The sequence below is a fragment of the Apium graveolens genome, unplaced genomic scaffold, assembly GCF_009905375.1.
Source record: "Apium graveolens cultivar Ventura unplaced genomic scaffold, ASM990537v1 ctg6082, whole genome shotgun sequence".
Classification (NCBI taxonomy): Eukaryota; Viridiplantae; Streptophyta; class Magnoliopsida; order Apiales; family Apiaceae; genus Apium; species Apium graveolens.
The window spans coordinates 33634-105722 of record NW_027419216.1 but is presented as its reverse complement, the minus strand read 5'-3'; the positions used below and the strand labels follow the sequence as shown (position 1 = coordinate 105722).

The window sequence follows — 72089 nt, the reverse complement described above, 5'->3', positions numbered from 1 at the left end:
AAGATGATAACTCTAAACTTAAATAGTTCCTGATCATAGGATTACTAACTGGTAATTAATAATCCGCAAAGATCGGTACATACTATGCTTGCTTCATTATGAAGGATGTCTGTTCTCATAGACATTTGTGTGGTGACACTATAGCTAGTATATAGGTTCTTATCATAGAATAAGTTCACTGAACATGACTCGCACAGCTGAACAACTGATGAAGTTCACTCATGTGTCAGCAGTTGTTCACATAGTGATAGTTGTACAAGTATCCTTAGATTTGAGGTCATCATAGTCATCTTGTGTACACTGAACTATGCTTTGGTTTAGTTCTTAGTCTCCAGGGACAATTATTAGGGCTCTACTGGGTATAGGAATTTGTACACAAAGATAGTGTATGATCAATAAAGGATCTACCCCTTCCAGTGAAGGAAGCGAATGTTCAAGGCTGATCCACTTATGCTAGTTCAGGAATCTCTGGCCAGAGTGAATGAAATTAGAAAGGAGTTTCTAATTTGCATATAATTAAGCATAGTAAATGGTAAGCAAGTGATTAAATTAGATAGGCTTGACACAAGATCCATGCCTTGTATTTAATCAGGACATTGTAGGGTAGAAGGAGTTTATTGTACGGTAACTATTCACTGAATAGGTTCTTGGTATTCTAAGCAATGAATTCGTATTATCCGGATAGTCGCGATATGCTGAGAAGTATCCCTCACGATGTAGAATAAATGTGATTAATTAATCATATTTAATAAATTAGAGAATTTATATAAATAATGATAAAATAGTTTTATTATTATTTATTTCTACTACCGGCTTAATATTGAACCTACAGGGTCACACCATAAAAAGAGAATGATTTAATGGTGGAGAAATTAATTAATAATGGCTGATAATTATTTATTTATGAAATAAATAATTAATTGGCAAATTTAATAATTGATTAAATAAGATTTAATTGATTATAAATTAATTAAGAAAAGTTCTTAATATTATTAATTAAGAATTTAATTTTGGAAATTAAATCAAGAGAGAGAATTATTTCTAAAGTGTTTAGAAAAAGGATTAATAATTAAAAGGTGTTTTAATTATTAATGAGAATAATAAATGGGTTAATAATAATAATATTTTATGGGAAAATTTCAGCTGAAAATTTTGCTTATAAATATACTATTATAAACCCTATTTTTATTCCAACCCAAATTTTTCAGAAAACCTAATTCTCTCCACCTCCTCCTCCTCCTCCTCCTCCTTAGCATCGTTTTCTTGGTGGATACCGGTGGAATGCTTCACGTTTGAGGAGCAGCTGCTAAGGATCTCCGATCATTGCTTTTGGATCGCTATTAAAGGTTAGTAATTGATTCATATGTTTTAATCACGATTTATATGCTTTTATTTGGATTTTATATGTGTAAAAGTGTTTTACCATGCCTCCGATGCGATTAAAATCCAACATTGGTATCAGAGCATAGGTTGTATGCATATAGATCTGTGGTAAAAATTTCAGTATTTATGTGTTTGTATGAATTAATTATGATTTTTACAAGTTATATTATGGATTAATTATGTCTGATGAGAAATCATTTCTCAGAATAATTTTGAATGTTGATCTGGGTTCTACAAGTGTTGTACATCGTCTGGGTATTTTTTTCATAATTTTATGATGTATAGATTTTTTATTATGAATTTTTGAAAATCTTGCAATTAAATTCGTAATTAAATAATCATGTATATATATATAAATTGTAAGTATGTATATATATATATATATCTGCTGTGGTTGCTGTACTGATGGCACGGAAGCAAAGAGAAGACACAGATGTCAGGTACGGCTGCACGGCGATCGAGAGAAGAAGCTGTCAGGCGGCTGCTGCAGGCGCGTGTGGCGCACGCGCGCGCGCGGGGGGGGGGGGGTGTCGCGCATTCCGGGAATGCGTTACACCCTGTGGCGCATTCACGGAATGCGTTACACCTTTTAATGGCTTAAAAGGCTTGTAACGCATCACCGGAATGCGTTACAGAGCTAGTAACGTGTTCCTGTAATGCGTTACAGCCCATCTGTTATTTTTAAATTTGATTTCTGGGAGTTTCGTAACTCCGTTTTAGGCGAGCAATATATCGTTGGATTCGTTTTTCCGAGACGGATCTAATAGAGTGATCAAATTTTAGTTTATATAAAAGTTTTGAACTGTTTATATTTCCGAAAGTGTTTTAAAGCTGTTTTTAACTGTTTCAACTGCTTTTAAATGCTTCATGTGATACATAGAGATGTATAATGCTTAGACCAATATGCTAGATGATGTAACATGCCTACCTTGACGTTTATTCATGTTTATATATGTGATATATGCTTAGTTTATCATGCGATGATAGATTTAGGTGAACTTAAATGAACATAAGGCGTTTGTTAGACAATCTAGTATAGTGAAATTGTTTCATAAACTTAATAATAATATTATGAATACAATCATGAGATTCTTGTGTTTATGAAACACGTAATTGAATATGAATTTTCAATATTGAGAGAAAGGATGATTCTGTCAACAACAAATTTCTATCCGTAAGAAAGGGTTATTAAGTGACGCATCTTGACAATGCTCCACCCGATCTGGGAATCATCTGATTATTGATTATTGATTTGAAATATTTAATTTAAAAGGAAGAATCTCTTTATAATATGATTATGATTGTAACGTAATATAATCCCTCTAAAATTAAATAATATCAAGTAGTAATTGGCCAATAACACAACGGGCTTGTGTCGGTCATAGCCTTCCAACATGATAGAAAAGTAGTTTTTATTTTTAAATCATTGTCGGTTCGTGCTACAGCCGAGGGCTTTGATTTCGAAATAAGAAATACTTGTCTATTACATAGAGATGTGTACATTGAATAAGAATCTAAAGGTCGGTACGTGCCACAGCCGTGGGCCGTTGGAGACTGATTCAAATGTACGGAATGTTGGGTTAGACTTGACTTAGAATATTGAGTTTGTCGTGCCACAGTCGTGACTCAATTATTCAAGAGGCTAAAGTTTGATTAGGGAATAACATAAGATGTAATTGACAAGAGTTGTCTGCCTATTGAACATTACATGGCGGTTCGTGCTACAGCCGGAGTTGTGTAATGGAATGTAGGATCCCTATTCCCACTAGCATTATGAATGCTTAATTTTTCACGTAAGGGGTTGAATAAATTAGATAAACTAGTGGGAGCCACTTATGAATAAAGACCTGATTCATATAGTATTTTGAAATGAAATTGAATATTTGCTAAGGGTTGTTATGTGTTTATCATTTACAGATTTACTATATTATGTCTTCTGCACTATCACTCAGGAGCATACTAGATGCTCACAAGTTGACTGATCCTAATTTAGCTGTATGCTTTCACTGTAACAAGTTAGGGCACTGGAAGAGAAACTGCAAGGTTTACCTTGCAGAATTGAAGAAGAGGAAGGGTAGTAAGACTACCGCTTCTGATTCAGGAATGTTCATGATCGAAGTTAATATGTCACTAGGTCAAATTTCTACTTGGGTATTAGATACCGCCTGTGGTTCTCATATTTGCAATTCGTTGCGAGGACTAAAGGGAAGTAGGAATCTTGAAAAAGATGAGGTGATTCTACGTATGGGCAATGGAGCAAGGGTTGCGGCCATAGCTGTAGGATCATTTAGTTTACATATGCCTACGGGCAAGACTATTATTTTGAATAATTGTTATTACGTTCCCTCTATTGTGAGGAATATTGTTTCTATCCCTATGTTGGATTTGGATGGTTTTTCATTTATTATTAAGAATAATGAATGTTCTATCCTTAGAGATAATGTTCTTTATGGACGTGGAATTTTAAATAATGGTCTGTATGTATGTGACGTAGAGCATGATTTACTTCAGATTGAAAAACTAATAAAAGAAAACGAGATGATGAAAATCTGACCTATTTATGGCACTGAAGGCTAGGTCATATTAGTGAAAATAGACTTCGGACATTGCATAAGGAAGGGTTACTAGACCCCTTTGATTTTGAATCATATCCTACATGCGAGTCTTGTCTATTGGGTAAAATGACCAAATCTCCATTTAGTGGACATGGAGAGAGGGCTGCAGATTTGCTAGGATTGGTACACACAGATGTATGTGGACCAATGTCTACGCAAGCCATGGGAGGATTTTCGTACTTCATTAATTTCATAGATGATAGATCTAGATTCGGATATGTGTATTTGATGAAACACAAGTCTGAAGCCTTTGAAAAGTTCAAGGAATATAAACATGAAGTGGAGAAACAAACCAAACACAGTATTATAACTCTTCGATCAGATCGAGGTGGTGAATACTTGAATGGAGAGTTTCTAGATTATCTTAAAGAAAATGGTATAGTCTCCCAGTGGACTCCTCCATATACTCCACAGTTGAATGGGGTATCTGAAAGGAGAAATCGAACTCTGTTAGACATGGTTCGGTCCATGATGAGCTATGCGAATCTTCCAGTATTCCTATGGGGTTACGCATTGGAAACCTCAGCATATTTACTGAATAAGGTGCCTTCCAAATCTGTTCCTCAAACTCCATATGAGATATGGAAAGAAAGGAAACCGAGTCTTAAACACATTAAGATTTGAGGATGTCCAGCTTATGTCAAGAAAGTTGACCCAGATAAGCTGAAATCTCGATCCGTAAAATATAGTTTTGTGGGATATCCTAAAGAGACTTTAGGGTATTACTTTTACACCGATCATCGGGTGTTTGTCTCCAGACATGCTACCTTCTTGGAAAAGGAGTTTATCCTTGAAGGAAACAGTGGGAGCAAAATTGAACTTGATGAAGTTCAAGAAGCACAAACTACTACGGTTCAAATGGAAACACCTGTTCAGACTAAACAACCTTCTGTGGAACAGCCCATTCGTAGGTCAGAGAGAGTGTCTCGCCAACCTGAGAGGTATTATGGCCTTGTCATTGAGAATGACAATGAGTTGTCAATCATTGATGAAGACGACCCTAAGACCTATAATGAGGCTATGAGTAGTGTTGACTCAGAGAAATGGCATAGTGCTATAAAATCCGAAATGGAATCTATGTATACCAACCAAGTATGGACTCTGGTTGAAGCGCCTGAAGGTGTTAAGCCTATTGGGTGCAAGTGGGTATATAAGAGAAAGATTGGAGCAGATGGCCAGGTGGAGACCTATAAGGCTATGCTAGTGGCAAAAGGATTTAATCAAAGACAAGGGATTGACTTTGATGAAATCTATTCGCCTGTAGCCCTGTTAAGATCAATTCGGATTTTGCTTGCGATTGCTACTTACTACGACTATGAGATCTGGCAAATGGATGTGAAAACGGCCTTCCTCAATGGGGAACTTGAGGAGGAAGTGTATATGACACAGCCGGAAGGTTTTCTTTCCAAGGGAAATGAACACCTAGTGTGTAAGCTGCTGCGAACCATATATGGTTTAAGGCAAGCTTCTCGTAGATGGAACACCCATTTTGATGAGACAATTAAAGAGTTTGATTTTATCAAAAATATGGATGAACCATGTGTCTACAAGAAGGTTAGTGGGAGCGCGGTAACATTTCTTGTATTGTATGTGGATGACATACTTCTTATAGGAAATGATATACCGATGCTGCAATCAGTCAAAGTATGGCTATCAAAGAACTTCACCATGAAGGACTTGGGAGAAGCATCCTACATTCTCGGTATGAAGATCTATAGAGATAGATCTAGAAAAATGATAGGTCTTACCCAGGGTACATACATCCAGAAAGTGCTTAAAAGGTTTAACATGGAAAACTCCAAAAGAGGTTTCATACCGATGAGTCATGGAGTGTCCCTTTCCGAAAAAATGTCTCCTAAGACACCTGAGGAAAGAGAGCGTATGAGTAAGATTCCTTATGCTTCAGCAATAGCATCTATCATGTACGCGATGTTGTGTACAAGGCCTGATGTTGCTTATTCAATTAGTGTGACGAGCAGATATCAGTCCAATCCAGGTGAAGACCACTGGAAAGCAGTGAAAAACATCCTTAAGTACTTGCGAAGGACTCAGGACATTTTTCTTGTTCTTGGCGGTGAATCTGAGTTGAAAATAGAGGGTTATACTGACTCTAGTTTTCAATCAGAGAGTGATAGCAAATCCATGTCAGGGTACGTGTTTACTCTAAACGGTGGTGCGATAAGTTGGATGAGTTCCAAACAGTCGACAACGGCTGACTCCACAGCGGAAGCAGAATATATAGCTGCAAGTGAGGCTGCAAAAGAAGCTGTTTGGATGAGAAAATTTGTTTCTGAGTTAGGAGTTGTTCCTAGCGTCGAAGAGCCTATTGTGTTGTATTGTGATAACAACGCAGCAATAGCACAAGCCAAGGAACCTAGGTCTCATAAAAATTCCAAACATGTCATGCGGCGCTTTCATCTGATTAGGGAGATTGTTGAAAGAGGAGATGTCAACGTCGAGAGAGTTGACACACATAACAACGTAGCAAACCCACTCACAAAGCCACTTTCTCAGAGTCACTTTGATCGTCATAAAGACAAGATGGGTATTAGATACCAGAGTGATTGGCTTTAGTACAAGTGGGAGATTGAAAGGAATATGTCCTAAGTCCAATCATGTATTAGGATTTAGGAATAACTTTTTATATAATCTGTTTTGATTTCATTGATATTAATAAAAGACTTGTTTTGTTTTTATTACGGGCTCTATCTATTTAAGTGTTTAAATAAGATATACCATAGTTTAAAGTAAAACTTTTTATGGATTATGATGAGATCATAATAGTGAGACCTAAAAGATGGTAACTCTAAACTTAAATAGTTCCTGATCATAGGATTACTAACTGGTAATTAATAATCCACAAAGATCGGTACATACTATGCTTGCTTCATTATGAAGGATGTCTGTTCTCATAGACATTTGTGTGGTGACACCATAGCTAGTATGTAGGTGCTTATTATAGAATAAGTTCACTGAACATGACTCGCATAGCTGAACAACTAATGGAGTTCACTCACGTGTCAGCAGTTGTTCACATAGTGATAGTTGTACAAGTATCCTTAGACTTGAGGTCATCATAGTCATCTTGTGTACACTGAACTATGCTTTGGTTTAGTTCTTAATCTCCAGGGACAATTATTAGGGCTCTACTAGGTATAGGAATTTGTACACGAAGATAGTGTATGATCAATAAAGGATCTACCCCTTCCAGTGAAGGAAGCGAATGTTCAAGGCTGATCCACTTATGCTAGTTCAGGAATCTCTGGCCAGAGTGAATGAAATTATAAAGGAGTTTCTAATTTGCATAGAACTAAGCATAGTAAATGGTAAGCAAGTGATTAAATTAGATAGGCTTGACACAAGATCCATGCCTTGTATTTAATCAGGACATTGTAGGGTAGAAGGAGTTTATTGTACGGTAACTATTCACTGAATAGGTTCTTGGTATTCTAAGCAGTGAATTCGTATTATCCGGATAGTCGCGATATGCTGAGAAGTATCCCTCACGATGTAGAATAAATATGATTAATTAATTAATCATATTTAATAAATTAGAGAATTTATATAAATAATGATAAAATAATTTTATTATTATTTATTTCTACTACCGGCTTAATATTGAACCTACAGGGTCATACCATAAAAAGAGAATGATTTAATGGTGGAGAAATTAATTAATAATGGTTGATAATTATTTATTTATGAAATAAATAATTAATTGGAAAATTTAATAATTGATTAAATGAGATTTAATTGATTATAAATTAATTAAGAAAAGTTCTTAATATTATTAATTAAGAATTTAATTTTGGAAATTAAATCAAGAGAGAGAATTATTTCTAAAGTGTTTAGAAAAAGGATTAATAATTAAAAGGTGTTTTAATTATTAATGAGAATATTAAATGGGTTAATAATAATAATATTTTATGGGAAGATTTCAGCTGAAAATTTTGCCTATAAATATCTATTATAAACCCTATTTTTATTCCAACCCAAATTTTTCAGAAAACCTAATTCTCTCCACCTCCTCCTCCTCATTAGCATCGTTTTCTTGGTGGATACCGGCGGAGTGCTTCACATTTGAGGAGCAGCTGCTAAGGATCTCCGATCGTTGCTTTTGGATTGCTATTAAAGGTTAGTAATCGATTCATATGTTTTAATCACGATTTATATGCTTTTATTTGGATTTTATATGTGTAAAAGTGTTTTACCATGCCTCCGCTGTGATTAAAATCCAACAGGTTTTAGATTGTAGACTCTATATGCTGTTTCAACAACATATCCAACAAAGATACCTTCATTAGTTTTGGCATCAAACTTTCCATGTTGATCAGTTTGATTCCTTAGAATATAGCACTTGCATCCGAAAATATGAAGAAAGTTCAGTGTTGGCTTCCTATTCTTGAACAGTTGATAAGGAGTCATGAATTTGGCTTGATTAATTAAAGAAATATTGTGAGTGTAGCATGCAGTGTTTACAGCCTCAGCCCAAAAATAAATTAACTTTTTATTCTTCAAGCATGGTTCTAGCAGCTTCAATCAATGATCTATTCTTTCTTTCAACTACTCCATTTTGTTGTGGAGTCCTTGCAGCTGAGAACTCATGCATGATTCCATTTTCTTCACAAAATAACCTCATAGTAGAATTTTTAAACTCAGTTCCATTGTCACTCCTAATTCTTCTTACTTTGAGATCAGGATGATTGTTGACTTGACTTATATGATTGATAATAATTTCACTAGCTTCATCTTTAGATCCAAGAAAATATGTCCATGAGAACTTTTAAAAATCATCCACAATCACTAGGCAATACTTCTTCTTTGAGATTGACAATACATTGACTGGTCCAAACAAATCCATGTGTAATAATTGTAAGGTTCATCAATTGTTGATTCAAGCTTCCTTTTGAATGATTCTTTCACTTGTTTTCCTTTTTGACAAGCACCACATAGTCCATATTTTGAGAACTCAACTTGAGAAATGCTTCTAACAAGGTCTTTCTTAACCAAATCTATTCATGTTCTTGAAGTTCAAATAGGAAAGCTTCTTGTGTCATAACCAACTTTCATCTTGACTTGCTTTGCTGAAAAGACAAGTAATAAAATCTACATTTTTTGAGTTGAAATCAGCTTGGTACACATTTTCTTTCCTCACTCCAGTAAGGACCACTTTGTTATTTTTCTTGCAGGTAACAACACAGGCTTCAGTTGTGAAAGTAACAGATTTGCCTTTATCACATAGGTGACTAACACTCAAAAGATTATGTTTGAGTCCATCAACTAGTGCAACTTCTTCAATGACGACATTCTCTCTTGAAATCAAGCCATATCCTATAGTATACCCTTTTTTGTCATCTCCAAAGGTAATGCTTGTGCCAGCTCTTTCCTTGAACTCAGTGAGCAGGGTAGAATCCTCAGTCATGTGCCTTGAGCAACCACTGTCTAGATATTAAAGATTCCTTATATTTCCCTGCACACATCAAAACCAAATCAAGTTGATTTTGGTACCCAAGTTTCCTTTGGTACATCCTTGTTAGCCTTTTTCTTAGGCTTCTTAGTCTTTCCATCATTAGACTTAGGTGACTGTAAATCAACCTCTGTCTTAGGAGTAGGACTTTGAAACCCTTGATTATTTAAACAATTATCAGGCACATTGGGATTAACATGGTATGGCAAAGATTGTGCAAACATGTTATTCGACTAAGTCATGTTAAATGGCATTTGAGGCATATTAAATGCAACATAATAAGGATTATGTACAAATGGCATATTAGCATAATGTGTAGATAAATTTTGTGCAGGCATAACAGGAAAAACATGCATGGGTAGCATGTTGGGCAAAGATGGAGGTGCATACATGGGTGTATGTATCACAGACTTGCAATTAGTAGATAATTGATTAACACTGCCACATTTAACACATGTCTTTTGAGGTGCATGCTTATCAGGTGTGTAGTTATTGTGTTTGTTAATCCCTACTTTCCCATTTTTATTGTTTTTACTTTTTAAATTTTCCTTGACCTCAATCTTCTTCAATCTGTCACTCAACTGCTTCATTGAGATGTCCCAGATTCACTCTGCTTGTATTGTTAGCTTTGTTTGATTCCTCTTGAACAAAGTTCTTTGTAACTGAACCATATTTTTCATTCAACATTGCTAGATTTCCTTTGCTAATGGTCTTTTTATCACTCAACGATGGGAGTCAACTTTCAACGGATGAGCTTTATCTTTCGACAGATAAGCTTCATCATCCGTTGAAAGACCATTAACCAACTCTTGGTCCAATTTATTCTTGTTCTTTTTCTAGGCTTTTTCACAGAAAGACTCAATTTCTTGAACTTGGCAATTTGGGCACTTACATCTCTTGATGATTTCCAGACCTTGATCACTTGTTGCTCACGTTCAAGCTGTTTTCTCAAAATATCTTCTTTCTTTGAAGATTTAGTTAATTCATCCTTAGCAATCTTACACTTTACTTTCAATTTCTGAAACTCAATGAATTGAGTTTCTAACACAGCATTTCTATCACTCAAAAACACATTATTCTCTTTAATTCTATTATTTTCTTTAATGAGTGATTTTAATGTGACACGCAAGTGATACAATTCAGTAGACATGTCATTTATAGAATCATTGCATTCATCTTTAGAAAGGTGTGTTAGGTTTGTAGTGATTACCTGATTGCACGATGAACTGACTTTTGTCTCATCTGACTTGGCCATTAGTGCTAGGTTGACATAATTCATGTCTTCATCTGCATCCTCACCATCAGCTTCCCAGACACTTTGTTGAGTAATAAAAGTCTTTTCCTTTTGTTTGAGCAATTCAAAGTATTTATTCTTATAATCCACAGACTCAAATTTACTCCTTTCTGAGCTAGGCTTTCTGCACTCATTGGAAAATTGACCATTCATCCCACATTTGAAACATTTAAATTTAACTTTATCAACCATCTTTCTGTTGGATTTTGCTGCTCCAAAGTTTCTCTTGAATTTGAGTGTGGCAAACTTCTTTGACAGAAATTCCAGATGCTCATTAGTATCATCCATTTCATTCTGTCTTATGCAGTACTCATCTTCGGCAACTAACCGTTTGCCCTTGCCTTCACAAAACACTTGTGTTTGGTGCAGATTCAATAGCTTCAACTTTCAACTCTTTTCCTCTCTCTTATCCAGCTACTAATGCAACAGATTCACCCTTCTTTCTTCATTTCTCTAACTGCTCATCTTGCTCCATTTCGAGCTCATAGATTTTTAAGATACCATACGGTCTCTCTAGAATAAAGTCTTTATACTCATGAGAATTTCTAAGAGACTGTCATTGGCTTCCACTCTTTTGGTAGAAACCTCAGAAATTTTAGATTAGAATCTTTAGTTTGGTAGATCCTTCCATACAACTTTAAACCATTTAATAATTTTTGAAATCTTCTAAAAGTATCATTCAAGGATTTACCTTCCTCGAAGTGAAAGTGTTCATACTGCTCTATAAGAAGCTGCATCTTGTTTTCTATGACTTGCTCAGCTCCCTCATATAGCACTTGAATTTGATCTCAAATTTCCTTAGCAGTGGTGCAGTTAATGACATTGTCAAACATATCTTCATCAAGACCATTGAACAGAATATTCATGACTTTTTGTCTTTATAAACTTGCTCAATGTCTTCATCTGTCCATTCTGACCTTGACCTTGGGACTGTTTGCTCATTTCCAACAGCTCCTTCAACATCTATTGCAGCCCTGCGAGGAACATGAGGTCCTTTCTCTGTGCAGTCAACATATCTTTCATCTTGAGAGAGTAGATGAAGGTGCGTCTTCACTTTTCGGTGATGATAGTTGTCTTTATCCAGAAGTGGGATCTTTCACTCGAACATCATTTCTGCTCATGTTGTTAGATTGCTTGATCTTTAAACTCTTTGTGTGTCAAGAGTTTTCTCTGATACCAATTGTTATTTTCTAAAATATATCAAAGAATTTATAAAATGGGGGGGGGGTTGAAGGAATTCTGATTACTTTTTGAAACTTTAAAAACTTCTTACAAAAATATATAACTGTGTTTGAATAGGTTTGAGTGCGGATAAACAATTATAGTATTCAAGAACACAAAGTAAATAAACAAGTGTTTAAAAACTTTCTGGTGGATTGATATTTTCACCAGAGATATATATTGAGAAAATTACTTTGTGATACAAAGTTGTACACAGCTGCTTACAAGTAACACAACTAAGAACTTGAGAGTACTCAGAATACAGCTTACAAAGACTCTCTAGTTGATGTGCTTGATATGCTTTCTAATTTTCTTAGTCTTTTGTTACTAGCTACTTTCTGAATATATATCACCAAGTTACATGTGAAATGAGATAAAATATAGAACCTATCAGCTAGTTTCAATCACATGATTCTTCATTTCTCTATACAATGCAATCTAGTTAAATACAGCATCTTTGAACGTCCTTTTTTTTCATGGAAATGGAAATAATTCATTTTCTTCTAATTTTTGACTTCAGGCTGCCACATTCCTTTTGTATACAATCAACTCATATGACTGTCAAGTCACTGTCAAGTCCTTTTCAACTGTTGTTTTGATTGATCATCCGTTGAGGCTTCATAGGTGTTATATGTTGAAGTTTTATCTGTTATCCGTTGAAACTTGACTTGCTCATCCGTTGAAACTTCAATTGCTCATTCATTGAAGCTTGACTAGCTCATATGTTGAAGGTTTGTAGATTAGCAGTGGAAGTTGTTTCCATGACAGTTGATACTTGATACTCTTTCACTTATACAAAATTACAGGGCATTTTATATTTACAATTAACCCTTTGATTTTGTATATCTTGCTAGTAGTCATCATGACTTAGCAATTACTAAAACTCCTAAATCCTCCAACTATTCTAGTATACAGAATATTTTACATATATATTCATATAAGCTACTCTTTCAATGGATAAATAATATGATCATCTGTTGAAAGCTACAAAACATTTAACTTATCTACTTAGAGAATTTTGGTAAATTATCATCATGCCTACAACATATTCCCAACACCTTTTTAAGTAAAATACGTTACTTTTTTTATCTTCTTTAACTAAGCAACTCTTTTTTTAAAATATTGTGGGCAATTCTATTTAATTAAATATTATATATTTGTTATTTTTACTAAATTACCCTTAATTATTTTTATGGCCTATATTATTTAATACTAATTAGAGTAGTATATATCTAACTTAAACACATTAATGAACTAGAAATAATTTGTTGTTTTTTATAAAGGTCTCGAGTAATAAAATAATATATATTATTTGATTAGGCTAAAAGTATTAAACCGGGTTAAAGTAAAATTAAAATTGAAATATAATTTGTTGTTTGGTAATAATGGTCTTACGATAAATCAAATAATAAACTATTTTCATCTTGATTAAAACAAAATTTTACTATTGATCGGGGCTAAAATGAAATTCAAAGAAAACTGAATATGAATAGTGAGATTTGGTCGGAATAGTATAATGTGTATCAGGATAAAATAAAATATTAAATACAGTTGATCCGACTAAAAAAATTATAATATTGAATCGGCCCATTACAAATTTAAAATCGAAATATAAATAGTTGATCAGTATAATAACATCTAAAATAAAATAACATATACTAATTGTTGATGATAAACCAAAATAAAATTTAATAGAATTAAAATAAAATTAAAAATAGTTGAATTACTAAGGCTAGTATGCAAATAAAAATACAAGTAGCCCCGATAAATCAAACGCTCCATATCTATTTGAAAAGAAGCAACCCCTCATAAAACTAGGAACCTTTGCCCGCGCGCTACGCGTGCTAGCCAAAAAAATATTAATTTTATTGTACCACTGGTTTGATATTCTTGATGAGTCTAAAATCAAAACATAATAAAAAAAATTATTGCATACTTTGTCGAGCCAATCCTGGCACTGCTGATTCGCTGATCTAGCATTGCTACGCGACAATCCTACAGAACCTGAAATAAAAGAAGTAAAATAATTTTGCTGCATACTTTGCTGAGCCATTGCCATTCATACATCAAAATTCACTGTCCAAAATACATAGCCTAGATATGTCAACATAATATGATACATACAATAGCATATATAAACATTGTCCAAACCCGCTGAACTCTAATAACAATGAAAGAAAATAAATACATATGGAAAATGTTTAATCTGAATTCTAATAAAAAAAAATTCTTGCAAGGTTGTAAAATACTTCCTCAAAAAAATATTTGATGTTATATTCTCACTTGATCAATTTTTGTTGATGTATCGAGCTAACTATTTTTGAGTACCTGGTCATAGATATATCTATAAAGTCTTAGTATATTAGGGTGACGTGATGGGAAGGTGAGAAAACTTGATTCGATTTTTATAAGAAGAATCTACAAAAACTGAAGTAGTGACCTGAAGTTCGCATTGTGTGTCCTCCACCGCTGCAGATAATTGTACCACTGGTTTGATTTTCATGATGAGTATAAAATCAAATCATAATAAAAGAATTTTGATGCATACTTTGCTGAGCCAATCCTAGCACTGCTGATTTGGTGATTTAGCACTGCTATGCGAAAATCTCACAGAACCTGAAATAAAAGAATTTTGTTGCATACTGTTAGTCCCTTGACAATATAGCAAGAATTACAGAAGGGGGTTGAATGGAATTCTTGAACCTTTTTCTTGAAATAAAAATGTTCAACTCGATTATAGATATATTTGTTTTGATTAGCACAATGCGGAATGTAAACTTAAATGAATCAAAACATAAGTAATTAAAAACAAGAGTCTTTAAAAACTTTCTGGTGGATTTAAACAATTCCACCAGATATATATATATATATATATAATATATCGAGAGGACTCTGTGTGCAGAAATGCTCACGGCTGCTTACAAATGGAACTGCTGAGACTACAGGAAATGCTAAAGATTATGCTTATAAACATTTCTCTGTTTTTGTGTTTCTCAGATATCTCAGTTATTTTTCTATTTGCTACTCTCTTGGTTTATATAATACCAAGATTACAAAGTCAAAAAGACTGAACAAATATAAAATCTAACAGTCTTAATCTTTGCTGCTTTTCGTCCTCTATTACCCAGTTAATGGGCTTCCACAATGTGTTTGTATACAACTCGACGGCTGTGTGTCAGCTTTCACTGTTCAACTGATGTTTGAATTCTTGATATGATCATCCGTCGACTTTCAGATCATCCGTCGATGACTTAATTGATCATCCGTCGACTGCTATGTTAAACATCCGTTGATAGTCATTTGATCATCCGTCGAAGGCTTTGTTAATCATCCGTCGGTAGCTATTTTGGCACTTGACTTCATTTCACTTATACATAATTATAAGACATTACTTATGTACAATTAATCAACCTATTCTGTATATCTAGTTAAAGTCAACATGACTTATATGCTACTACAGATTCTATACAAAGGTGTATACATCACTGTGCTACAAACTTATTGTTACATAAGCTACTCACTCGATGGATAATAAGTTAATCATCCGTCGGGACTATAATGAGTTATCCGTTGGGACTATAATTCTTATCCGTCGAGTGCTACATAATTTCACTAAGTAAAATCTACTTAGATATTTTGTTTAAGTGATCATCAAGTACACAACATATTCACAACAATCTCCCCCAATTTATGTCTACTGGAATTGTAGCTATAAATTAAGAGATACTTGATGATAACAAAACATCCTAAACATATATTTTTAAAGATAAGTAGATAAAACTGAAAGTGCTTCAATTAAACAAAATGTACAAGGTTTGGCTCACAGTCAGTTCAAGATTCTCCTCTAGCCTGAGCAGGTTTTTCTAGTTCCTTGAAGGTCTGGATCTTCTTCCAAGCTTTCTGTTATTTTCTTCAATTTGATTCTGGAGCTGCCTGTGGAATTCTAGTTCATCAGATTCTGAGAGATTTAGCATTTCTTGCATCTCCAAGAGAGTCTCATTGCTAGAGATACTCAATTAGTCTTCTAGTTTGAAGAATCTTCTCACACCCTTGTCATCCATGAATTCCATCAGCCAGTAGGGCCTTAGATTCACTCTTCTCCCTGTGTATGGGATGATTAGAGTCTTTGGGAGTGCATATTTAGCTCTAACACTCCTCAGCTCTTCAATCCTCTTCAATACTAGTCTTCTTGCAGTTACATTGAACCCAAAGTTTTTCTTGAAGGATGAATAGATTTTGATCAACACAGCTTGGCTTTCTTGAAGTATCCTGTGAAGAGGCCACTGAATCTCCCTTCCTCATTTGTACTTGAACACCAACCTTTTAGGTAGGTTTCTGTATGCATCAATTGCCCTTACTTCATCCAGTTCATCCAGATAAAGGTTTAGATCTGAGAATTATTTGATGTCACACAAGTACAAGTAGTCTCCCCTGTTGACCTTGGATTGAGCTTTAACTACTGACTTGGATTTGAGAGGTGACAGCTTCACTTTCTTGACTGCCCTTGATTTTGTCCTTTTTGGCTTGGTAAGGATTGACAAGTTGAAGTCAGGAATTGGTAATTTATCCCACTCTATTGGCTCATCCTTTGGCACAATGGGCTCTCCATGTATGTTCCTGTAGGGGTCCACCACCCTTATGTCTTCAAATACCACAAAGGGCTTTGATGCTTGAGTTTTAGCTGGTGTGGATTCCTTAGGAAATTGATCTTCCAATTCCTTGTCAACAACATCCAGTTTCCTTTTTGTTCTTCTAGCCAATTCTTTCTTTCTTGGGGATTTCTTCTGTTCTTCAATCTTCTTCTTTGATTCAGCAGCTTCAGATGGTTGAGAGGGAATTTGTTGAGAAGAGTTTACAGCCTGTAGCTTGGCCAAGATGACAATCTGCTCTTTCTTTTGTTTAGATTTCTTTGCATCTAGAGCAGCTTGCCTCTTTTCCTTCTTTAATCTTGCTTTTTCTTCTTTCTTTACTTGAGCAAATTGTGGATGTCCAGCTACCACACAAATTTCCTTTCCGTTTCTGAATATCTTAGCAATTCTCTTTTTTGAGGCTGAATCAGCTGGATCTTTATAGAAGACAATGGATCTTGACAGAAGCTTCTTTTCATCAGGCTTGGGTGTCTCATACATAGTGTCCAAGGGATTCTTCAAAGATGACTTTGGATAATTTGCCCTTGGTTTGAGAATTATTTCAGCCTTTTGTGATTTGATGCAGGAAGATTGTCCTTTCTCCAGATAGTTCATGCTCATCTCATTCACACTGATTGGCTTGACATGAGAGTGATGGATGGCTGACTTAACAGGCTCCTTGACTAGTTCAAACTTTTTATGTATCTCCTCATCAATCTTATCCCAATTGATCAAACTCAACTTTCCTTTTTCAGCAACTTTCAAATTTGCTGCTGCTACTTTAATTAGATCTATACCATCTGCAACTGGTGGCTTGGAGATAGTAATTGAAGGTACAATTACTTTGCTGATTTGTACTTGAAGTTTCTCCCCCTCTGTTGGTCCTTTCTCCCTCTTACTTGATTCTCTCTCCCCCTTTTTGTTATCATCAAGTTGAGGAGTTAGGCCTTGTGCTTTAGCCAACTACATGAGAAGATTTGTCTGAGTCTGTTGATTTTGAAGAAGAATAGCCACTGAATTTCAATAACTTGAACTCTGTTTTCCAGCTTGGCTAGCTTCTTTTCAGAGTCTGATTCTCTCCTCAATCTTAGTAGTAGATCTTGCATGGTACCATATGGCATTACTGAATCCAGCTTCTCAGAGTTATAGGTCTTCAAGTCAGCTATATCTCTTTTCAATTCATCCACACTGAGATTCTGTCTTAAGTGCTGGATCTTCATTAGATGTAGGGAGTCTAGATGAGCTTGAAGAACAGCCTTGGTACCAGCATCTGAAGTTTCCTGAAGGGCTTGTTGAATAGCCATTACTTGTTTGACCAAAGACACCTCAAATTGTCCTAGTGTTGATTCCTTTGCCCATGCCCATTCAGGTAAACTTAAAGCAGAACTTGAGCCTTCAGCTCCCCCTAAGTTCATGCTTCCATCCAAAAAACCAGAGTCATCATCATTAGAATTTACTCCAAATTCTTCAGATGGCTCTCCAGCTTGAGAAGGAATCCTGTTAACAGCAGCTTTATTTCTTTCAAGAGCTTCTGTGGTGTGCACTAAATTCAAAGTCTGCTCTGCCTCCACATTGCCCTGAGCAGCCAACAATTGATAGGCTGACACAGGATGAGTAAAAGTGTCAGCATCCAAGGAAATGTTAACAATTTTAGCTTTGTAATGTTGCTGAAATTGTCTTTCCTTTTCAGCATCATCCACAATCATTGACTCACTAGCAATGGCTGGATCCATCCTTATTTCTCCTGTACCTGCCTTTCTCTCATAATCTCTCTTTTGTTGCATCAGGGTCTCACCCTGGCTCCCCACCCTCACACCCTCACCTTCACCTACTAAGGTGGGACTCCTCTCACTCACTTTTGTCAATCCTGAATAAATGGATTGCTGAGATTCAGTCTTTTCCTCTCCTTTTGCCTGGGAGCAACCCAGCCTCTCACTCAAAGCACTCTCCTCTCTCAGTCCTAAGAGTGACTGTATTACCACTAAATCTTCTGCACATGAAATAATTGAGGTTTGAAGTTGTGCAGAGACACTCGACGGATAAGTGATATCCATCGAGTGAGTGGTAAAGCTATCCGACGGATAACTGCTGTTAAGCTTATCCGTCGGGATACAATCACTACTCGACGGATGAGCAATATCCATCGAGAGAGTAGAAATGAATGAGGTGGGAAGAGAAACTATTGTTGACTCTGTGTTGATTGCAGTTATTTGAGGCACAGATGTCACAATAGTATCTGAAAGAATTGGCAAGTGAGCCAACAAATCATCCAAAAGATGATGCTCACTTGCACTAGATTTTGGCTTCCCCAACAGAGTTAAAGAAGGGGAATCAGGAATTGAAGTGTTTATCATATCCACTTCCAGTGAGTTAGTTGGTGAGTATGGTGTTTCAGTGGCTTCTATTATAAGAGATTTTGGCTGTGACTCCACATTTATTGGAGCCACATCAATCTGAATTTGAGAAGGTGCAGGGACTGTGTCTTTAGCACCAGTTTGCACTGTGTGTGTGCCCTGTGCATCCCCAGTTGTTTTGGATTTCTTCTTTCTAGTGTAAGTTTGGGGTGAGCTTGTGTCCCTAACCCTTTTGGCCTGTGCTCTTGGATGAGAGCTTTGTTCAATAGCCACATCCTTTTGGGAGGATGCAGCTAGAAGTGAGCTTTTGTCCCTTTTAAGCACTGCAGTTTGTTGGGAAACTACAGTGTGGCTAGGCTGGGATTCACTCAACTCTCCGACCTTATCCTTGGGGTTTCTTTGATGTTCACCCCTTCCCTCACCTATCTGACCCTCCTTGACACTCCCCTCTTTGGCTTTGGTAGATTTTTCAACTAGTACCTTTTGAGAGATACCAGAAGGGGTTTTCTTTGATTTGGATTTGGAAATTACAGTTGTTTTGGCAGCTTTGGTAGGCAACTGTTTGGTCATTGTCACAGTTGCCATAGTTATGCCTGAACTCAAAGAAAAAGAGGAGATTGGAATAGTTGAGGGTATGGATGAACTTACCTCACTTACCTGAGGTGTCTATATTACAGGAAAGTAGAACATTGGCACATCCCTATGATGGTTGGCTCTGCTCAAATCTGCAATGATTCTTCTCTCTTGAACCCAACAAGCTAATTTGTTGTTTGGGTTCTCAAGTACAATCTCTTGACAAAGATGGTTAGCCAATATCATGAAAAATCTAGCATAATATACATTCTTTCCCCTTTTGGCCAACTCACCTAGTTTAAAACCTAACTCATACAAGACAAGGTCACTGAAATTGTAAAATTTATCTGTAACTAGCATGTATAGCATGTTAAGCATGGAAATGTTCACGAAATCAAAATTACTGACTTTTCCAGAGAAAACTTTAGTCACAACATCACACATGAAACTCCATTCCTCCCTAAGACCTAATCTTCTAATTTCACTTAGCTTATTAGTAGGAAGTGCATAATGCATGGAATTAAGCATATTGATAATATCAGTGTCAGTGTGTGGTGAAGTTACATTATCATCAGGAATTTTGAAACATGCTTTTATCACATCACTATTGATACAAAACTCATTACCTTTGATAGTTAGAGTGATGGTTTTGTCAATAGAGTTGTAGTTTGCAGTGGTCCACATCTCTTCAACAACTTCACAGTAAACTGTGGGTGATTCAAGCATGGCATAACTTAACTTGCAGTTCTTCACGAAGTCCATCATCTTGTGATAGTCTTCTGATTGCTGAATACCCTTATTGACCAAAGCAGTGAAGTTGTTCTTCTCATAAATGAACCCAGTCTGAGACATGATCTTTACTACAGGTGCCACTGTTAGAGAATGAAAGCTTGAAGAGAAAGAGGATATTTGTTTGAGAGAGAATAAAATAAAAGCAGTTGAATTTGAGAATGATAAAAGAAAATAATTGGAATGTGTTATAGGGAGAATTTCGTATAACAATGTTGTGGAGGTTAATGGGCGGAACAAAGATCAAGGACGGATAAGAATTATAGTCCCGACGGATAACTCATTATAGTCCCGACGGATGATTATCTTATTATCCATCGAGTGAGTAGCTTATGTAATAATAAATTTGTAGCACAATGATGTATGCACCTTTGTATAGAATCATGTAGTAGCATATAAGTCATGCTGACTTTAATTAGATATGCAGAATAGGTTGATTAATTGTACATAAGTAATGTCTTGTAATTCTGTATAAGTGAAATAAAGTCAAGTGCCAAAATAGCTACCGACGGATGATTAACAAAGCCTTCGACGGATGATCAAATGACTATCAACGGATGTTTAACATAGCAGTCGATGGATGATCTGAAAGTCGACGGATGATCATATCAAGAATTCAAACATCAGCTGAACAGTGAAAGTTGACACACATCCGTCGAGTTGGATACAAACACATTGTGGAAGCCCATTAACTGGGTAATAGAGGACAAAAAGCAGCAAAGATTAAGACTGTTAGATTTTATATTTATTCAGTCTTTTTGACTTTGTAATCTTGGTATTATATAAACCAAGAGAGTAGGAAATAGAAAAATAACTGAGATAGTTGAGAAACACAAAAACAGAGAAATCTTTGTAAGCTTAATCTTTAGCATTTCCTGTATTCTCAGAAGTTCTTTTTTTGTAAGCAGCTGTGAGCATTTCTGCACACAGAGTCCTCTCAATATATTATATACATCTCTGGTGGAATTGTTTAAATCCACCAGAAAGTTTTTAAAGACTCTTGTTTTTAATTACTTGTGTTTTGATTCATTTGAGTTTATATTCCGCATTGTGCAAATCAAAATAAATATATCAATAATCGAGTTGAACATTTTTATTTCAAGAAAAAGGTTCAAGAATTCCATTCAACCCCCCTTCTGTAATTCTTGCTACATTGTCAAGGGACTAACAATTGGTATCAGAGCAAGCTCTTAATCTACAAAGAGTTTAAAGATCAAAACAATTCAGCAAGATGAACAAGAAAGATGTTGGAGTCAAGATTCCTTTTCTTGATAAAGATAATTACCGTCATTGGAAGGTAAAGATGCATCTTCATATGCTTTCTCAAGATGAGGCCTATGTGGACTGCATAGAAAGAGGCCCTCATGTTCTATTGAGAGCTGCAACAGGAAATGAGCCATCTGTTCCAAAGCCAAGGCATGAATGGTCTGATCCTGACATTGAACAAGTCAGGAAAGATAAAAAGGCCATGAACATTCTGTGCAATGGTGTTGATGCAGACATGTTTGATAATATCATCAACTGCAAGACTGCCAAGGAAGTTTGGGACACAATACAGATAATCTGTAATGGTACTGAGCAAGTAAGAGAAAATAAAATGCAGCTCCTGATTCAGCAATATGAGCATTTTCACAATGAAGAAAGTGAGTCACTCACTGACATTTTTAGTAGATTCCAAAAACTACTAAATGCTCTTAAGTTGCATGAAAGAGTCTATCAGACTAAAGACTCCAATATGAAATTTCTCAGATCTCTTCCAAAAGAATGGAAACCAATGACAGACTCATTGAGAAACTCACAAGATTATAAGGAGTTTACTTTAGAGAGACTGTATGGCATTCTGAAAACCTATGAGCTTGAGATAGAGCAGGATGAAAGAATGGAGAGAGGAAAGAAGAAAGGAGGATCCATTGCACTAGTTGCTGATCTGGAAAAGGAGAAAGAAGTAAAGATGGAAGCTGTGGAATCAACTTCAAAGGTCTGTGAAAGCAAGGGTAAGGGGCTAGCTGCAGAAAGTGAAGAATCATTGAGCCAAGATGACATGGAGGACATTGATGAGCACCTAGCATTCCTTTCAAGAAGATTTGCCAAGCTCAAGTTCAAAAAGAACTTTGGAGCAGCCAAGCCAAATAGAAACATGGTGGATAAGTCAAAATTCAAATGTTTCAAATGTGGCTTGGCAGGGCATTTTGCAAATGAGTGTAGAAAGTCAGATTCTAGTAAGAAAAGGTTTGAGTCTGTAGATTACAAGCAAAAATACTTTGATTTACTTAAACAAAAGGAAAGGGCTTTTATTACACAAAAGAATGACTGGGCAGCTGATGGTTTGGATGAAGATATAGATGTCAGCTATGTCAATCTAGCCCTTATGGCCAAGTCTGATGAAACAGAGACTAGTTCCTCAAGCAATCAGGTAATCACTACAAACCTTGCACATTTATCTAAAGCTGAGTGTAATGATGCAATAAATGACATGTCTACAGAATTGTATCATTTGCATGTTACACTTAAGTCTCTCACTAAGGAAAATGCTAAAATCAAAGAAAACAACTTGTTTTTAAGTGAGAGGAATAATGTGCTTGAGTCTCAATTTGTTGAGTTTGAGAAACTAAAAATTGAGTGTAGGATTGCCAAGGAGGAATTAACTGAGTCCTTGAAAAAGGAAGAAATCTTGAAGAAGCAGCTCGATCGTGAACAAGAGGTGATTAAAGCATGGAAAACATCCAGAGATGTTCATGCTCAAATCACCAAGGTTCAAGGAATTGAGTATTTTTGTGATGAAGCCTGGAAAAAGAATAAGGAGAAACTAGAACCTATTTTGGTAGATGGGTTGCTGACAGATGTAGACTCGACGGATGATGAGGACTATCCGTCGGATAACAAAAAGTGTTATATGTCGAATGATAAAAATCCTCATCCGTCTGCTGTAAGCAAACCCATTAGCAAAGCCAAATTAATCAAGCTAAATGATAAGTATGGGTCTGTTTCCAAGAACTTTGTTTCAAGAGAGTCAAGTCAAGCTAAGAAAGGGAAAAAGGCTAATGTTGGTCACATGACTGTCAAAACGTTAAATAACAGACTTGAGAAAATAGAGGTAAAAACAGAGACTAAAAAGAAAAACAATAGGAATGGTAAAGTAGGGATTAATAAACACAATAACTACACACCTGATAAATATGCTCCTAGAAAGATCTGTGTCAAGTGTGGTAGTGTAAATCATTTGTCTGTTAATTACAAATCTGCCATGCCTACTCCCATGTCTAGTCAACCTCAATTTCCTAACATAAATGCCATACCTCCCATGCCTGTTAATTTTATGCCTACGCAGAACATGAATGCACAGTTTGCTAATATGCCATTTGCACCTAATCCATATTATGTTGCATACAATATGCCTCAAATGCCATTTAACATGCCTTACTGGAATAACATGTTTGCACCAAGCATGCCATTTCCTGTTAGCCATAACATGCATGATAATTCTGTTGCATTTAGTGGTTTCAAAGATACAACCCAATTGACTAAGGAAGAATATGAAATTCCTAATTCAAATGAGATAAGGCCTAAGAAACAGAAGAAGAAATCTAACAAGGCAGGACCCAAGGAAACTTGGGTACCAAAATCAAATTGATTTGACTTTGATGTGTGCAAGGAAACAGAAAGAATCTTTGGTACTTGGATAGTGGTTGTTCAAGACACATGACTGGTGATTCTACCCTGCTCACATAGTTTAAAGAGAGAGCCGGCCCAAGTATCACTTTTGGAGATGACAACAAAGGTTATACTGTGGGATACGGCTTGATTTCAAAGGACAATGTCATCATTGAAGAGGTTGCCTTAGTGGATGGTCTCAAACACAATCTGTTGAGTATCAGCCAGCTTTGTGACAAAGGCAACTCAGTAACCTTCAACAAAGAAGCCTGTGTTGTGACTAACAATCAAAACAACAAAGTGGTTCTCACTGGTGTGAGAAGAGGAAATGTGTATCTAGCTGACTTCAACTCAACTAAAGCAGAATCTGTAACTTGTCTTCTCAGTAAAGCAAGTCAAGATAAAAGTTGGGTATGACACAAGAAGCTATCCCATTTAAACTTCAAGACCATGAATGAGCTGGTAAAGAAAGAGCTAGTTAGAGGCATTCCTCTAGTGGAGTTTACAAATGATGGACTGTGTGATGCCTGCCAAAAAGGGAAGCAGATCAAAGCATCATTCGGGAAGAAACTTGATTCAGCAATTGAAGAGCCTCTCCAACTCCTTCACATGGATTTGTTTGGACCAGTCAATGTATTGTCAATCTCAAAGAAAATATTTTGCCTAGTAATTGTAGATGATTTCTCAAAGTTCTCTTGGACATATTTCCTAAAGTCTAAAGATGAGGCTAGTGAAATCATCATCAATCACATAAGGCAAGTTAACAATCATCCTGATTTCAAAGTTAGAAGAATCAGGAGTGACAATGGAACTGAGTTCAAGAACTGTCATGTGAGCATTTTGTGAGGAAAATGGGATCTTGCATGAGTTTTCAGCAACAAGGACTCCACAACAAAATGGAGTAGTGAAAAGAAAGAATAGATCTCTTATTGAAGCTGTAAGGACAATGCTTGAAGAATCAAAATTACCAACATATTTCTGGGCTGAAGCTGTAAACACTGCATGCTACATTCAGAACATCTCTCTGATTAATCAAGCAAGATGCATGACACCTTATCAATTGTTCAAGAACAAGAAGCCAACTCTAAACTTTCTTCATGTATTTGGCTGTAAATGCTATATTCTGAGAAATTAAACTGATCAAAATGGGAAGTTTGATGCTAAAGCAGATGAAGGAATTTTTGTTGGATATGCTGTTGGTAAAGCATATAGAGTCTACAATCTAAGAACCAACATTGTTGTTGAATCTATACATGTTGTGTTTGATGATAAAAAGATTGAAGGACTAAAAGATGGAGATTGCCATGAGAGCCTCAAATTCGACAATGTTGAGATGGTCAGTGATGATGAGAGTGATCAAGAAACAGTGTCTAAGGATAATGCAGACAAATCTACCACCAATGAAGCACATAACTCAACATCCATCGAGTTACATAATGCTTCATCCATCGGAAGGCAATCTGTGTTATCCGTCGGAAGACAACCTGCCTCATCCGTCGGTACTCAAAATTTACCATCCACCGGGTTATCTAAAGGAGCAGGAAATCAAGGAAGGTCACCTATAGAAAGTACCCCTTTCACAAACCAAAGATCCACAAACTCAGGGGGAGTTTCTAGCAATCAAAACTCAATCACACATTAAGACAACATTGAGGTCTCTTCATCTAGAGCTAATCTACCTCAACCAAGGAAATGGACAAAAGATCACCCATTTGAACTGATTATTGGTGATGTTTCTTCTAGAGTTCAAACCAGGAGAGCAACTCAAGAAGAATGTCTATACAGCAGCTTTCTGTCAAAGGAAGAACCAAAGAAGGTAGAAGAAGCCTTGTTAGATCCTGATTGGATTTTAGCTATGCAGGAGGAGCTAAACCAATTTGAAAGGAATAAAGTTTGGAAGCTGGTACCCAAGCCTAAAGGAAAGAATCCAATAGACACCAAATGGGTATTCAGAAACAAGATGGATGAAAATGGCATAGTAGTAAGGAACAAAGCCAGATTGGTTGCTAAAGGTTATTGTCAACAAGAAGGAATAGATTTTGATGAAACATTTGCTCCTGTTGCAAGACTTGAAGCCATCAGAATCTTCTTAGCCTATGCAGCCCATGCCAATTTCAAGGTCTATCAAATGGATGTCAAAAGTGCCTTTCTGAATGGAGATTTGGAGGAAGAAGTGTATGTTAGTCAACCTCCTGGCTTTGAAGATCCAAATTTTCCAGAGTATGTCTATTATCTACTGAAAGCACTTTATGGACTGAAGCAAGCACCTAGAGCCTGGTATGATACTTTATCAAAGTTCCTTTTGGAAAATCACTTCATAAGAGGTACTGTAGATAAAACTTTATTTTTCAAAAATGTTAATGGCTCTAGCATACTTGTTCAAATTTATGTAGATGATATTATCTTTGGCTCTACTAGATGATATTATCATGCTCATTTCATACTTACTTTGTATTAGTTTGGCAAACTTTTTACAAAGTTTCTCATCTGTAGAGCCAAAAATAATGTCATCTACATAAATTTGGACAAGTATGCTAGAGCCATTAACATTTCTGAAAAATAAAGTTTTATCTACAGTACCTCTTGTGAAGTGATTTTACAAAAGGAACTTTGATAAAGTGTCATACCAGGCTCTAGGTGCTTGCTTCAGTCCATAAAGTGCTTTCAGTAGATAATACACATACTCTGGGAAATTTGGATCTTCAAAGCCAGGAGGTTGACTAACATACACTTCTTCCTCCAAATCCCCATTCAGAAAGGCACTTTTGACATCCATTTTATAGACCTTGAAATTGGCATGGGCTGCATAGGCTAAGAAGATTCTGATAGCTTCAAGTCTTGCAACAGGAGCAAAAGTTTCATCAAAATCTATTCCCTTTTGCTGGCAATAGCCCTTAGCAACCAATCTGGCTTTGTTCCTTACTACTATGCCATTTTCATCCATCTTGTTTCTGAATATCCATTTGGGGTCTATTGGATTCTTTCCTTTAGGCTTGGGTACCAGCTTCCAGACTTTATTCCTTTCAAATTGGTTCAGCTCCTCCTGCATAGCTAAAATCCAATCAGGATCCAACAAAGCTTCTTCTACCTTCTTTGGTTCTTCCTTTGACAGAAAGCTACTGTATAGACATTCTTCCTGAGTTGCTCTTCTTGTTTGAACTCTAGAAGACACATCACCAATAATTAGCTCAAAGGGGTGATCTTTTGTCCATTTCCTTGGTTGAGGTAGATTAGCTCTAGATGAAGAGACCTCAATGTTGTCTTGATGTGTGATTAAGTTTTGATTGCTAGAAACTCCCCCTGAGTTTGTGGATCTTTGATTTGAGAAAGGGGTACTTTCTATGGGTGACCTTCCTTGATTTCCTGCTCCTTTAGATAACCCGGTGGATGGTGAATTTTGAGTACCGACGGATGAGTCGGGTTGTCTTCCGACGGATAACACAGATTGCCTTCCGATGGATAAAGCATTATGTGACTCGACGGATGTTGAGTTATGTGCTTCATTGGTGGTAGATTTGTCTGCATTATCCTTAGACACTGTTTCTTGATCACTCTCATCATCACTGACCATCTCAACATTGTCGAATTTGAGGCTCTCATGGTAATCTCCATCTTTTAGTCCTTCAATCTTTTTATCATCAAACACAACATGTATAGATTTAACAACAATGTTGGTTCTTAGATTGTAGACTCTATATGCTTTACCAACAGCATATCCAACAAAAATTCCTTCATCTGCTTTAGCATCAAACTTCCCATTTTGATCAGTTTGATTTCTCAGAATATAGCATTTACAGCCAAATACATGAAGAAAGTTTAGAGTTGGCTTCTTGTTCTTGAACAATTGATAAGGTGTCATGCATCTTGCTTGATTAATCAGAGAGATGTTCTGAGTGTAGCATGCAGTGTTTACAGCTTCAGCCCAGAAATATGTTGGTAATTTTGATTCTTCAAGCATTGTCCTTGCAGCTTCAATAAGAGATCTATTCTTTCTTTCCACTACTCCATTCTGTTGTGGAGTCCTTGCTGCTGAAAACTCATGCAAGATCCCATTTTCATCATAAAATGCTCTCATGACATGGTTCTTGAACTCAGTTCCATTGTCACTCCTGATTCTTCTTACTTTGAAATCAGGATGATTGTTAACTTTCCTTATGTGATTGATGATGATTTCACTAGCCTCATCTTTAGACTTTAGGAAATATGTCCAAGAGAACTTTGAGAAATCATCTACAATTACTAGGTAAAATCTTTTCTTTGAAATAGACAATACATTGACTGGTCCAAACAGATCCATGTGAAGCAGTTGCAGAGGCTCTTCAATTGCTGAATCAAGTTTCTTCCTAAATGATGCTTTGATCTACTTTCCTTTTTGGCAGGCATCACACAGTCCATCCTTTGTAAACTCCACTAGAGGAATGCCTCTAACTAGTTCTTTCTTTACCAGCTCATTCATGGTCTTGAAGTTTAAATGGGATAGCTTCTTGTGCCATAGCCAACTTTCATCTTGACTTGCTTTACTGAGAAGACAAGTTACAGATTCTGCTTTAGTTGAGTTGAAGTCAGCTAGGTACACATTTCCTCTTCTCACACTAGTGAGAACCACTTTGTTATTTTGATTGTTAGTCACAACACAGGCTTCTTTGTTGAAGGTTACTGAGTTGCCTTTATCACAAAGCTGGCTGATACTTAACAGATTGTGTTTGAGACCATCCACTAAGGCAACCTCTTCAATGATGACATTGTCCTTTGAAATCAAGCCATATCCCACAGTATAACCTTTGTTGTCTTCTCCAAAAGTAATACTTGGGCCAGCTCTCTCCTTAAACTCTGTGAGCAGGGTAGAATCACCAGTCATGTGTCTTGAACAGCCACTATCCAAGTACCAAAGATTCTTTCTGTTTCCCTGCACACATCAAAATCAAATCAAGTTGATTTTGGTACCCAAGTTTCCTTGGGTCCTGCCTTGCTAGCTTTCTTCTTCTGGTTCTTAGGTCTTATCTCATTTGACTTAGGAATTTCAGATTCTTCCTTAGTCAATTGGGTTGTACCTTTGAAACCACTAAATGCAACAGAATTATCATGCATGTTATGGCTAACGGGAAATGGCATGCTTGGTGCAAACATGTTATTCCAGTAAGGCATGCTAAATGGCATTTGAGGCATATTGTATGCAGCATAGTATGTATTAGGTGTAAATGGCATATTAGCAAACTGTGCATTCATATTCTGTGTAGGCATAGCATTAACAGGCATGGGAGGCATGGCATTCATGTTAGGAAATTGAGGCTGAACAGACATGGGAGTAGGCATGGCAGATTTGCAATTAACAGACAAATGATTTACACTACCACACTTGACACAGATTTTTCTGGGGGCATATTTATCAGGTGTGTAGTTATTGTGTTTGTTAATCCCTACTTTACCATTCCTATTGTTTTTTCTTTTTAGTCTCTGTTTTTACCTCTATCTTCTCAAGTCTGTCACTTAACTGTTTGACAGTCATGTGACCAACATTAGCCTTTTTCCCTTTCTTAGCTTGACTTGACTCTCCTGAAACAAAGTTCTTGGAAACAGACCATACTTTTCATTTAGCTTGATTAATTTGGCTTTGCTAATGGGTTTGCTTACAGCCGACGGATGAGGATTTTTATCATTCGACGGATAACACTTTTTGTTATCCGACGGATAGTCCTCATCATCCGTCGAGTCTACATCTGTCAGCAACCCATCTACCAAAATAGGTTCTAGTTTCTCCTTATTCTTTTTCCAGGCTTCATTACAAAAAGAGTCAATTCCTAGAACCTTGGTGATTTGAGCATGGACATCTCTGGATGTTTTCCATGCTTCAATCACCTCTTGTTCACGATCGAGATGCTTCTTCAAAATTTCTTCCTTTTTCAAGGACTCAGTTAATTCCTCCTTGGCAATCTTACATTCAATTTTTAATTTCTCAAACTCAACATATTGAGACTCAAGCACATTATTCCTCTCACTTAAAAACAAGTTGTTTTCTTTGATTTTAGCATTTTCTTTAGTGAAAGACTAAGTGTAACACGCAAATGATGCAATTCTGTAGACATGTCATTTAATGCATCATTACACTCAGCTTTAGATAAATGTGCAAGGTTTATAGTGATTACCTGATTGCTTGAGAAACTTGTCTCTGTTTCATCAGACTTGGCCATAAGGGCTAGATTGACATAGCTGACATCTTCATCTTCATCCAAACCATCAGCTGCCCAGTCATTCTCTTGTGTAATAAAAGCCCTTTCCTTTTGTTTGAGTAGATCAAAGTATTTTTTCTTGTAATCTACAGACTCAAACCTTTTCTTACTGGAATCTGACTTTCTACACTCATTTGCAAAATGCCCTGCCAAGCCACATTTGAAACATTTGAATTTTGACTTATCCACCATGTTTCTATTTGGCTTGGCTGCTCCAAAGTTCTTTTTGAACTTGAGCTTGGAAAATCTTCTTGAAAGGAATGCTTGGTGCTCATCAATGTCCTCCATGTCATCTTGGCTCAATGAATCTTCACTTTCTGCAGCTAGCCTCTTAATTTTGCTTTCACAGACCTTTCAAGTTGATTCCACAGCTTCCATCTTCACTTCTTTCTCCTTTTCCAGATCAGCAACTAGTGCAATGGATCCTCCTTTCTTCTTTCCTCTCTCCATTCTTTCATCCTGCTCTATCTCAAGCTCATAGGTTTTCAGAATGCCATACAGTCTCTCTAAAGTAAACTCCTTATAATCTTGTGAGTTTCTCAATGAGACTGTCATTGGTTTCCATTCCTTTGGAAGAGATCTGAGAAATTTCAGATTGGAGTCTTTAGTCTGATAGACTCTTCCATGCAACTTAAGAGCATTTAGTAGTTTTTGGAATCTACTAAAAATGTCAGTGAGTGACTCACTTTCTTCATTATGAAAATGCTCATATTGCTGAATCAGGAGCTGCATTTTATTTTCTCTTACTTGCTCAGTACCATCACAAATTATCTGTATTGTGTCCCAAACTTCCTTGGCAGTCTTGCAGTTGATGATGTTATCAAACATGTCTGCATCAACACCATTGAACAAAATGTTCATGGCCTTTTTATCTTTCCTGACTTGTTCAATGTCAGGATCAGACCATTCATGCCTTGGCTTTGGAACAGATGGCTCATTTCCTGTTGCAGCTCTTATTGGAACATGAGGGTCTCTTTCTATGCAGTCCACATAGGCCTCATCTTGAGAGAGCATGTGAAGATGCATCTTATCTTCCAATGATGGTAATTATCTATATCAAGAAAATGAATCTTGACTCCAACATCTTTCTTGTTCATCTTGCTGAATTGTTTTGATATTTAAACTCTTTGTAGATTAAGAGCTTGCTCTGATACCAATTGTTAGTCCCTTGACAATATAGCAAGAAATATAGAAGGGGGGTTGAATGGAATTCTTGAACCTTTTTCTTGAAATAAAAATGTTCAACTCGATTATAGATATATTTGTTTTGATTAGCACAATGCGGAATGTAAACTTAAATGAATCAAAACATAAGTAATTAAAAACAAGAGTCTTTAAAAACTTTCTGGTGGATTTAAACAATTCCACCAGAGATATATATATAATATATCGAGAGGACTCTGTGTGCAGAAATGCTCACATCTGCTTACAAATGGAATTGCCGAGAATACATGAAATGCTAAAGATTATGCTTATAAAAATTTCTATGTTTTTGTGTTTCTCAGCTATCTCAGTTATTTTTCTATTTGATACTCTCTTGGTTTATATAATACCAAGATTATAAAGTCAAAAAGACTGAACAAATATAAAATCTAACAGTCTTAATCTTTGTTGCTTTTCGTCCTCTATTACCCAGTTAATGGGCTTCCACAATGTGTTTGTATACAACTCGACGGCTGTGTGTCAGCTTTCACTGTTCAACTGATGTTTGAATTCTTGATATGATCATCCGTCGACTTTCAGATCATCCGTCGATGACTTAATTGATCATCCATCGACTGCTATGTTAAACATCCGTTGATAGTCATTTGATCATCCGTCGAAGGCTTTGTTAATCATCCGTCGGTAGCTATTTTGGCACTTGACTTCATTTCACTTATACAGAATTACAAGACATTACTTATGTACAATTAATCAACCTATTCTGCATATCTAGTTAAAGTCAACATGACTTATATGCTACTACAGATTTTATACAAAGGTGCATACATCACTGTGCTACAAACTTATTATTACATAAGCTACTCACTCGATGGATAATAAGTTAATCATCCGTCGGGACTATAATGAGTTATCCGTCGGGACTATAATTCTTATCCGTCGAGTGCTACATAATTTCACTAAGTAAAATCTACTTAGATGTTTTGTTTAAGTGATCATCAAGTACACAACATATTCACAACACATACTTTGCTGAGCCATGGCCATTCATACATCAAAATTCACTGTGCAAAATACATAGCCTACATATGTCAACATAAAATGATAAATACAATAACATATACAAACATCATCCAACCTGCTGAACTCTAATAAAAATGAAAGGAAATAAGCACATATGCTAAATGTTTAATCTGGACCCTAATAAAAAATTAAATTCTTGGAAGGTTGTAAAAAACCTCCTCAAAAAAAATTATTGTTATATTCTTGCTTGATCAATTTTTGTTGATGTATTGAGCTAACTATTTTTGAGTACCTGATCATAGATATATCCATAAAGCCTTAGAATATTAGGGTGCCGTGATAGTTTTGGATACCTTCTTTGTGGCGTAGCTGATGCTCCATCAGGGCCAACTCATTGTGCATATACTTTCCAATCACCACACAATCATCAAAAAACTAATATTTAGTTTTTTACAAAATAAAAAGACAACATATGGTGGGAAAGTAGATTGAGATCATGTATATGAATCCAAATGCTTATATGAAAATAACCTAAGTTCAAGAATATAAAGATTGAAAAAAGGATCGACTCTCTTTTCCCTCAGTAGATACACATGCCCAAACTTTCCTCTTCCAAAAGGCTTTCCAATGTCAAAGTCAATAAACGTCAACCGTTTTTTCTTCGCAGATGCAACCTTAGTGGATGCTTATAAAATCACATTATCAAAAACAACAATTGAGGTCCACAACAAAATAAACAAATCATTCAGTTTCATCAAACTTTAACTTTTAGCTAAAACCTACGAATACGAAAATATAGTTGTTCCTAAAATCAAATTATGAAAATGAGGCAACATCGTAAGACAACATTTACAAATACACAATTAATAATCAAATAATTAAACTCAACCTAATTTCGACAAACTCTAATAATCATCTGCTTACTAAAAACACGAAAAATCATCTTTGGTTAGACTAATAATCTATAATAACATTGAGAACAAATTAGTTGAAACAATAAAAAAAACCAAGTAACTATCTCTAGATAGATGAAAAATACAAACATACATAAGATAAATTAATTTACACTTCCTCATCCTTCATTTTAAAACCATTCTTTAAGAAAATAACAAAAATAACAAAACATAGTTATTTAGAATCACAATCAAACAGTTGGAGTGCAAAACCTAAGTTTTTACATAATCGAAACATTAATGAAAACATAGGCATACTTTTGAATCATTAATGAAATACAATGATTACCCGCTTTTCAGAGGTAGCCATCGGTAATCATCTGCAAAAATACAATTCAAAATTATGAGGATCATACAAATAAAGAATCAAATACATGGATAAGCATATATATGTGTGTACATATTATAGATTCACAGAGATATGTATGGATAATGATATCGTGATTGTAGACGTAGTCGACGGAGCATGGAACGAATGAGAAGATCAGAGGAGGCTGGAGTTATGCAGCAGTTCTGAGAGAGAATAATTCAAAAAAATTCAAACGTACTATTCAGTTGCTACAATCAGGGAGTGGGTTAGGTGTAATATTAGGTTAGTTTTCGAAATGGTTATAATGGATTTAAATGTGAAAGATTCATGGATATGTGTATAATATAAAGTTTTATGTGTAAAAAAATAAAATGGATCATGGGTCATGGGTAAATTTATGGATAAATTTAGTGGGTAAATTCTAAATGGGCATTAGTAGCCTTTAATATAATATCGATAGATACAAGATGGATTCAGAGCAGCAATAAGCTTGTGTATTACGCACAAATTAAGCAGTTTTAACGGAATAGATTGGGTTCCAAGTAACTTAATCCTACACAAAATCCGAAAGGGATATTATGATTACTATGTTCGGTCGGATTGAATGCTATACCCTATATATAATCTTACACGTGCCCTTGTGTTTCTTTAAAACTTCTGACATTACTATAGTAAACTGAGAGCACAGAAGCAGAGGGTATGGATTTTGGCGACGGTGATGACTTAATGTGGCATGGTCTGGCATGTCCTCCTTTAGAGGACTATGCATTCAACTTCGACAATACTTTTACCCCCGATAATATCATTGATGATCTATTGTTCGAAATCAAAGAGAAAGATAATAATAAACACATTGTGACTAAATATTTTAAAGAAGACCAAGCACTGGACAAGATGGATGGCCGTGCAAAGTTTGCGGTGCAACAGCCTGTCAAAGATGTAGCGGTAGCTGACAAGAAGAGGAAAGCGGATCATGATTTTACATTGGAAGGCAGGTTCACCAAGAAGCCTTGTCCTCGCCGTTATGGGAATCATGGGAAGGGAAAGGGGCTGAAATTTCTAAATTTCAGTGAAGCGGAGATAAAAGCCTTTCTTGGAGAAACAGAAGAAGAAGCTGTGGAGAAAAATGACAAGAAGAGAAATTTCATGGATTGTCATCCGAGATTGGATCATAGGAATCAATGTGTTGTGGTAGATAAAAAGATGACGAAGACTGCTGATTATGATTCTAAATTCAAAGCTACGAGGCAGAAATTTCACGAGCGTTACCAACAATATGGAGAGGCTAAGCTACAAAGACAAATTCAAGTCATTGATTTTCAAAAACTAGTTAAGGAGCGGCCAAGGTGCACTGCAAACTCCAAAGGAAAGCCGAGTCTGAGGCAAAAATTGATGGCCATGGGAGCGCGCAAAACCAAAAAGAAGTTTCCATCGTATATAACACTTATGTCATGTAATTAGTAGGGCACTCTTTTTCCCCTCAGAGCTTTTTTCCTATTTGGTTTTACTCTTGTGGGGTTTTAACGAGACCCTCGTCCTGGGCCAAAAAAGTTTTGTTTGTACAGTGATACTGAATTGGATAAATCAATCTTCGAATGTGTTGTAGTCTATCAAAATTGTGACTTATTGTGGTGTATGCGGATTTATGATTTGGTGTATGCGTTCATTAGTTTATAGCATCCATAGTTCTCTGAGACACTGATGTTCCTTTACACTCTGGATTGTATCCAGAAATATATATATATATTAGTCCTATAGATTTTATTGGTCTTATAGATTTTCCTTAGAATGAGCGTGTTTGGTTAGTTGAGTTCTGATGTGAATTTGAAACTAATCATTATTTTTTAGTAGTTTCCTTTGAAAAGAATGAATTAGCTAGGTTCTGGAATCATATTGTTAGGCATGAGATTTATGTACACAAATCACATGAAATATTCCCATTCTTTCCTTACCCTAAAATGGCAATAAAACATAAAAAGGAGGATATTATGATAAGGCAAACTGCAAACAACTTTAAGCTCCGACTCAAGAAGAGATTAACTTTGCAGAGGTAAGAAAATACAACAACCACAATTCCAACAAATTGCATTAGGCTATTACTACTATAGACATATATGTCAATCAGACGTTACATTACATTGCCTCAAATGTTAAGGTGAAATACAGAACTATCCAAACCTCTGCAAACATATAACAGAAAGCTGGCTACAACAGTACTCAACCCACTAAACAAAGATCATCGAGCACGAATTTCAGATCTGGCCTCTGCTCCTCGCGCCCCGAATCAAGCTCATACTACCCTGGTTGGTACAAGAATAACTGATGAAGATCAGTATTACAACAGCTTCAGAATCTTATACATACAACAAAATAAGAGACACTGATAACTTTTAAAGTAATATTTTTTATTAAAGGAAATCTAGATACAGTGACCATTACTTATAGACTCCAAAGGTTCCTTGAGCTTTACTTAAGCTGCAGCAGTATAATGGATCTAAGTTAGACAGGGTTCATATTAGGTGGTCACAAGGACATGCAACCTTGTTCCTTTCTTTACTTTTACAAAGTTTGTGTAACAACTTTAGAAGAAAGTCAATCATTATGATTAACATTAGTGGTTACATGATGAATTGTTTCATCCTTTATTATAATGCTATGAAAGAGCAGGAGCCGATGAGTGGTTGTATTTTTTCCAATAGTCATAGCATAGCAGCAGGATGCAATACAGCTAGTAGATGTAGTGGATGAAAAATCTTTCTATAGTCGGACCTGGAATACTTTTTGATTATTTTTAATTCACTAGAGGAATGTATTGGGAAAATAAATTTAACTACCATGCCATAGGAAGCCTAATTTTTATGCTTATAGTTATTAAACTACTTCTGCCATATTGCAATTTATATAGCGATAGGGAATTGCTTACCCATATTAATGATAGACAGAATGAGCACCATGGTAATTCCAACCTTGAAGAGTAACTCTAGGGGTGGCATCTGAAGAGACCTCAAAGGATAGAGTGATCGTCATGACTTCACCAGGAACTAGAGAGAAATAATTGTCAGAATAATGAACCGGAAGAATTCTTGTATCCTCTCCTTCTCTCTGATCTTTCTTTAGAGCATGAACCGAGAAATGGAGAAAGAAAGCAACACCAGTCTCAGACCCATTAATTTCAACAGTCCTCAAACCATTAGGTTCCCCTGAAAATTTCCGGTAAATCCTCTGAACTATATTAACTTGCTGCTCATCGTGACTAAGTGCAGGTTCTGATGAGGAACTATCATAATCATTGTCACCTTTTCTGTCAACAAAATTATTTTTATATAGCAGATTTTTGGAGTCTGGTTTCTTCGAAGTGTTTTGTACATGCATTCGCATTTCATAACTGGACCCGCGTATCATAGTCAACGAAGTTATTTTGAGGGGTACTGTTTTCTTCCTGTATGGTTCCAATGATTTGTAATCACCACCAGGCGGATGCAACCAATAAAAGTTTCTCGACAATATGCTTTCATCCGATACATTATAGAATTTGAGAAGCAAAAAGTAGACAGGCTTCGGTCTTTTAGACTTCGGGTACTTCATCTCCATAATTGGCACAGTTGTTTTAGATGGAACAGAGAGCACTTCAGTTACTTTGTAGTATGGACAAGCTCCATCCAAGTCCCATACAGATACTTCTATTGCCACATTTGACAATCGATTGGCTGTGGTGTTAACAACCTGTTTGGAAGAAAAATAAAAATGCAATAAATTCCGACCCTGATAGATATGACTATGCCATTGAGTTTATACAGTTAAAACAGGAATGGTGACCAGCGAATTTGCATGTTTTTGTAATTTTAATAAATAAGTACTACTGATTGCCCAAAGTTTCTAGGTCACGTCTCATGATAACTGTCAACAGTACTTACAGTATATATCTTGTTTTTCCCCTAAATTTTACAGATTGTAATAGATAAGTATTATGCATCTATGAAATTTCTATAAAGTTAGATGATATCTAGTAAAATTAAAATTGTTGACCAATTTCAGTTATACCTCTATAAAATATGTTGCCAGATTCAGCTGGACATGTATCGGTTCAGCTGCAGAGCGACAACCATAAAACCCTGCAGTTTGATCATGAAGATGATCATAAAATTGGCCTCTTAGACCTGTCCAAGGATTTTGTGTTTTCCATATCAGAACTCCTGTGTATTTACTCCACATTCGAGAAGTCCAGCCTTCCAGTAAAGCTCTGTACTGGATATAATTAACTAGTTGGGCCTGAAATGAGATTTCACCTTAAGTCAACTCAGAGAACAGAAGAAAGGTGGGACAGAAGTACACTATATAGCATGAAAACATTCTGTCATACCTTGAGACAAAAATCATCAAGATCCTTTGTGGTACCATATTGTAATATTTGATCATGAACTAAGTTAGGCTTTGAATAAGGAATGTATTTATGGTAATCCCATATAGGATTCGGAACCTCTTTTACATAGCCATCAGACAGCTTAATGAACAAAGGAATTTGCCATCCCTCTGGAGGCATTGTTGCCCTGATAGTAGCTGCAACAGGCATTCCAACAGAACCAACCTCAGGGTTGAAGCCATACATGTAGAAGTCATCCTTAAAAAAGTTTTCAGGGTTCTGAATTTCATATGGCCCATCCGTGAAATCTCCCTTACCGTTTGCAAAGCCATCCCACATAGATCCTTGTATATAAATGCGTGTACCATCAAGATATTGACTAGGATCCTTTAATAAAGGGGAGAGTTCTTTTGTTGAGTTTTCAGTTTCATTGAGCTTCTGAAAATATGGATGAAGTTTCAGATCATTTTTTAAAGCTGTGTTGATATCATCCGGTGGAACTTGTTCATTCCCCCCTACCCAAAGAGCAAGACTAGGATGATTTCTGAGGAGTTTGACAGTGTCTCGTGCACAGAACATGAAAAGGTCATGATCTAAAGGACCATCAGGGTTTGAAATCGGGTCACCTCGTCCGTCAACATCTCCGGTTATCCAAAATTCTTGCCAGACCTACAAATACATCAGGCAGTCATGCTTGGATGTATACATGTAAGTACATATTAATTAAGAATTTAAACTTGAAGATAAATTAAAATTATCAAACAAGAGTCATGGAGTAAGAACATTATAAAGAATATATAGTAATATACGCTATTCCTTACCTAATCCATTGTGAGCGACTGTATCTATTTAATTACCAATCCTATATGTGCTGGAACAAGAACAAAATAGCAACTACTATATTATGAAAAAATTTACAGACCAAATTTATATGAAACAAGGAAAATCAGTGCATGCATGACATCTTAACGCAATTTTCATGACATAACTTCTAATGATGCCTCAATATATTTATAACAGACAAGCGCGCATGCGCACACACACACAGTAATTGCATACAGAAATATAACAAACCACTTCTATTCACGGAGCTGAGAAACGAGAGAAGGAGACAGAGGAAGGGGGAGAGCTTTTTTCATACACTGGTTGTGTAGTTAGAACTGCATTCTACATATATACTAGCTCGTGTAGTTAGAACTGCATACTACATATATACTAGCTGTGTAGTTAGAACTGCATACTACATACTACATACTACATACTACATACTACATACTACATACTACATACACATAAGACATAGAACATGGCTACATAGAGGTCTTACCAACAGCCCATAAATATCACAGTAATGGTAAAACTCAGGTCTCTCGGCCAATCCACCACCCCAACAGCGTATCATGTTGAAGTTCATATCAGCATGAAATTTTATATCCGTTTTGTAACGTTTATCTGAAAGTCGTAATAGTCCATCAGACAATATCCAGTTGCCTCCACGGATAAAAATTGGTTGATCATTCACCTTAAACAACCTAAAACATGCAAATGCAATAACTGTAACTTGTACCACTTGCATAAACAAAGGAAAAGTTGCACATCAATATTATTTGAGAAAACTATACCTCCCACCAGTTGCACCATCAATGTGGCTTTCGATTTTGCGAAATCCAAACGGATGGCTCCATGAATCAGACTCCCCAAAACCCTTCACCTCGACAGATATATCAACTTTGTACAATGACTGCTTTCCCATACCATTTGGCCACCATAGATTAGGCTTGTAAAAGAAAGCCTGTACAAATATATTAACATCCTGACTCTAGTGCTAATTGTGCAATATCAACACATATTGACTATTGAAACATATTTGAAGATATTCTAATTCACGAAATGTAGTTATTACTTACTACCATAAAAGGTTTGTGTATTTCTTACAGATACATCTTGTCATTTCATGGCATACCCCTTAAAACTAAGAACAAGTATTTAACGTGCAGAGGACATAGAAGAACTTAAGGGTAAGAAGAAATAAGCAACTAAAAAATAAAATAGGGATAGTAGGGAGGACACGAAAAAAGTTCCATATCAACATACCTTCACTGCTTAGTAGAAGACTATTGAAAGACAATGCCAACGATTTTAAATGTTAAGTACAACATGAAATTTTTTGATACATGTACTGTGTCTTATTTGTTAAAAAATGTAAGTAATCGAGTAGAGAAACCTTTTCGGTAAGTTTTCATCAAACATACTAATTCAAAAGATGATCATAAGGCACGATATGTTAGTGCTGTATTGCAAACCCTGATTTTATGTACGTTACTTGTAAAGTATTAATTTTCACATAAAATATTAGATGATAGTTCAGTTGCCAGATTCTTCTTGAACATCAATTGGTTGCATCTTGTAATAATATAGGGTGCAGCACAAATAAATGCTGCAACAAAAAATACACCAAAACCAATGTACCTTTAAGTGCAAAAATAAATAAATATTACAGGGGTGCACAATCTCCTTTTTCATACTCATGACTAAACACCCACTCCCAAAGATCTGTTGTAAGAAAATTACATAGACATACTGGGTCGTTCATTACTAGGATGCAGCATGACTAATAGTCACAAAATAGACACGATCAAATAAAAGTACAGTTGGTAGCTAGAGTTAGCAAAATTTCACCTCAAGAATTAGGTATGAAGTAAAAGCCTCTCAACACATATACAGACCAAATATGGGCCACCTATATAGCCTCTTTAACTACATTTTAATAGCGTACTCGCTTTTACTATTCAGCTAGCTGTATAATGACTTTAAAAGTTGCGCTACCTGAAAAGTATATCTAAAAAGGCAACCTAAATATGTAATAATCTCACCTCAGGAAACGTATATTGGACATGACTTCCAGGAAGGATTGAAACATGATCTTTCTGAAGATGTTCTACCAAGCAAATGTTTCCTTCAAGTTCTGTTGTCACTTGGATATTCAAGTCACACTCAGCAACTGAAGCACTTTTGTTTACCAGTTCAGTGGTTGCATGCAAATAAACTCGCCTACAGCCATCAAAGAATGACGACACCAAGTGTGGATCCACTATTTTTACAGGCTGCAAAGTGCTTATGATCATCAGAAGTAGAACAACAAAGAACAGTGTACTATACAACAAGATTCAGTGGCATATGAAATTGATAACAGTTCAAGATAAATGTATGTTGAAAGAGGGAACATCCTAAGGATTATGGAATAGCCTAGCGGTAAGGTCTATCTCTATCCCATGAGAGATCATTGGATGCTTCCAATCCCTAATGCACTGTGGGGGTCTTTTACTTCAATATTTAATCTTAGATGCAAAAGTTTGGTGACTAATGGTCGAAATGAAGCCTAAAAGCAGTATGAATTACTGAAATTACAGTATACTTCGTCTGCAATTCAACAAGCATTTGGTTTAAAAGGCCTTACATTAGTTTTTTAGTTAGGATGGAATTAAACAGAATTAGTAGGTATATTAAGTCAAACTCACTCCAGTAACAGAAACAGATACTTCATCCCAGATGCCAGTGTTCCTATCCCTGAAATAAAGAACAGTGATGTCATAAACCACACAGTCCAAAAAATAATAGGCTGCAAATTTGATTTCTAATATTAGATGTTATCATTTCTCATTTTATGTCAATGTTGAAAGTTAAGCATAGTTATCAGCAGACTAGAATGACTGAAAAGTTTAGAATTTTTTATGTGATCATGCTCTACATAAATACATAATCAACTATATAAGGGTGTTCTGGAAACTTCATAAAAAGGTTATAGAAAGAAAAAAAAAAGGAGTCGACATAATCTGGAAATAAGTTTAAACCACACTATTAGTCAAAGATGTAACTCCTTTGTCACCTTATAGGAGCCATCCAGTCCCAGCCTTCAACATATTGTGTAGCAACATCTTTCCCTATCTGAAAGGTTAAACATAAAACTGATAAGAACATTCAAAGATCATATTTGAGATTAACAAAGATGCATTTTTATAACTACAACCAGAATCAGGAACATTAAGTCTAGAGCATACCTAAAAATGTCTCAACCTTTAAGACAGCCCGATTACTCATCACATTTACAACTTGATTCAAGTATGGAACAAGATGAAATAAAAGAAGCAATTATAAAAATTTGGAGAGACCCTCCAATATTTCGACCGGGTTGAGTTATATATGAACCTTAAAGTAAATTAAATGGTTGTACAAAAGGTCTGAGCTGCTTCTTTTCTGTACACACCATTGTTGCATTATTGAGACTTAAAAGTTATCATAATCAAAATAGATGATCTTAGGGGCGGTAGAACAGGGAACTTTCTATGCTTATCCTTTTAACTTATTTCCTAGTATATTTCCAACTCAAATCATAAAGATCATAGACTGCATGAAATATCCATGTTAACTCAAATAAATAGATAGACCCTATGAAAGCAGAGGAAATAATTGGTCTTTTGAGAGAAGCAACGATCCATTTAGATGTAAAAAATACCTCATGATCACCACCTTGGCCTCCCTCTGGAGGAATCTTGCCAGGATGATCAGGAGGGTAAACAATAACAGCAAGTAAATTCTGACCATCAGGATGCAAAATATCAGTTACGTCAAGGGAATGTCTTCGGAACATCCCCTTCGGCAAGACCCTTCTGTGCCCATTCAAATACACTTCACCAGAATAATTAATGGCCCGGAAATTCAGATCCACGTGCTGATTGGTAATCTGAGAAAATTCAATAGTAGATTAGAGTGTGTAGTAAATTCCTAGGCAAAATTAGTTCATTCCTAGTGTAGTAAGAAAGAAAAGAATTGTCACGTTAATTGTACTTTTATCATGGACTTCAAAGTCAAGGTGTTCAAGTTTGTCAATTAAATAATTTGAACAAATGTGTATAGTTAACATACAATTACTTTGACACATTAAAATTTCCAAGGCATAGTTTTGTAATAATGTTTGCCAAGACGAGGAATATTATAATGTGATAGAAACTAGAACTTATCAGCAACACAAACAGCAATTATAGAAAATGATATTTTCACAATGCTACAATTCATAGAAAAAAGGTAACTGTATAGGGAACGGAAAATGTAACTGTGTACATACTCCCTAAATTAAGGAAAGTGGTAGCAGACTACCAGGTTGCCCTTTTAAGTCAGTGAGAGTAACGGTTAAAATTGTAGATAATTTAACAATTCATGCAAAACAATATCTATTTGGTCTCCTCATTTGCATTAATCCTTGTCAATTTACGTAGTCTTGCAACACGAATTTTATCTAAAATAATGTAACCAAATAGATGAAATTATAGGGTAAATAAGGATGCATACCGGCTTACAGTAAAAAGTAGTGAAAAACCAGAAAGTGTAGTAGTCCCTCCCAGAATCAGCGATATCTAAAATGGATTCATTTTCCAAGCCGTAAAAAGGATCTGGTATGAGTTTGTTGTGTAAAAGAGTGGCCAAAACAGTTCCGGGAACATGCGCATCCATCCAGGGAAGTTGAAGAGAGGGAGGATGAGTGGTGGTTAGCTGAGTACCGGTGAGGTGAACCTCAGTTGAGCGAGCAGCTAACCATCCTCTATCCAACACTGTCTTCCCCATCTCCACCACCATTACTAAACCACCCCTCTAGATCTTTAGGCTGTGTGAATGTAATGTATGTTTATGGATGAGAATGAGGAGCAAGGTGACCAGTGAGAGGGACAGTGTATATTACGTGAGTGGGTCCCCTCAAGTAAACGCTTACAATAACTTCTTGTCTGGGTGTGTCTCTTTTTCTGGCCTTGTGACGGATCTATTTATGTCACCCGTCTTACCCCCCCACCCCTACTTCTGTTTCATATCAATCATGTTTATCCCTTTACCTTTGTATTCCAAAAATTGTCCTATTTTTTGTTCGGGCTTTGTAAATAACCTCAACCAAACCCAATTCTTAAATACTTATGTTTTAACTTATTAAAATTATATCCAACTTAAACTCGACTTTTTATCAAATAAATAATTATGTTATTCACGCATGTGTTCACGAACATCTCATGAAATATAATTAACGAACATGTCATGAATATTCTTCATGAACTATTAATTATAGACAACTTATTTTATGGACTCGTATTCATGATTTCTGATTTTTTGCATGAGTTTCACTAATTTTTTGTTTAATATAAAATAAATAAATATTAGATTTAAAATAAACATTTCGCGCACAAGACAAATAAATTTATGGGTTTAGCATTCTGATTTTAATTAAAGTATGTTATTTCAATTTAAACAATGATATGTATACACCATTTAAATACATCAACACAAGTTAAATAAAATAGTTTAATATTTACCATTTTGCATGTATTATAATTTAGACCTTATAAATATAAAAATTATAAATTTAATAAAAAATAATAAATGTATTTAAAAAATTGATAAATTTGTTTGTATTTAAATATGTAAACAACTATTCACTAGATTTTGTGTCCTAAACACATGTTCATACTCATACATAATTACTAGCATATATAAATAATAAATCATATAATTATTCGTGAGCTATATCAAATAGTGTGTTCACTAATATTACTCTCAAACATTTATGAACTATATTAACGACTTTGTTCATGAATATTGTAGTCTAACTTAATCGAAAATTCATTTATAAATCGAACTAAATTTGATACGAATTTTTTTCGAACCAAAAATCGAACTAACTGTTCGTAAGTTTATTAACTCATTTACAATCCTAGTGGTGCTATTGATAATTGCACACCTTCTGTACTATATTTGATCATAATATCCTTAATTTGTCATTTCCATACCTAAATTTGGTCAAATTTACTTACTTTTTATCCTTAAGTTTCGCTAAGTTGATCATAATATTGAATTTTTAAATTAAATTTTGATTTAAAAGTAATAATATATTTTTATTATTTTAATCTTTTCATTTTGCTAAATATTTTTTTTAATTAAATATGAGTAAATCAATGATATGATATTATAATCATTTGCATTTATGATATATACTCCCTTTGTCCCCTGGGTAATATATATTAGGGGACGGGAACTCGGCACACATTATAAGTCTTCTTTAAAGTACATTTCCGTAAATAATTTTTAATTTTTTTTCATCTGAATAAAAGTTGTTATTTAAAGTTTAATACAAAAAAAAAATTAAAAATAAATTATGAAATTATACTTTATATTCACCTTAAATGCGTGTCGAGTATTTAAAAAAATTATATAATTGGATGGGACGGGAGTATTATATATTATAATAAACGAAATATTAAAATTTTTGTTGGTTGTTTGGTGGGTCGGTCAATTCTAATTCTAACTAATACTCCCTCCATCCCTCCCAAATGTTTATATTTGGGTTGGGCACAAAATTTAAGAAAAATAATAAAATAGTGGAGGAAAGTTAAAAAAGTGAGTAAAGTAGTGAGACCGATTAATATTATATGTATAAAACGGGTATAGTGGAGAAAAAGTAGTGGATGTAGTTATTTTAAAAATTATAAAATTTTTACTATTTTTGGAAAATTTTGAAATATAAACAATTGTAAGGGACAACCAAAAAGGAAATTATAAACAAATGGGTGGGAGATGGAGTATTAAATCAAGGAAACTCTCAGTTGGATCATGGGTGAAACTTGGGACTCTTAGTTGGATTTAGTTGGATCATGGATGAAACTTGAGACTCTTAGTTGGATTTAGTTGGATCAAGGGTGAAACTGGGGACAGGGTGGTGGTGGAATCTTATTTTTTAGTCGTGATTCGGACTATCAGAAGTCATGTGGACATGGTGTCATTTATTAAAATGCTAAACACAATTTATGTGTTATTTATTAAGCGACCCGCAAATATTGCGGCTCATAATCTAACTAGAGTGTCATATTCATATCCAGATTGGTATTTCGGTAGGGGAGTTGTCCCTATTGAAGTCAAGAATGTTTTATCAAGTGATTTATCAAGCTAATAAAATCCTTTTATTTGTTAAAAAAAATCAACTTACTCTAACAATTTAAATTAAAATTCATATCAAACTCTATATTATAATAATTGATATTGTTAGGAATATGTTGTAGACTTGATCATAATTCACCAAAATACCATAGTAGATCTAATTAAGTGATTTTGTAACTATCAACGGATAACCATACTTGTTCATCCGTTGATAGAGTAGCTTATATTTCAATAAGTTTTTGTAGCACATTTCTGTTTATTGTCATAACTTAGAAGTTTAGAAGTTGTAGAAAATTCTAAGTCATGTTGACTACTGGAAAGATATGTAAAATAGGTTGGCTAATTGTAAATATTAGATGCCTTGTAATTTAGCATAAGTGAAATAGTATCATCTGCTAAGAAAATACTTTCAACGGATAAACTACAAAATTTCGACGAATGACTCAAGACACTTTCAACGGATGACCATTAGAGACTAAACTGATAACTCATGTGGAGTATCGACGGATAACATTGAAGTCTCGACGGATAACCAATTCAAATAACAGTTGAAAGTGACTTGACAGTCACATGGGTTGATTGTATACAAAAGAAATGTGGCAGCCTATTTACAGGTTTGAGAGAACAAAGGAGCATTTCAATTTCCATGCTTACTTGAAGAAATACAAAGATGCCGGGTAAAGAGATGAAGGAACATGTGAATAGACTTAGATATTTATTTTATTTGTTTTTCTTTTTCATGTATAACTTGATAACATATAAACCAAGTGTAGTAAGTAGAATAATTATCGATTGAACTGAGAAATTGAAAAAGCTACATCTCTTAGAAATTTCTTTGATCTTCTTTTATAAACACTTGTAAGCAGCTATGTGCATTATTGCATCACAGAGTTCTCATTCATATATATATATATATATGTATATATATATCTGATGGAAAAATCAATCCACCGGAAATTTTTAAACCATTGTGTTTACTTACTTTGTGTCTTGAATACTTAATCTTTTATTCCGCACATTTGCTTATTCAAACACAGATATATTTTGCAAAGAGATTTTATTATTTCACAAAAGAACCAGAATTACATTCAACCCCCCTTCTATAATTATATTGTTAGATTGTTAGGGTATAACAATTCGTATCAGAGCAAGCTCTTTACACACTAAGAGTTTAAAGATCAAAACAAACTAACAATATGAGTAGAAAGGATGTTGGAGTGAAGAACCATTTTCTGGACAAGACAACTATCACCATTAGAAGGTGAAAATGCACCTGCATCTTCTCTCTCAAGGTGAAAGATATGTTAATTACATTGAGAAAGGTCCTCATTTTCCTCGCAGAGCTGCAACAGACGTTGAAGGAGCTGTTGGCAATCAGCAAAATATTCCAAAGCCACAATCAGAATGGACAGATAAAGACATTAAGCAAGTGCACAAAGATAAAAAGGTTATGAACATTATGTTCAATGATCTTGATGGTGATATGTTTGACAATATAATCAACTATAAATCTGCTAAGGACATTTGTGATACAATTCAAATCATATGTGATGGAACTGAACAAGTGAGGGAAAACAAGATGCAACTTCTAATACAGCAGTATGAGCACTTTTATTGTGAAGAGAGTGAGTCTTTAAGTGACATTTTCAATAGGTTTTAAAAACTACTAAATGCACTGAAGCTGCATGGAAGAATCTACCAAACAAAATATTCGAATCTGAAATTCATTGGATCTCTGCCAAAAGACTGGAAGCCTATGACAGTCTCTCTTAGAAACTCTCAAAATTATAGTTCACTTTGGAGAGACTGTATGGCATTTTGAGCATGTGGACTATAAAAAGAAGTAATTTAAATTGCTCAAACAAAAATAAAGGGCTTTCTTGACTCAAGAAAATGAATAGGAAGCTGATGGGTAGATGAAGATGAAGAAACAAGATATGTCAATCTAGCCCTAATGGCCAAATCAGATGAAGCAGAGGTCAGTTCTTCAAGCAATCAGGTAATCACTACTAATCTAGAGCACCTTTTTAAAGATGAGTGTAATGATGCTATAAATGACATGTCAACAGAATTATATCACTTGCGTGTTACACTTAAATCACTCACTAAAGAAAACATAAGAATTAAAGATAATAATCTATTTCTAAGTGAGAGAAATACTGTGTTAGAAACTCAATTTATTGAGTTTCAGAAACTGAAGATAGAGTGCAAGATTGCAAAAGATGAATTGACTGAATCCTTGAAGAAACAAGAAATTTTAAGAAAGCGGCTTGAATGAGAGTAAGAGGTAATTAAGACTTGGAAGTCATCAAGAAATATAAGTGCCCAAATTGCTAAGGTTCAAGGAATATAATTATCATTTTATAAAGAAGTCTGGAAAGAGAACAAGGAGAAGTTAGATATTGTGTTGGTAGAAGAATTATCAACGGATGTGGAATCAACAAATGATGAAGTTTATCCGTCGAAAGCTGAAAAAGATTATCCATTGAAAAACAAGGATGCTCATCCGTTGACAGAACATAAGCCAATTAGCAAAGTCAAGCTAGCTAAACTAAATGAGAAATATGGATCAGTTTCCAAGAACTTTGTTACAAGATAATCAAGTCAAGTCAAAAAGAACAAGAGAGTGAATGTGGGGCATATGTCAATAAAACAATTGAATTACAGATTGGAGAAAATTGAGGTCAAAGCAGATTCTAAAAGGAAAAATAACAAGAATGGGAAAGTGGAAATTAACAAACATAACAACTACACACCTGATAAATATGCACCAAGAAAAATTTGTGTTAAGTGTGGTAGTGTTAATCATTTGTCTGTTAATTGTAAATCTGATATGCCTGCACCTCCCTCATTTCCCAACATGCCCACATTTCCAATGAATGTCATGCCTGCGCAAAATTTGAATGCACAATTTTCTAATATGCCATTTGCAAAAAATCCTTATATGCTGCATTTAATATGCCTCAAATGCCATTTAGCATGCCTTATTGGAATAATATGTTTGCACATACTATGACATTTTATGTTAACCAATATGTGCTTGATATTTCTGCAATTTTTAATGGTTTTCAAAGCCCCACTCTAATGAGCCAGGTTGAATCTCAATCACCTAAGTCAATTGAGGAAGAGCCCAAGAAACCTAAAAGAAGGCTAACAAAATTGGACCAGAGAAAACTTGGGTACCAAAATTAACTTGATTTGATTTTGTTGTGTGCAGGGAAACAGAAAAAGTCTATGGTATATGGACAGTGGATGCTCAAGGCACATGACTAGAGGCTCTACCCTGCTCACTAAGTTCAAGGAGAGAGCTGGCCCAAGTATCACTTTTGGAGATGACATAAATGGGTATACTGTTGGATATTGCTTGATTTCTAAGGAGAATATCATCATTGAAGAAGTTGCTCTAGTGGATGGACTCAGACACAATCTTCTGAGTGTCAGCCAGCTATGTGACAAAGGCAACTCAGTAACCTTCAATTCTGAAGCATGTGTTATTACAAACAAGAAGAACAATAAAGTGGTTCTCACTGGAGTGAAAAAAGGAAATATGTATTTAGCTGACTTCAACTCATCAAATGCAGATTCTATCACTTATCTTTTTAGCAAAGCAAGTCAAGATGAAAGTTGACTATGTCACAAGAAACTGTCTCATTTGAACTTCAAGACTATGAATGAATTAGTCAGGAAAGTCCTAGTAAGAGGCATTCCTCAAGTTGAGTTCTCAAAAGATGGATTGTGTGATTCCTAACAAAAGGGAAACCAAATCAAGGCATCATTAAAATAGAAGCTTGTATCTATAGTTGAAGAACATCTGCAGCTATTGTACATGGATTTGTTTGAACCAGTCAATGTGTTGTCAATCTCAAAGAAAAGATATTGTCTAGTGGTTGTGGATGATTTCTCAAAGTTTTCATGGACATAAATCTAAAGATGAAGCTAGTGAAATCGTTATCAATCATATAAGGCAAGTCAACCATCATCCTGATCTCAAAGTTAGAAGAATTAGGAGTGACAATGGAACTGAGTTCAATAACTCTGCAATGAGGTTATTTTGTGAAGAAAATTGGATAATGCATGAGTTTTCAGCAGCAAGGACTGCACAACAAAATGGAGTGGTGGAAATTATAAGTGGATTTTATTTCCATTTAGAACGCTTCATATCGGCTTACGTTGATGTTTTGACCTCAAGTATGTGGTATTTTTAATGCATTTTATGTTGAGTATGTGCAGGGCTTCAGTTGGAGGCAAATGGACTTTTATATGCTTCTATGTTGATAAGAGATCAGGAATTGGAAGTGTGAGCGCTTGCGAGAAGATCAGAACGAGAAACAATAAATCTGCAGGAATTTTTCCAGAAGCCAAGCGCATCCGCGCCCTAGTTCCAGTAGCAGAGCGCGCCCGCGTTCCATACAAGCGCGCCCACGCTAGGTCGAGTTGGCAGAATCCTGTTTCTAGTATGTTTTGGATATTCTGAGCGGTCAACTCAACCTGGAGCATATAAATAAAGAAAAGGAGACGAATTAAACAATGAGAAAGAAGGGAAGAACTCTGGAAACCTAAGGCACACAAGACGGCTAGGAAGAAGAAGATTTAGTTCTATATCGTTCTTTTATATTCTTCTAATTAGGCGATACTTTGGATGCTTGTTTTGGATTTGTTTTCTAAACCTTAATACTTTAATATTCTCTTGTAGTATTCAGAACCTTATTACTATCATGTTTTCATTGGAACCGATGATGACGAGACGTTCGATTATGAACTAATCGTTATCGTAGGATTCTAATGAATTTATTTATGGAGTTTAGTAGTTGATTGCCTAAAGTTTTCAGTGTATGATGAATTATTGATTTCCTAGTATGGTTCTGCTTAATCTTCTTGGATGCGTAGCTAACATCTAAGTTGTTTGTTAATCTCTATTGAATGCGAAAGTGGATATAGGGGTTTAGAACTTTCCATGCTAGTATAGGTTTATGGATGTTTTAACATGCATAATTCGTAGTGTAATTTTAATCATCTTACGTTGCCCTATGTAATCTCAATGGATAACTTGCTCTTAAACCATTATCTTTTCCAATATTATAGACATCTGGGGTCTAAGCATAATTGGTGTCTGCCCAGCTTCCATCTTATTTGTGGATGCTGAGTAGTAGGGCACACGTATATTGAAAGATAGCGTGTACTAATTTCGTGTTGTCTAATTAGTTATCATAACTGTCACATACTATGATTAAAGGCATAAACTCTGAACGAAGTATTTAATAAAGTTAGAATCCCATGTTTTATTTCATATAAGTAACTTGCTTTTCAATCTCTTAGTTAATTCATTCTAGCATAATTAATTTTAGATAACTAAACTCAATTTGATACTTGTCTTAGTAGTGAATAATAATCATACATTGTTACATAAATGCATATTCTGAATTAATCAATCTCTGTGGAAACGAACCTAACTTAATCTTATACTACTTGTGACCGTGTACGCTTGCGTTTTTTAGTGCGAACAAGTTTTTGGCACCACTGCCGGGGATCGGTGTTAAATTTAGTTTATGTGCTTGTCATCAGTGGTCATTGAAGTTCACTGGCTCGGATTATTCTTCTTACAAAGTTTACTTTATTTTTGTGTTTCAGGTATTCGATCGAGCGTGTATACGAACATGTTCTCAATCTCGTAAGGATAAACTAGAAGAAGTATAAATGGAAGTGATCATTGCAATGGGAGAACCAGCAGCAGAAACGAAAGCATTGAAGGATTATTCTCAACTGAAAATCAATGACATTCAGTCTAGCATTGCCAGTCAGCTATTGCAGCTAATACTTTTGAAATCAAGCATGGCACGATTTAAATGGTACTGAATTCAATCCATCTTGGGGGTGCTCCAACAGAAGATCCCAATATGCACATTAAGGATTTCATTGAGATCTGCGGCACCTTTAAGTTCAACAGTGTTTCGGAAGATGCTGTGAAATTGAGACTTTTTCCATTTTCTCTGAGGGATAAAGCTAAGAGCTGGTTACACTCTCTACCGGCAGGTTCTATTGCGACTTGGGAGGATCTTGCTCAGAAATTTCTTACTAAATTCTTCCCTATGGCAAAAACAGCTGCAATCAGGAATGCTCTTACTCAATTTGTATAGCAGTCAGGAGAATCGTTATGTGAAGCTTGGGAGCGCTACAAGGAGATGCTTAGAAAGTGTCCTCATTATTGAATGCCTGATTGGATGGTAATCAATTGCTTTTATAATGGGTTGGGAGCACAGTCGAGACCCATGCTAGATGCAGCATCAGGTTGGGCCTTATGGGCTAAGAGCTATGAAAAAATGTATGAGCTAATTGAAATGATGGCTGCTAATTAATATCAAAACCCAAATCAGAGACTGCCACAAGGCGAGGTAGCAGGAATTCTGGAGGTGGATACAGCTACGGCTATAGCAGCTCAGCTAAAGGTGTTGACTATGAAAGTGGATTCTCCGACTAACTATGGAGTTCATCAGATAGCAAGTATTTGTGAGCTTTATGCAGGAGCATATAGACGGAGCAATGTGCTATATCTGGTGAGTTGACACAATTTTTGAGCAATTTTCAGAGACCACAACAACCAGTTCCTACCACTTATCATCCTAATAACTGAAACCATCCTAATTTCAACTGGAATAATAATCAGAGTGGTATGCAGCATCCACAATAGCCTTATCAGTAGTTTGGAGCCAAGCCATTCAACCTTTCTAGTTTTCAACAACAGTATGCACCAAGGCAACAATTTCAGCCACCGATAATGCAACAACAATCTCATGGAAGTGTCGGTCAATCTTCTAATGAAAAATCTGAATTGGAGGAATTGAGGCTAATGTGTAAAAGCCAAGCGGTTTCAATCAAAACTTTGGAGAATCAAATAGGACAAATTGCTAATGCACTGCTAAATCGACCACAAGGAACTCTTCCGAGTGATACGGAAGCTAACCCAGGCAAGAGGGAAGTCAAAAAATAGTTGAAAGCAATCATTCTGAGGTCTGAAAAGGTCGCTAACCATCAAAATTCAGAATCTGAAAATTTTTGGCAAAAGCCAAGAGCGCCCGCGCTCCATACAGACGCATCTGCGCCTGCCCCTGTACCAGAAACTATAATTTTTTATGATGCAGCTGATCAAAAGGATGGAGAAGCATAAATGAAGAAAAATTCTGTTGAACACACTATTCCTGAGCAAAATACAGGAGACAAACAGGTCTATCCGCCTCCTCCATATCCTAAAAGACTTCAGAAGCAGAAGTTTGACAAGCAATTTGCCAAGTTTCTGGAGATTTTCAAGAAATTTTATATTAACATAACTTTTACGGAAGCTCTAAAGCAGATGACGAGCTATGCTAAGTTTATGAAGGGTAAACTATCTCTAAAGTTGAACGTGGAGGAGTTGGAAACCGTTGCTCTAATAGAAGAGTGCAGTGTGGTGTTGCAACAGAAAATGCCTCCTAAACTTAAAGATCCAGGAAGCTTCACGATATTATGCACCATTGGCGAGTTATCTTTTGACAAGTGTTTGTGTGACTTGGGAGCTAGCATCAATCTGATGCCATTGTTTGTCTTCTGGAAACTTGGTCTGCCTGATCCAAAACCTACAAACATGTCCTTACAACTGGATGATCGTTCCATCACTTATCTGCGAGGTATAGTGGAGGATGTCTTGGTTAAGGTGGATAAACTCATCTTCCCCTGATTTTGTCATCCTAGAATTTGAGGAGGATAAGAAGATTCCTATTATCTTAGGAAGACCATTCTTAGCTACAGGCCAAACTTTGATCGATGTGCAAAATGGAGAACTTACAATGAAGGTTCAGGATCAGGATATCACTTTTAATGTCTTCGACGTAATGAAATTCCCCACAGATAAAGATGAGTGTTATGAAGTAGAGTTGGTTGACTCTGTAGTAAATTCGGAATTTGATCAATTGCTATGGTCAGATACCTTAGACAGAGCCTTAACAGTGGAATCTGATAGTGAAGACGAAGAAGGGGTAATGCAACTTCAGTTTTTGAATGCATCTCCGTGGAAGAGGAAGTTGGATTTGCCATTCGAGTCTCTTGGATTAGTAGAGCTGAAAAATTCTCAGGAGCGTCTTAAACCATCTATTGAAGAAGCTCCCACACTTGAGCTCAAACCACTTCCTGATCACTTGAGGTGTGCTTTTTTAGGTGATGCATCTACTTTACCTGTTATTATTGCATCTGGCCTTTCAGGTAGTGATGAAGACAAGCTCTTGCGCATTCTGAGAGAGTTCAAATAAACAATTGGGTGGACTATAGCAGATATCAAGGAAATCAGCCCTTCCTATTGCCAGCATAAAATTCTGTTTGAGGAAGGAAGTAAACCTACCGTTGAACATCAGAGAAGTCTCAACCCTATCATGAAAGAGGTGGTGAAGAAAGAAATTCTTAAATGGTTGGACACAGGGATCATCTATCCTATTTGCGACAGTTAATGAGTGAGCCCGGTGCAGTGTGTGCCCAAGAAAGGAGGCATTAAAGTTATCGCTAATGAGAAGAATGAGCTCATCCCTACTCGGACAGTCACAGGGTGGAGAGTATGCATGGATTATCAGAAACTGAATAAAGCCACCAGGAAGGATCATTTTCCGCTTCCATTCATCGATCAAATGCTTGATAGGTTGGCTGGTCATGAGTGTTATTGCCTTCTGGATGGGTACTCAGGCTATAATCAGATTTGCATTGCCCCTGAAGATCAGGAGAAGACCACTTTTACTTGTCCTTTTGGAACTTTCGCTTTCCGTCGAGTTTCTTTCGGGCTTTGCGGTGCACGTGCTACTTTTCAGATATGCATGATGGCCATATTCTCTGACATGATTGGTATTAATGTGGACGTGTTCATGGATGACTTTTCTTTTTTCAGGTCTTCTTATGATGAGTGTTTGCATAATCTGAGCTTGGTGCTGAAAAGGTGTGTTGAGACCAATTTGGTGCTCAACTGGGAAAATTTTCACTTCATGGTGCAACAGGGTATCATTCTTGGGCAAAAGGTATCTAGCAAGGGGCTGGAAGTGGATAAGGTAAAGGTGGGGGTTATTTAAAATCTTCATCCACCAATCTCAGTGAAAGGAATCCGCAGTTTTCTTGATCATGCGGGTTTTTATCGGTGATTCATTAAAGACTTCTCCAAAATCTCTAAACCCTTGTGCAATTTGTTAGAGAAAGATGTTCCCTTCAAGTTTGATGAAGAATGTTTAACTGCTTTCAAGACTCTAAAAAAGAAGTTGACTACAACACCTGTCATTACTGCACCTGATTGGGATGAGCCCTTTGAGATCATGTGTGATGCTAGTGACTTTGCAGTTGGAGCCGTTCTTCGTCAGAGAAAGAAGAACATTTTTCATGTTTTTACTATGCTAGTAAAACCCTTAATGGTGCTCAGCTGAATTACACTACTACGGAGAAGGAGCTTTTGGCAATTGTCTATGGGTTCGAGAAATTCAGATCTTACTTGCTTGGGACAAAAGTGACGGTTTACACTGATCATGTTGCTATTAGATATCTGGTCTGGAAGAAAGATTCAAAACCTCAATTAATTCGATGGATTCTCTTGCTTCAGGAATTCGAGTTAGAAATCAAAGACAGGAAAGGTACAGAAAACCAGGTAGCGAATCATCTATCACGTTCGGAAGATTAAGGTAAAGCTTCACAAGATAACACGTTAATCAATGAAACTTTTCCTGATGAGCAATTCTTTGGGGTGCAGGAAGAAGAACCGTGGTTTGCAGATATTGTGAATTATCTTGTGAGTAATGTTATTCCCTCATAATTTTCTTATGCTCAAAGGAAAAAGTTTTTACATGAAGTGAAGTGGTATCGATGGGATGAGCCATTCTTATTCAGACAGGGGGCATATCAGATAATCAGGAGGTGAATTCCGTATAGTAAAACGGAGGGTATTTTGCGAGATTGGCACGCCACCGCGTATGGTGGCCATTATGAAGGAGAGAAAACATCTGCCCGTATCCTTCAGGCGGGATTTTTCTGGCCAACTTTGTTTAAAGATGCTCATTAGTTCGTGTTGAGATGTGATCATTGTCAATGGGTTGGAAATATGTCTAAGAGAAATGAGATGCCTCTTAACGTGCTTCTGGAAGTTGAGATTTTTGATGTATGGGAAATAGACTTCATGGGACCATTTATCTCATCGTGCAACTATCAATAAATTCTTTTGGCAGTGGATTATGTGTCTAAATGGGTTGAGATTAAGGCTTTACCAACCAACAATGCTAAGGTGGTGATAAATTTTCTTCATAGGCACATATTCACACATTTCGATACTCCAGGGGTAATAATTAGTGATGAGGGATCGCATTTCTGCAATCGCAAATTTACTGCATTAATGGAAAGGTATCGTGTGAATCATCATGTTGCCATAACTTATCATCCTCAAGCTAATGGGCAGGATGAAGTCTCTAACCGAGAGATCAAGCAAATCTTGGAGAAGATTGTGAGTCCGTCAAGGAAGGATTAGTCATTGAAGCTAGATGAAGTGTTCTGGGCCTACATAACAACATTTAAGACTCCTCTAAAAATGTCTCCTTTCCAGTTGGTCTATAGTAAGGCATGTCATATGCCTGCTGAGTTAGAACATAAAGCGTACGGGCCTTTAAAGAAGCTAAATCTTAACATGTTAGCTGCTGGAGAAAAGAGAATGCTTCAAATTAATGAAGTCGATGAGTTTCGTCTACAGGATTATGAGAACAACAAGTTATAAAAGGAGAAGGTCAAGAGATGGCATGATAGGAGGTTAGCGCATAAGTCATTTGTGCCTGGTCAGCAAGTCCTACTTTTCAACTCTCGTCTCAGACTTTTTTCCAGGAAAGCTTAAGTCAAGGTGGTCAGGTCCGTTCATAGTCAAGATTCTGTTTCCACATGGTGCAGTGGAGATTTTTGATAAGCATCCGGACCAAGCATTCAAGGTTAATGGTCAAAGGTTGAAGCATTACTATGGTGATACGGTGAACCGCAAGGCGGTGACCGCCCTTCTTGCTATGACTTGAATTCTAAGTTTCACATCAAGTTAAAGACGTAAAAAAGTGCTTCATGGGAGGCTACCCGCGCATTCTGAAGTGTTTTTGCTTATAAAAATGAGAATTTTTTTTACAGGAGCTAGGTGCGCCCGCGCCCTAGCCAAGCGCGTCCGCGCGTGCTTTTTGAAAAAAATAGAAAAATTCAAAAATAAAACACCCCACTTCTACCCGAATTACCCTAAACCTAACCATTATTCTAAAGCCTTTCTATCTCATTCCCTTTATATATCCCTCCTACATATTCACATCTCTACATACACATCCATCTTATATACATACAAATCCTAACTCTACATACACTACTTACACCCAATTCACACTCACTTGTTTGATTATGGCACCTAAGAGAGCAAGATATACGGGTAGCAGTAGCACTCATCCCTCTTCCGAAGAGGATTCTAGTATGGATGGTGGTGATAATAAGTTTACTTCGCTGGAGGCTCAAATGAAATTTGCTCGATTGATGTCTAAACCGATGGCAAAGGAGAAGGGATTATTGCCTACAGCTCAAGATGGGAAGCCATTGGAGATGATTGCTGAGAAAGGTTGGGAGAGATTTTGTAAGGTGCCATATGCCGTTCCATTGAGCATTGTGTGGGAGTTTTATGCCAATACTAAGGTTGAGAAGAATGGATTTTCTGTGGTACGGGGTTTGACTGTGGATTACCGACCTGCTGCTATTCGTCGAGTTTTGCATCAACCTACGAAGCCTAGGGGTGCTGATGATTGGGTGCACAAGACCCGGGCTGATTTGGATTTGGACTATATCTTGGAGGAGCTATGTATTCCAGGAACGGAATGGAAATAGAAGGTGGGTACAACTGAGCCACTTACCTTCCCTGCTTCTGCCATGAATAGGTATGTGATGGCATGGAATTTGTTTCTGTGTGCTAATATAATGCCTTCTTCGCATTCGTATGAGGTCATTGTGGACCGTGCCATACTCTTGTGGGGGATTCTGAATGAGGAGTATGTTGATCTTGGTTATGTCATTCATCAGAGCATGCTTTGATTTCTGTGAGGGGGGACGATATGGGTGATTCTTTATGCCTCTATTGTTACTAAATTATGCACATCTGTGGGTGTTAGGTGGTCTGAGCATGAGCAGTTGTAGATGCCGAGTGCCCCTATTGAAGGTTCTACCATTTCTCGGATGGAGGAATGGGACGGCGGTTGGCCCCATGAGAATGGGTTGGGCTATATTATTGATGATTTAGAGGGTGGCCATCTGGACCCTCCCGGTTTTTCTCGTGCACAGCAGGCAGCTACTAGATCGTCTCATGCGTAAAAGACAGTTGATAGGTCTAGTCTTGGTGATGCTTAGTCAGGTGGTTAACTCGCGTATGGATGCTATGCATGACATTTACCGCCGTTTTACAGAGGACTTGACACAGGCTCTAGGTACTGCTTTCCGAGCCACTAGTGTCGAGATTGATTGGCCAATTTTTGGAGCTAGCACAGTGTATCCGCCTCCTGATTCTCCACCCGAGGAGGGTAATCCTGCCGACAGTTAGGTATGCCTTTGTTATCCTTATTATTGCCTTCAATGGGGTTATTGAATATTTTAAGTTTGGGGGTGGTAATTTAAGGATTAGTAGTAGTAGAGTCGTGTTCATATAGGAATCATATTGCATAATTTTGCATAATTGTTCATATAGGCCATAATTATTTGCATAATTGTTCATGCTTATTATACGAATCCTGTTAGGAAATGAATAACACATAGAGGGGGTGAATGTGTTTTACTGTTTTTATGTTTTTCTTGAGCTTTTTATGGTTGAACAAAGTAAATTAAATCTTGTAGTGAAATATGTTACTGCAGAAATTAAACATGCAATAATAAAGAACACATATCATTTCAAACCTCACTTAATTTTATATTAATATTAAGAATATTTTGCTACAAAATTTCTAGGCTCTTTGTTGATAAAGAGCTTAGCTTCTCCTTGAGAGAGTTACAAGATTTTCTATCTCAAATGTTTTTTTAACTAAAGGACCAGTGTTAACTTTATAATTCAGTTAACTGCTGGTTTAAACAGTGTACAATAAGACATGCTATTAGCTTTAGTAAACAGTCACTTGTCATTTCCATTTTAAGAAAAGTGTATCTTCTATTTCTGGCTTAGCATATCTTAGCATCCTATGTTTACTTTGATCTTCCTTTGTTAGTTAATGTTCACAATTGATCTTACACATCCTTCAAGCTGCTTTTTAGAGACTTGTCAATCCAGCTGTTTGGATTATTTGTTGATTGTGAATCTTGGATATTGAACTGGTCTGCAATTTTGTACTTTGAGATTTTACCTCGAGATCTCCATTTTGGCCTATAGAGAACTTGACATCTCGATAAGTATATTGGCTTATCAAGATCTCTAGTGCTCCCTAGTCAATTTGACTTGTAGAGATCTCTGAGTTCTCTATATGAAAGGCATATATTATAGCCTATTTGTTTATTCGAGGATTTAACTCAACTCAAATAAGAATGTAATAAGTAAATAGTGGATCTATCGTCAGAGAGATCTCACAAAGTCACATCTGTCATAGGGTTAAGAAACATTATTCATCTACAGACTTGAATACTTAATTCACTGGAAGAAGCTCAAGAAATTGATCAAGCCTCAGTGATATAAATCAAGATTGTGGATTTAATCAAGTGACAGAGATCTCGTCAGGGTATCAATTAATTACAAGGATTTAGTCTGAAGAAAATCAAGAGTATCAAGGTCAAGGCTTGAAGAAACGTCACGGAAGTTAGTCACTCATGAACCAGACAGTACATCGAGTGTCAACATTGAAGTGGTGGAATTGATTCATAATTGACAGTGATTTTCAGAAGAATGGTTGCTGCTCAAGATTAGTATTAATTCTCTACTAATTAATTAAGTCATATAATTTAATTAAGAAAATAAATTATATCTGTAAAGATTAATTTATTGATTAATTGAATTAATTGATTAATTAATTCAGAATTAATATTAAAGATTTTCAGAATTTTTATTAGATTAAAATCTATTAATAATTCAGTAAGACAAAATGATTTGAACTACTATGACAATCGGTATGACAATTGATAGTCATACCGAAAGTCTTGCTAGTTCATTCTGATTGTCTTGCTAGCTATTGGGATTGTCTTGCTAGTTCAAAAGGATAGTCTCACCGAAAATCCTACCAGTTCAAATGGATTGTCATGCCAGTTCATTTGATTGTCTTGCCGAAAGTCTTGCTGATTCAACTGGATTGTTTTGTTTACTTAAACAACAGAAAGCAGATCATTTTCATAGAACACACAAGTCAAGAACACAGCAGAAACAAAAGCAAAACATTTCATTTTTCATCTCCTTTATTCAAGATCAAAATTCTAGATTGTAAAGTTAAATCCAAACCACTAGAATTATTTATCTTGTTCTTGTGTAACAATCTAGCGGATCAAAATCCCTAGAACTTAATCTCAAATCGCATTTAGCATTTGATTCTAATTATTGCAAAAATAGAAAAAGTTCATGTCGAATTTATTCTAGATTTGTAATAATTGATTTGAGATTAATCCCTTGTAACAGATACCGTTGTTGTAACATATTTCAAGTTTAATAAAAGTTTTATTTAACTTGAATTTTGTTTCACCTTTTTATTCCGCATTTTATTCGATTAAACGGTATAGTTTGTATTCAACCCCCCTTCTACAAACATATTGGGACCTAACAATTGGTATCAGAGCCTTCTGATTAACGAACAAATCAAGATCCTAGACTTTTGTGTTTCTTTCACTCCTTGAATTTTTATTTATTCAAAAATTCATAATGACTTCACAAAAAGTTAGAACCGTTAAAATTCCACTATTTGATAAAGAAATTATATCATGTGGAAGAAGAAGATGCTATTGTTTTTACAAGTTGCTAATCCCAAATATCTGGAAGTGTTAAAGAAGGGTCCTAAAATTCCGATGGTTATTGAACCAGAGGTAATAGAAAATGATGTGGTGATTACCAAAACAAGAACTTATGTGAAAGATCCTGAGGATTTTTCTCCTGCTGAAAAAGAAGAAGCCTCCCTGGATGCTAGCCTTCAATTAATTTTAGTAGATTCCCTTGATCCCTTGATGAATAGACATGTGATGAATTGTAAAGATTCCAAACATATCTGGGAAACTATTGAGGTTATTAATGAAGGCACAGAGGAAGTTAGGGAGAACAAATTAGAAATCCTAACCTCTGAGTATGAATACTTTAAATCCAATCCAGGAGAAGGAATCACTGAAGTGTTTGAGAGGTACAATGCATTGATCAACAACCTGAACATTAATGGTAAATACTATTCCATCAGGGAGGTCAACAAAAAGTTCCTTTTAACACTGCCAACTCATCTCGAACATAGAATCACTGCCATAAGAGAAGCAAGAGATCTGAGTGAGATTTCTTTGGAAAGGCTCTATGGTGTGTTAAAGACTTATGAGTTGGAGCAGATTCAGCAGAAGGAAGTTTACGGAAAAGAAAGAGTGGTCAGCACGTCTACTGCTCTAGTAGCTGATGAACAACAACAACAACCACAATATCAACAACAATCTCAACAATCAGAAAGAATGGTACAGTCTTCCAAGGTTGAAGAAAATGTGATAGTAGCAGAATTTGATCCTCCTACTACAAATCAATCAGGAGATGATTTTTATTCCTTGGAAGAACTGGAGCAATTGGAGGATGAGTCAATGGCCCTGATTGTCAAGAGATTCTCAAATGTCAGATTCAAAAGGAATCCCAAGTTCAAGTACAAGTCCAACTACAACAGATTCCAGAAAGGTGGATTTTCATCCTCTAACATCAGCAGTGGTGGGTATAAAACAGGGATGGTTGATCGAAGCACCATTCGATGCTTCAACTGCAATGAGTTGGGACACTTTGCCACAGAATGCAGGAAGCCAAAACAAGTTAGGAAGAACTCTTACGATTCTAATCAGAAGAGTAAATCTGAAAGGGCTTACCTGGCAAAGGAAAGAAGCTGGGATGATACTGACAGTGAAGATGAAGAAGTTGGGAATCTTGCTCTCATGGCTAGTGATGCAAACACCTCATCGTCAAGAAAAAGAGGTAAAATTTACTGATGCTGAATTAGTTTATCATCTAGGAGGTTCCTTAGATTGTGCTCGTCGTGATAATGAATTGTTAAATCAACAAATCAAAGACCTTGAGAAAGAGGTCAATGAATTAAGACTTGTGCACATTAATCAAGATAAATTAAAAGAACAAGTATCTTTTCTAGAGAATAGAGTTGACTGTTATAGACAACTTGAAACTATTCTCAAAGACAAGATCAACGGTCTTGAGGCTAAGGTTAAAACTTACTTTAATTCTTGTTTGAAGTCCAAAGAGTTTTACAATAAGCAAGCTGTTAATCAAACATCTGGAATAGGTTATGATTACAATGCTGCTATTGGAAAATTAGGCATAAACTCCCCTCCTCATGTTTGTGCTAAAGGCAGGGAAGTACCACATGTGCTTAAGGGTGTTGATGAACCCCTCTATAAAGAATCAATTGCTGAACCATTTGATGAACCTCATTTATTATTCAAGAAGAAATCTGTGCTGAAGATAATGCTAATGAGAAAGCTGTCTCCAAGTCAAGTGTGTCAAAAGTTCCAGTCAAGGTTGTGAAAGCAACTGAGACTAACTCAGACACACATGAGTTGGATAACACAAATGCCATGTCTACCATGCATAAGTTGCCTATTGTTAATCCCTCTCATAAAGCATGTGGTGTTCCTGATTGTATGTCTTGTGCTTTTAATCTGATGTATGCTTATTTTAATGGTAAGCATGTTTCTAATGATAAGACTACTCCTCGTCAGCATGTGAATAATAGAAAGCATGATAGGTCTAAGACTGCTAGTCCTCCTAAAGCTAGAAAGGAGACATTTGTGCCTAAGCCTAAACAGAAATTTGTCAAGGCTGTTCACAAGGTCAAATGTCCAGTCATTGAGAAAGTTGAGAATATTAAAATTAAGAATGTTGTTTTGCCTGATAAAGGCCAATTTTACAAATATGCCGGACCCAGCCAAGCTTGGGTTCCGAAGAAGGTCTAATCCATCTGTATTGCAGGGCATTAAACAGGTACAACCGATAGTGTGGATTCTTGACAGCGGATCGTCAAGACATATGACCGGAGATAGAGCCCTGCTATCAAATGTGGTTGAGAAAGCTGGCCCAGTGGTTACCTTTGGAGATAACAGCAAAGGTTTAACGGAGGGATATGGCTATTTGCTAGCTGGAAATGTCATCATTGAAAATGTGTATATTGTGCAAGGACTTGAACACAATCTGCTTAGCATTAGTCAGTTCTGTGACAACGGCTACAATGTTTTATTCGACAAGCTAAAGTGTCAGATTCTGCACAAGAAAAGTGAAAAACCCTCCTTGATGGGAATCCGGAAAGGAAATCTGTTCGTAGCTGACATGAACTCTGGAAGCAATCCTGAAGTCAATTGTTTCTATGCAAAGGCATCGTCAGATGAGAGTTGGCTATGGCACAAGAGACTTTCTCATCTCAATTTCAAAACAATGAATTCTCTTGTCAAAAGAGAATTGGTCAGAGGTCTGCCTCAGCTGGAATTCTCCCCAGAAGGACTATGTGAGGCTTGCCAGAAAGGAAAGTCAAAGAAAGCAAGTCACAGAAGCACTGACACATCTTCCATAACTGGTGTTTTGCAATTATTGCACATGGATTTATTTGGACCAGTTAATGTCCTTTCGATGTCAAAGAAGTGTTACTGTCTTGTGATAGTTGATGACTATCCAAGTATACGTGGGTTTTATTTCTTCACTCTAAGGATGAAACACCACAAGTTGTGATTGATCATATCAAGATGATTGAGTTAGATTCTAATGTCCCTGTTAGAGCAATAAGGTCAGATAATGGAACAGAATTCAAGAATTCACTTCTCAATGGATTCTGTACAGACAAAGGGATTACCAGACAATTTTCAGCTCCTAGAACCCCTCAGCAAAATGGAGTGGTAGAAAGGAAGAATCATACATTGATTGAAGCTGCAAGAATGATGTTAAGTGAATCAGGTCTTCCAATGTACTTTTGGGCTGAAGCTGTCAATACTGCATGTTATACTCAGAATCGAACTCTAATCAACAAAGACTTCATGAAAACTCCTTATGAGATTTTGAATGAAAAGAAACCTTCTATCAAATACTTTCATGTATTTGGTGCCAGATGCTTCGTGCTCAAGGATGGAGATGATCGTCGTGGTAAATTCGAGGCAAAGGCATATGAGGGTATTTTTGTTGGATATGGAAGAAGATCATACAGAGTGTATATCATTGATCAACACAAAGTAACTGAAAGTGTCAATGTTACATTTGATGACACTAAACTCCCTAGTATCCAAACTGAAGATCCTTCTGAGAAACTAAAGTTTGATGATATGTCAGATTCAGAATCAGAACATGGTCAAGAACCTGAGATTGTTGCTGGTGAAGAACCTGTTAATCATGATGATACTCAAGGTAATGGTGATGGAAACTTTGGCAACAATGGAGATACCACTGCTACTGATGGAGAATCTTCAAGTCAACATGGCAACAACTCAGGGGGAGATGCTGAAGGATCATCTAGTAGGACACAACATCCCAATGAATTTCAAGGCGAATCATCAAGATCAAATCTTCCAAGACAGACTGTCTGGAATAAAGCTCATTCTTTTGAGTTGATAATTGGTGATCCAGATGTTGGAGTCAGAACTAGACGTGCTACTCAAAATGAATGTCTGTTCTCAGGATTTCTTTCTGAGATGGAACCTAAGAAGATTGAAGAAGCACTAACTGATCCAGATTGGGTGATTGCTATGCAAGATGAGCTCAATCAGTTTGAAAGTCAACAAGTCTAGAAACTGGTACCTAGACCTACACACAAGAAAGCTGTTGGTACTAGGTGGGTATTCAGGAATAAACTAGATGAAGATGGTGTGGTTACAAGAAACAAGGCAAGACTGGTAGCAAAAGGGTATTCTCAAGCTGAAGGCATTGATTATGATGAAACCTATGCTCCAGTGGCTAGACTTGAGGCTATCAGGATATTTCTGGCATTCGCAGCATTCTCAAACTTTAAAGTTTATCAAATGGATGTCAAGAGCGCCTTTCTGAATGGAAAGCTTGATGAAGAGGTATATATAGAGAAACCTCCTGGTTTTGAAGATCCAGATCATTTGGATTTTGTCTTCTTTCTTTTCAAGGCTATCTATGGACTCAAACAGTCTCCGAGAAAATGGTATGACACTCTCTCTGAATTTCTTATTGAAAATAGCTTTATTAGAGGTGTCATAGACAAAACTCTCTTTTCTATAAAACATAAGAATGATACTATATTAGTCCAAGTCTATGTGGATGATATAATATTTGGGTCTACTAATGATAATCTCTGTAAGAGATTTGCTAAGTTAATGCACAGCAAGTTTGAAATGAGCATGATGGGAGAGCTGAAGTTCTTTCTTGGATTACAAGTAAATCAAAGGTTAGATGGAACATTTATTTGTCAATCCAAGTATCTCAAGGAACTCCTCAAAAAGTACAATCTAGAGGATTCTGCATCAGCAAGGACTCCATCAACTACAACTGTCAAGCTTGGACCATGTGAAAACTCCATTAAGGTAGATGTCACAAGCTACAGAGGTATGATTGGCTCATTACTCTATCTTACTGCAAGTAGACCAGATATTATGTATGCTACATGCTTATGTGCAAGGTTCCAAGCGGATCCTAGAGATATTCATCTCGTTGCTGTTAAACGAATCTTAAGATATCTTAAGGGAACACCAAATCTAGGTATTTGGTACCCTAAAGAATCTGGTTTTAACCTTGTTGGATATACAGATTCAGATTATGCAGGAAGTGTTGTTGATAGGAAAAGCACCTCAGGGAGTTGTCAATTCCTAGGTAGCAGACTAGTCTCATGGTACAGCAAGAAACAGCAAACAGTTTCCAACTCAACGGCCGAGGCTGAATATATTGCTGCTGGAAGCTGCTGTGCTCAGATCTTGTGGATTAGGAACCAGCTACGAGACTATGGCTCTGTATTGAATAAAAATTCCTATTTTATGTGACAATACAAGTGCAATAGCCATCACCAACAACCCTGTGCAGCACTCGAGGACAAAGCACATTGACATCAGGTATCATTTTATTAGAGAGCACGTCATGAATGGTACTGTTGAACTATTTTTTGTTCCAACAGAAGAACAAATAGCAGATATTTTCACTAAACCACTTGATGAATCCACATTTACCAGATTAGTTGGTAAATTGGGTATGTTGAATAGTTTTAGTGATTAATCTAGTTAATATCTGAGATCTGTTCTTGAATGAATTTACAAATTTATTTTATCATTTTATCATATTTCTTGCTTAATTCTATGTAATTTATATTATCTTATCTGTTTTATTTACTCTACTTGTTAATTTCAAATATCTCAGAATATTTTATTTTCTCTAAAAATATTTTTCTATGAATTTTATTTGCTAAAATTCAACAGAAATCTATTTTTGGAATAAAAATATTTAATTCTGAAATATTGTCTTTGTTTTTATAAATATTTTCTGTAAGTATTTAATTGTCTTTCTACTGGAATGACAATCGGCAAGACAATTAAAATTGTCTTGCTAAAAATCATTTCAGTATATATATATATATATAAATATGTACATACTAATTTTGTTTATAATTGTTTTATTTCCAGAATGACAATCGGCAAGACAATTGAAATTGTCTTGCTGAAAGTCATTTCAGTATATAATTGTGTTATTTTGGTTATCAGTATAGTTTTATACTGGCAAGACAATCGGTATGACTATCAATTGTCTTGCCAGTTATAAACCTTATATATATATATTTTTTTTTTCTTTTATTTTATACCGGTATGACAATCGGTATGACTATCAGATTGTCATACCAGTTATATATATTTAGTGTTTATTAATTTTATTTCTTTTATTTTCTTCTGTCTTTAAGCTGGTATGACAATCTGTATGACAATCCCGGATTGTCATACCAGTTATACTACTTAATCATTTTTGTGTCTGTTTTATTTTCATCAGTTCAGTTCTATTTTTTTTTTAAAAAAAATCAACAGTCTCTCTTTCTCTCTTCATTTCAAAACTCAACTATTTCTCTTCTCTCTCTCTTCGAACCATCTCAACCGCCATTAGTATTTCTTTTGCTCGAGTTTTTACTCAGCACACTTCACTGTTACATATACATACGTGTGTATACATACAGTGAGGAAGTGCTGCCAAATTTTTTTTCTATCAAAATTTTTTTTCGTTTTCGAATCATTTTTCTCGTTCTTTAAATCTGCTTATTTATAATTGGGTATTAACTTTTGTTTTGTTTTGTGTGTTTTTCTTGTGTTATTTATTATTATTTTGTGTCTTGTGCGGTTTTTCAGATTTGTTATTGCGAGTTAAGAATTTTAACGAGATACATTACTTTCTAAGTTTTTCGAATATAATTGACTTAATTCGAATTATTAAATTTTTTTTTAATTCGAATTTTCTTAAATATTATTCTTAAAATTCTGAAAGTGTGTGTTTTATTATATTTTTAATGGCTCTCAATTTCCAAATTGTCACGCATAATCAGGTTGGTTATTTTAATCCAGATAAATGTGATGTAGAAAAATTTAAGCCGTGGATTAGATTTTTAAATGACCATTCGATTGTTAGCTCTGCTATTAAATCAAATGTGATTTTAAATATTGATCTGCTAAGACTGATTTGCACAACCTCTACTGTGGCCGATGATTTTAAATCGTTTTCATTCACCGTGGCAAACACACAGTATGTGGTTGATGAAACAGTCGTCAATCGAGCTTTAAATTTTCCTATGGACAATTTCTGTAATTTGCCCTCTGAAAATGATATTTCAAACTTTTTCCATGCTATTCACTATCAGGGGGTGATCAATTTAACCAAACTTTCAAAATCCAATTTGGTGTCTGAATGGGACATTTTCTTCGATACACTTTCTAAAGTGTTTGCCAACTGCACTAAATCCAACTTTCACAACATCACTTCCACTTTGCAGTATATTGGTCTTGCGGTTGTTTTCAATCAAAGGATCAATTTTAGCAAACTACTTTTACCCATTCTCTTGAGACGTCTCACTACTGCGTTACGTGATCATTCTACAAATCGTAGGGTCTCGTGTTACTATGCTCATTTTCTCATGCTCATAACAGAACATATTCTCTCACCTGAGCATAAAGCCCTTTTTGCTAACTCCGCAGTAACCGAACCCCCTCCTATAAGCAAAAAGATTTACACCCGCCAAGACACAACCTTCAAATTCATGCAAGTTCCAGTACTTGTATCTGCTTTCATGGCCACTTATATTCCCTTACCTATTTTCAATCTTCCCGGTCATGAACAGCAAGCTCAACTTCCAGTGGTTCAAGCCACCCAGGCTCCTCCAACATCAGATGCTCTTCCATTACAAGTAGTAATTCCTCACTCTCACTCCATTCCTACTTCTGTTGAAAGACCCCCAGTGGTCGATAGGACTGACCATGAAGTTGTAGAACCACAGCTTCAATCCCAGGTCATACAGCCAAACACAGAGTCACAACCTATCTCAACCTCTCCCCCACTGTCTAAAATATTACCCAGAAGGTTAATAGGAAGTAGTGTATTGGTGGATGTGAATGAACCCTCAGCTCTGCCTCCTCCGAAGAAAAGAAGAACATTTACTGAGGCATCTGAAAGCCCATCCTTGTCCTCCCAACAGGACATGGACTTTGAAATGGCCACTGAACAGTTACTAGAAACATCCTCTCAACAGGATGAATCTATTGAAATTCGCCATAGGGCCATGGCATCCTGTACTGAGTCAAGCACAATTCCATTACTCATAATGGAACCATACATACCCACAGATGTTACTCTGGATACAGAGCGAGGAGTGCACATAGAGTCGGTTACAGTGCCTGCCATAGTTACGGCAGAAGAGCAGTCACATGCTTCTGAGGGAAAATCTGACTCTCAGCCACCTTTAATAGAGTCATTTTCTCCCCTCCCAGATCCAACAGCTCTAGCTACCTCACGGGATTCTCCACTCGCAGATTTATCTGGAGAAAGTGGAGGGCAACTCGGTCAATCTATCCCTGAAGCAATTCAGACATCTATTTCATATGAAATGATAGGTTTGACTGAGGATCGGGACTCGTAAATTCCCATTGCACCACCACTGACCTCTCTTGAAGAGGCTAGGGTGATTTTAATTGTAGGTACAGAAGAACAGTAATAGGAAGACTCCTCATGAGCAATTATATTGAGAGAAACACAAGCACGTGAGGTGAGTGAACCAAACACGAGTGAAATTCAGGTGAGAGCACACACAGACACAGACACTGAAAACCTGTTAGCTCAAATTGCTGCTTTAAAAGAAGAACTTGCTAAAAGCCAAGCTGAAGCTCAAACATTCAAAGCACAAGTGGTTGAACGGTCTTCTTCTTCCACCTCTGTCAACAATCAGCTGGCACTCATCAGGAATGATATCTTAGATCTCAAGACCACTGTCATACCAAAGCTCAAATCCATTCAGGAAACTCCAACTTTATCAGCTGATGACATTTCTAACTTATGCTCTCTACATACAAGAATGAATTCTCTTGAAGACCTGGTTGAAATGAATCATTCACGGGACTCCTCCAGATTTTTAAAGATAGAAACGGGCATGGAACATCTCAATGAAGGGATGAAATACTTGTATTTCATGATCAAGAATTCTCACTGCCCTAATGAAGAACAAAGAACTTACTTTGAAGGGCCGTCTGGTGGAGGCTCAGCCTCTGGAGGTGATGGAGGACATGGAGGTTCCAAAGGAAAGTCAGTAGAGGATCCCTCAACTAAGGGGGAGAAGAAAGGGAGTAGTGGAAAGGGAAAAGAAAAAGATACCTCTGCTGGAGACAAAGGAAAGGCTGATGATGTCTACTACAGTGGAGAACATGATGACTTTGATATTTTTGACATTCCCACTGAACCAGTCTTGGAAGATAAAGATGGTTTATTTGAAGCTGAAGAGGAAAGTGATTTTGGAGAATGGGAAGAGGAAGCTACAGTGGATCCTATCTTTGAGAAAGAGTTTCAGCAACAGCAGTCAGACTTGAAAAGAAAAGAAGCTGAACTCAAAAAGGTATCCCAGATCATTGACATGAGGAAAAGCATTGAACGAATAGAAATTCTTGAAAAGCAACGTCTTCATGACATTAAAGCCAAAGAAAGGAGAAGAGATGTAAGGCTGGAGATTGGTGAAAAATGGGATGAGGTTAGGAAAGTACTTGATATGCCTCAGCTGAGCACTAACAATGATAGGCAGTTCCTACATCTTCTTGATAAGCTGGAAATCTCAAATCCTAACAATGACATGTACATGAATGCTATCAAGACTGAAGTCTCAAGGATCACAGCTGCTTTTGACAAATCTCTAAATGAAATGAGCATATTTGTATATTGTCAAAGCGAAGGATCTTTCAAGGTGTCACTTTATCTGTTTGAGAATCGTTCTTTGTCAGAGATTTGGGTTCTTCTCAACAAAGTAAAAAGAAGCTCAGAATTGAATGAAGTTCTTCGAGAAAGGCTCAAAGAGTTTGCCAGCAGGGCTAGTCCTCAAGTGGTCAACAATCCTCATCAGGTGAGATTCTTTAAGTCTGATTGTCTTCAAATCTGTCAGCTAGATGCACAATCTCTTAAAGACTACTCAGCTAAGCATCTGGTCTGGATGGAACATCATTTAAGAACTGCTGGATACTCATCCATGTTGAAGACTCAAGCTGCTGAATTGATTCAGGCTTATTGTGAAAAGAATATTAAAAGGTACAATCAGTTCAAGAATAAGTTGAAGTCAGTTGGAGTTCAACCAGTCAGACCAGCAAGCTTCACTTCAGAAAAGGATCGTGTCTTTGATAAGGAGTTGCTTTAAGATTTAGAAGAAGGTGAAGTCAGAAGAGAAGACAACTGAATTCAATTAGCTCAAAACTCAATGTAATATGATTAGAGCTTTATGAATCAAGATAGACTAATGTAGTTATATGTTCAGGCTAGAGGAACATCTATCTTGTATTCACTTATAAATTTCTTTTGGAATCTGGAAAATGTTAAATATAATCCAGAACTTTTCTACTATTTACTTTGCATTACTGTTTATATCTTTTTCTTATTTGTTAGTTGAGTTATCCTCTAGGTATTTGTTGTTATTGTCTAACAAGCAAATAGGGGGAGATTGAAAGGCATATGTTATAGCCTATTTGTTTATTCGAGGATTTAACTCAACTCAAATAAGAATGTAATAAGTAAATAGTGGATCTATCGTTAGAGAGATCTCACAAAGTAATATCTGTCAAAGGGTTAAGAAACATTATTCATCTACAGACTTGAAGACTTAATTCACTGGAAGAAGCTCAAGAAATTGATCAAGCCTCAGTGATATAAATCAAGATTGTGGATTTAATCAAGTGACAGAGATCTCGTCAGGGTATCAATTTATTACAAGGATTTAGTCTGAAGAAAATCAATAGTATCAAGGTCAAGGCTTGAAGAAACGTCATGGAAGTTAGTCACTCATGAACCAGACAGTACATCAAGTGTCAACATTGAAGTGGTGGAATTGATTCATAATTGACAGTGATTTTCAGAAGATTTTCAGAAGAATGGTTGCTGCTCAAGATTAGTATTAATTCTCTATTAATTAATTAAGTCATATAATTTAATTAAGAAAATAAATTATATCTGCAAAGATTAATTTATTGATTAATTGAATTAATTGATTAATTAATTCAGAATTAATATTAAGGATTTTCAGAATTTTTATTAGATTAAAATCTATTAATAATTCAGTAAGACAATATGATTTGAACTACTATGACAATCGGTATGACAATTGATAGTCATACCGAAAGTCTTGCTAGTTCATTCTGATTGTCTTGCTAGCTATTGGGATTGTCTTGCTAGTTCAAAAGGATAGTCTCACCGAAAGTCCTACCAGTTCAAATGGATTG

General features: G+C 36.0%; 2 protein-coding genes and 1 non-coding gene across 4 annotated transcripts; 1 reads left to right on the top strand and 2 right to left on the bottom strand.

Annotated features, from left to right (window-relative positions):
• Positions 1–35668: 35668 nt before the first annotated feature.
• LOC141703014 (mannosylglycoprotein endo-beta-mannosidase-like) lies at positions 35669–43827 on the bottom strand. Of its 2 annotated transcripts, none has more exons than XM_074506635.1 (11): positions 43356–43827; positions 42523–42750; positions 41896–41954; positions 41528–41576; positions 40883–41113; positions 39632–39801; positions 39337–39541; positions 38010–38678; positions 37691–37918; positions 36573–37372; positions 35669–35968 (listed from the first exon to the last, which is right to left on the bottom strand). In XM_074506635.1, exons 1-10 carry the CDS (start codon positions 43638–43640, stop codon positions 36578–36580), a joined length of 2919 nt encoding a protein of 972 aa, XP_074362736.1. In that variant the 5' UTR covers positions 43641–43827; the 3' UTR covers positions 35669–35968; positions 36573–36577. The 2 variants fall into 2 exon arrangements, with proteins under 2 accessions (XP_074362736.1, XP_074362735.1); XM_074506634.1 differs by having other exon boundaries at positions 35669–35949.
• Positions 43828–52083: 8256 nt separating this feature from the next.
• Positions 52084–52188, bottom strand: LOC141703016 (small nucleolar RNA R71). The gene has a single exon (XR_012567331.1). It is a non-coding gene; the product is annotated as a small nucleolar RNA R71 (small nucleolar RNA).
• Positions 52189–53142: 954 nt separating this feature from the next.
• Positions 53143–56490, top strand: LOC141703015 (uncharacterized). The gene is made up of 6 exons (XM_074506636.1): positions 53143–53509; positions 53859–54030; positions 54637–54836; positions 55176–55360; positions 55515–55620; positions 56195–56490. The coding sequence occupies exons 1-6, from the start codon at positions 53143–53145 to the stop codon at positions 56488–56490; spliced, it is 1326 nt and encodes a 441-aa protein (XP_074362737.1).
• The last annotated feature ends 15599 nt before the right edge of the window (positions 56491–72089 follow it).

What these genes read in the sequence shown, in the direction of transcription:
- LOC141703014 (XM_074506635.1), bottom strand. Translation starts at nt 43,640, where the DNA reads ATGGTGGTGGAGATGGGGAAGACAGTGTTGGATAGAGGATGGTTAGCT. An exon ending in TTGATGATTTTTGTCTCAAG is followed by an intron (nt 37,919 to 38,009) that starts GTATGACAGAAT and finishes ATCTCATTTCAG; the next exon opens with GCCCAACTAGTTAATTATAT. An exon ending in TGGCAACATATTTTATAGAG is followed by an intron (nt 37,373 to 37,690) that starts GTATAACTGAAA and finishes TCTTCCAAACAG; the next exon opens with GTTGTTAACACCACAGCCAA.
- LOC141703015 (XM_074506636.1), top strand. Translation starts at nt 53,143, where the DNA reads ATGAAGAAAAATTCTGTTGAACACACTATTCCTGAGCAAAATACAGGA. An exon ending in CATATTCTCTGACATGATTG is followed by an intron (nt 54,837 to 55,175) that starts GTATTAATGTGG and finishes GCAATTTGTTAG; the next exon opens with AGAAAGATGTTCCCTTCAAG. An exon ending in GAAAGAAGAACATTTTTCAT is followed by an intron (nt 55,361 to 55,514) that starts GTTTTTACTATG and finishes TGTTGCTATTAG; the next exon opens with ATATCTGGTCTGGAAGAAAG.